Below are 72,089 nucleotides of genomic sequence, written 5' to 3' on the forward strand. Positions count from 1 at the left end.
CCGATGCAATTTCTGTGTTTCATCGTCAGTAAGAAGGTCAGAGGGATACAGTAAACCTGAAGTGAAGCATCGGAATCTATAACTAGTGTCACAGGAATGGTTCAAAGCATAGGCAGTAAGTAGAGTCAGTCTTCTTGTCCTCAATTCGGCATTGTGCCTTTTGTATTTAATTCCGATGCCATTTCTGTGTTTCATCGACAATAAGAAGGTCCAAGGGATTCAGTAAATCTGAAGTGAAGCATTGGAATCTATAACTAGTGTCACAGGAATGGTTCAAAATATAGACAGTAGGAAGAGTCAGTGTTCTTGTACTTAAGTCGGCATTGTGCCTTTTGTATTTAATACCGAAGCAATTTCTGTGTTTCATCGTCAATAAGGTCAGAGGGATACAGTAAACCTGAAGTGAAGCATCGGAAGCTATAACTAGTGCCACAAAAATGGTTCAAAACATAGACAGTAGGAAGAGTCTGTCTTCTTGTACTTAATTCGGCATTGTGCCTTTTGTATTTAATTCCGAAGCAATTTCTGTGTTTCATCGTCAATATGAAGGTCCAAGGGATACAAAAAAAGCTGAAGTGAAGCATCCGAATCCATAATTAGTGTCACAGGAATGGTTCAAAACATAGACAGTGAGAAAAGTGAGTCTTCTTGTACTTAAGTCGGTATTGTGCCTATTCTATTTAATTCCGATGCAATTTCTGTGTTTCTTCGTCAATAAGAAGGTCCAAGGGATACAGTAAACCTGGAGTGAAGCATCGGAAGCTATAACTAGTGCCACAAAAATGGTTCAAAACATAGACAGTAGGAAGAGTCAGTCTTCTTGTACTTAAGTCGGCATTGTGCCATCTGTATTTAATTCCGATGCAATTTCTGTGTTTCATCGTCAATAAGAAGGTCCAAGGGATTCAGTAAACCTGAAGTGAAGCATGGGAATCTATAACTAGTGTCACAGGAATGGTTCAAAACAAAAAATTATAAAGAGTCAGTCTCCTTGTACTTAAGTCGGCATTGTGCTTTTTGAATTTAAGTCCGATGCAATTTCTGTGTTTCATCGTCAATAAGAAGGTCTGAGGGATACAGTAAACCTGAAGTGAAGCATCGGAATCTAAAACTAGTGTCACCGGAATGGTTCAAACATAGAGAGTAAGAAGAGTCAGTCTTCTCGCACTTACGTCGGCATTGTGCCTTTTCTATTTAATTCCGATGCAATTTCTGTGTTTCATCGTCAATAAGAAGGTCAGAGGGATACAGTAAACCTGATGTGAAGCTTCGGAATCTATAACTAGTTTCACAGGAATGGTTGAAAGCATAGGCAGTAAGAAGAGTCAGCCTTCTTGTACTTAAGTCGGCATTGTGCCTTTTGTAATTAAATCCCATGCAATTTCATTATTTCATCGTCAATAAGAAGTTCCAAGGGAAACAGTAAACCTGAAGTGAAGCATCGGAATCTATAACTAGTGTCAATGGAATGGTTCAAACATAGACAGTAGGAAGAGTCAGTCTTCTTGTACTTAAGTCGGCATTGTGCCTTTTGTATTTAATTCCAAGGCAATTTGTGGGTTTCATCGTCAATAAGAAGGTACGAGGCATACAGCAAACCTGAAGTGAAGCATCTGAATCTATAACTAGTGTCACAGGAATAGTTCAAAACATAGACAGTAACAAGAGTCAGTCTTCTTGTACTTAAGTCGGCATTGTGCCTTTTGTATTTAATTCCGATGCAATTTCTGTGTTTCATCGTCAATAAGAAGGTCAGAGGGAACAGTGACCCTGAAGTGAAGAATCGGAATCTGTAACTAGTTTCACAGAAATGGTTCAAAACATAGACAGTAAGAAGAGTCAGTCTTCTTATACTTAAGTCGGCATTGTGATTTTTGTATTTAATTTCGATGCACTATCTTCGTTTCATCGTCAATAAGAAGGTCCAAGGGATACAGTAAACCAGAAATGAAGCATCGGAATCTGTAACTAGTGTCACACTAATGGTTCAAATCATAGACAGTAGCAAGATTCAGTCTACATGTACTTATGTCGGCATTGTGAGTTTTGTATTTATTTCCGCTGCAGTTTCTGTGTCTCATCGTCAATACGAAGGTCAGAGGGATACAGTAAACCTGAAGTGAAGCATCGGCATCTATAACTAGTGTCACAGGAATGGTTCAAACATAGTCAGTAAGAAGTGTCGGTCTTCATGTACTTAAATCGGCATTGGCCTTTTGTATTTAATTCCGATGCAATTTCTGTGTTTCATCGTCAATAAGAAGGTCCAAGGGATGCAGTAAACCTGAAGTGAAGCATCGGAATCTATAACTAGTGTCACAGGAATGGTTCAAAATATAGACAGTAGGAAGAGTCAGTCTTCTTGTACTTAAGTCCTCATTGTGCCGTTTGTATTTAATTCCGATGCAATTTTTGTGTTTCATCGTCAATAAGATGGTCAGAGGGATACAGTAAACCTGAAGTGAAGCATCGGAAGCTATAACTAGTGCCAAAAAAATGGTTCAAAACATAGACAGTAGGAAGAGTCAGTCTTCTTGTACTTAAGTCGGCATTGTGCCTTTTGTATTTAATTCCGAAGCAATTTCTGTGTTTCATTGTCAATATGAAGGTCCAAGGGATACAATAAAAGCTGAAGTGAAGCATCCAAATCCATAATTAGTGTCACAGGAATGGTTCAAAACATAGACAGTGAGAAGAAAGAGTCTTCTTGTACTTAAGTCGGTATTGTGCCTATTCTATTTAATTCCGATGCAATTTCTGTGTTTCTTCGTCAATAAGAAGGTCCAAGGGATACAGTAAACCTGGAGTGAAGCATCGGAATCTATAACTAGTGTCACAGGAATGGTTCAAACATAGTCAGTAAGAAGAGTCAGTCTTCATGTACTTATGTCGGCATTGTGCCTTTTGTATTTAATTCCGATGCAATTTCTGTGTTTCATCGTCAACAAGAAGGTCCAAGGGATGCAATAAACCTGAAGTGAAGCAACGGAATCTAAAACTAGTGTCACAGGAATGGTTCAAAACATAGTCAGTAACAGGAGTCAGTCTTCTTGGACCTAAGTCGGCATTGTGCCTTTTGTATTTAATTCCGATGCAATTTTGGTGTTTCATCGTCAATATGAAGGTCCAAGGGATACAGTAAACCTGGTGTGAAGCATCGGAATCTATAACTAGTGTCACAGGAATGGTTCACAGCATAGACAGTAAGAAGAGTCAGTCTTCTTGTACTTAAGTCGGCATTGTGCCATCTGTATTTAATTCCGATGCTATTTCTGTGTTTCATCGTCAATAAGAAGGTCAGAGGGATACAGTAAACCTGAAGTGAAGCATCGGAATCTAAAACTAGTGTCACAGGAATGGTTCAAACATAGAGAGTAAGAAGAGTCAGTCTTCTCGCATTTAAGTCGGCATTGTGCCTTTTCTATTTAATTCCGATGCAATTTCTGTGTTTCATCGCCAATAAGAAGGTCAGAGGGATACAGTAAACCTGAAGTGAAGCTTCGGAATCTATAACTAGTGTCACAGGAATGGTTGAAAGCATAGGCAGTAAGAAGAGTTAGCCTTCTTGTACTTAAGTCGGCATTGTGCCTTTTGTAATTAAATCCCATGCAATTTTGGTGTTTCATCGTCAATATGAAGGTCCAAGGGATACAGTAAACCTGGTGTGAAGCATCGGAATCAATAACTAGTGTCACAGGAATGGTTCACAGCATAGACAGTAAGAAGAGTCAGTCTCCTTGTACTTAAGTCGGCATTGTGCCATTTGTATTTAATTCCGATGCAATTTCTGTGTTTCATCGTCAATAAGAAGGTCCAAGGGATTCAGTAAACCTGAAGTGAAGCATCGGAATCTATACCTAGTGTCACAGGAATGGTTCAAAACAAAGTCAGTATAAAGAGTCAGTCTCCTTGTACTTAAGTCGGCATTGTGCTTTTTGTATTTAAGTCCGATGCAATTTCTGTGTTTCATCGTCAATAAGAAGGTCAGAGGGATACAGTAAACCTGAAGTGAAGCATCGGAATCTAAAACTAGTGTCACAGGAATGGTTCAAAACATAGAGAGTAAGAAGAGTCAGTCTTCTCGCACTTAAGTCGGCATTGTGCCTTTTCTATTTAATTCCGATGCAATTTCTGTGTTTCATCGTCAATAAGAAGGTCAGAGGGATACAGTAAACCTGAAGTGAAGCTTCGGAATCTATAACTAGTGTCACAGGAATGGTTGAAAGCATAGGCAGTAAGAAGAGTCAGTCTTCTTGTCCTTAAGTCCGCATTGTGCCTTTTGTATTTAATTTCGATGCAATTTCTGTGTTTCATCGTCAATAAGAAGGTCCAAGGGATACAGTAAACCTGGAGTGAAGCATCATAATCTATAACCAGTGTCACAGGAATGGTTCATAACATAGACAGTAAGAAGAGTCAGCCTTCTTGTACTTAAGTCGGCATTGTGCCTTTTGTAATTAAATGCGATGCAATTTCATTATTTCATCGTCAATAAGAAGTTCCAAGGGAAACAGTAAACCTGAAGTGAAGCATCGGAATCTATAACTAGTATCAATGGAATGGTTCAAACATAGACAGTAGGAAGAGTCAGTCTTGTTGTACTTAAGTCGGCATTGTGCCTTTTGTATTTAATTCCGTGGCAATTTGTGGGTTTCATCGTCAATAAGAAGGTACAAGGGATACAGCAAACCTGAAGTGAAGCATCGGAATCTATAACTAGTGTCACAGGAATAGTTCAAAACATAGACAGTAACAAGAGTCAGTCTTCTTGTACTTAAGTCGGTATTGTGATTTTTGTATTTAATTCCGATGCAATTTCTGTGTTTTATCGTCAATAAGAAGGTCAGAGGGAACAGTGACCCTGAAGTGAAGAATCGGAATCTGTAACTAGTGTCACAGAAATGGTTCAAAACATAGGCAGTAAGAAGAGTCAGTCTTCCTGTACTTAAGTCGGCATTGTGAATTTTGTATTTAATTCCGATGCAATCTCTGTGTTTCATCGACAATAAGAAGGTCAGAGGGATACAGTAAACCTGAAGTGAAGCATCGGAATCTAAAACTAGTGTCACAGGAATGGTTCAAAACATAGAGAGTAAGAAGAGTCAGTCTTCTCGCACTTAAGTCGGCATTGTGCCTTTTCTATTTAATTCCGATGCAATTACTGTGTTTCATCGTCAATAAGAAGGTCCAAGCGATACAGTAAATTTGAAGTGAAGCATCGGAATCTGTAACTAACGTCACAGGAATGGTTCAAAACATAGACACTAAGAAGAGTCAGTCTGCTTGTACTTAAGACGGCATTGTGCCTTTTATGTTTCATTCCGATGCAATTTCTGTGTTTCATCGTCAATAAGAAGGTCAGAGGGATACAGTGAACCTGAGGTGAAGCATCGGAATCTACAACTAGTGTCACAGGAATGGTTCGTAATATAGACAGTAGGAAGAGTCAGTTTTCTTGTACTTAAGTCGGCATTGTGCCTTTTCTATTTAATTCCGATGCAATTTTGGTGTTTCGTCGCCAATAAGAAGGTCCAAAGGATACAGTAAGCCTGAAGTGAAGCATCGGAATCTATAACTAATGTCACAGGATTCGTTCAAGACATAGCCAGTAGGAAGATTCAGTCTTGTGGCACTTAAGTCGGCATGGTGCCCTTTGTGTTTGGTTCCGATGCAATTTCTGTGTTTCATCGTCACTAAAAAGGACCTAGGGATACAGTAAACCTGAAGTGAAGCATCGGAATCTATAACTAGTGTCACAGGAATGGATCAAGATATAGTCAGTAAGAAGAGTCAGTCTTCTCGTACATAAGTCGGCATTGCGCCTTTTCTATTTAATTCCGATGCAATTTCTGTGTTTCGTCGTCAATAAGAAGGTCCAAGGGATACAGTAAACCTGAAGTTAAGCATCGGAATCTATAACTGGCGTCACAGGAATGGTTCAAAGCATAGACTGTAAGAAGAGTCACTCTTCTAGTACTTAAGTCGGCATTTTGCCTTTTATATTTATTTCCGGTGCAATTGCTGTGTTTCATCGTCAATAAGAAGGTCCAAGGGATACAGTAAAGCTGAAGTGAAGCATAGGAATCTATAACTAGTGTCACAGGAATGGTTCAAAACATAGTCAGTAAGATGAGTCAGTCTTCTTGTATTTAAGTCGGCATTGTGCCTTTTGTATTTAATTCCGATTCAATTTCTGTTTTTCATCGTCAACAAGATGGTCAGAGGGATACAGGAGACCTGAGGTGAAGCATCGGAGTCTATAACTAGTGTCACAGGAATGGTTCAATACATAGTCAGTAACGAGAGTCAGACTTCTTGTACTTAGGTCGGCATTGTGCCTTTTCAATTAGATTCCGATGCAATTTTTGTGTTTCATCGTCAATAAGAAGGTCCAAGGGATACAGTAAACCTGAAGTGAAGCATCGGAATCTGTAACTAACGTCACAGGAATGTTTCAAAACATAGACAGTAAGAAGAGCCAGTCTTCTTGTACGTAAGTCGGCATTGTGCCTTTTGTATTTAATTCCGATTTAATTTCTGTGTTTCATCGTCAATACGAAGGTCCGAGGGATACAGTAAACCAGAAGTGAAGCATCTGAATCTATAACTTGTGTCACAGGTATGGTTCAAAACATAGTCAGTAAGGAGAGTCAGTCTTCTAGTACTTAAGTCGCCATTGTGCCTTTTGTATTTAATTCCGATGCAATATCTGTGTTTCATCGTTAATAAGAAGGTCAGAGGGATGCTGTAAACATGAAGTGAAGCATCGGAATCTATAACTAGTGTCACAGGAATGGATCAAGATATAGTCAGTAAGAAGAGTCAGTCTTCTTGTACATAAGTCGGCATTCCGCCTTTTCTATTTAATTCTGATGCAATTTCTGTGTTTCGTCGTCAATAAGAAGGTCCAAGGGATACAGTAAACATGAAGTGAAGCATCGGAATCTGTAACTAACGTCACAGGAATGTTTCAAAACATAGACAGTTAGAAGAGCCAGTCTTCTTGTACGTAAGTCGGCATTGTGCCTTTTGTATTTAATTCCGATGCAATTTCTGTGTTTTATCGTCAATACGAAGGTCCGAGGGATACAGTAAACCAGAAGTGAAGCATCTGAATCTATAACTTGTGTCACAGTTATGGTTCTAAACATAGTCAGTAAGAAGAGTCAGTCTTCTAGTACTTAAGTCGGCATTGTGCCTTTTGTAATTAATTCCGATGCAATATCTGTGTTTCATCGTTAATAAGAAGGTCAGAGGGATGCTGTAAACATGAAGTGAAGCATCGGAATCCACAACTAGTCACACAGGAATGGTTCAAATAATAGTCAGTTAGAACAGTCAGACTTCTTGTACCTAAGTAGGCATTGTGCCTTTTCTATTTAATTCCGATGCAATTACTGTGTTTCATCGTCAATAAGAAGGTCCAAGGGATACAGTAAACCTGAAGTGAAGCATCGGAATCTATAACTAGTGTCACAGGAATGGATCAAGATATAGTCAGTAAGAAGAGTCAGTCTTCTTGTACATAAGTCGGCATTGCACCTTTTCTATTTAATTCCGATGCAATTTCTGTGTTTCGTCGTCAATAAGAAGGTCCAGGGGATACAGTAAAACTGAAGTTAAGCATCGGAATCTATAACTGGCGTCACAGGAATGGTTCAAAGCATAGACTGTAAGAAGAGTCAGTCTTCTAGTACTTAAGTCGGCATTTTGCCTTTTATATTTATTTCCGATGCAATTACTGTGTTTCATCGTCAATAAGAAGGTCCAAGGGATACAGTAAAGCTGAAGTGAAGCATCGGAATCTATAACTAGTGTCACAGGAATGGTTCAAAACATAGTCAGTAAGATGAGTCAGTCTTCTTGTATTTAAGTCGGCATTGTGCCTTTTGTATTTAATTCCCATTGAATTTCTGTGTTTCATCGTCAATAAGATGGTCAGAGGAAAACAGTAAACTAGAAATGAAGCATCGTAATCTAGAACTTTTGTCACAGGAATGGTTCAAAACATAGACAGTAAGAAGGGTCCGTCTTCGTGTATTTAAGTCTTCATTGTGCTTTTTGTATTTAATTCCGATGCAATTTCTGTGTTTCAACGTCAATAAGAGGGTCCAAGGGATACAGTAAACCTGAAGTTAAGCATCGGAATCTATAACTGGCGTCACAGGAATGGTTCAAAACATAGACTGTAAGAAGAGTCAGCCTTCTAGTACTTAAGTCGGCATTTTACCTTTTATATTTATTTCCGATGCAATTGCTGCGTTTCATAGTCAATAAGAAGGTCCAATGGATACAGTAAACCTGACGTGAAACAAAGTAATCTATAACTGGTGTCACAGGAATGGTTCAAACATAGTCAGAAAGAAGAGTCGGTCTTCTTGTACTTAAGTCGGCATTGTGCTTTTTGTATTTCATTCCGAATCAATTTCTGTGTTTCATCGTCAATAAGAAGGTCCAAGGGATACAGTAAACCTGAAGTGAAGTATCGGAATCCATAGCTAGTGTCACAGGAACGGTTTAAAACATAGTCAGTGAGAAGAGAGAGTCTTCTTGTACTGAAGTCGGCATTGTGCCTTTTCTATTTAATTCCGATGTAATTTCTGTGTTTCATCGTCAATAAGAAGGTCCAAGGGATACAGTAAACCTGGAGTGAAGCTTCGGAATCTATAACTAGTGTCACAGGAGTGGTTCGAAACATAGTCAGTAAGAAGAGTCAGCCTTCATGTACTTACATCGGCATTGTGCCTTTTGTATTTAATTCCGATGCAATTTCTGCGTTTCATCGTCAATAAGAAGGTCCAAGGGATACAGTAAACCTGAAGTGAAGCAACGGAATCTATAACTAGTGTCACAGGAATGGTTCAAAACATAGTCAGGAACAAGAGTCAGTCGTCTTTTACCTAAGTCGGCATTGTGCCTTTTCTATTTAATTCCGTTCAATTTCTGTGTTTTATCGTCAATAAGAAGGTCAGAGGGATACAGGAAACCTGAGGTGAAGCATCGGAGTCTATAACTAGTGTCACAGGAATGGTTCAATACATAGTCAGTAAGGAGAGTCAGACTTCTAGTACTTAGGTCAGCATTGTGCCTTTTCAATTAGATTCCGATGCAATTTCTGTGTTTCATCGTCAATAAGAAGGTCCAAGGGATACAGTAAACCTGAAGTGAAGCATCGGAATCTGTAACTAACGTCACAGGAATGTTTCAAAACATAGTCAGTAAGAAGAGCCAGTCTTCTAGTACTTAAGTCGGCATTGTGCCTGTTGTATTTAATTCCGATGCAATATCTGTGTTTCATCGTTAATAAGAAGGTCAGAGGGATGCTGTAAACATGAAGTGCAGCATCGGAATCCACAACTAGTCACACAGGAATGGTTCAAATAATAGTCAGTTAGAACAGTCAGACTTCTTGTACCTAAGTCGGCATTGTGCCTTTTCTATTTAATTCCGATGCAATTTCTGTGTTTTATCGTCAATAAGAAGGTCAGTGGGATACAGGAAACCTGAGGCGAAGCATCGGAGTCTATAACTAGTGTCACAGGAATGGTTCAATACATAGTCAGTAAGGAGAGTCAGACTTCTTGTACTTAGGCCGGCATTGTGCCTTTTCAATTAGATTCCGATGCAATTTCTGTGTTTCATCGTCAATAAGAAGGTCCAAGGGATACAGTAAACCTGAAGTGAAGCATCGGAATCTGTAACTAACGTCACAGGAATGTTTCAAAACATAGACAGTAAGAAGAGCCAGTCTTCTTGTACGTAAGTCGGCATTGTGCCTTTTGTATTTAATTCCGATGCAATTTCTGTGTTTCATCATCAATACGAAGGTCCGAGGGATACAGTAAACCAGAAGTGAAGCATCTGAATCTATAACTTGTGTCACAGGTATGGTTCAAAACATAGTCAGTAAGAAGAGACAGTCTTCTAGTACTTAAGTCGGCATTGTGCCTTTTCTATTTAATTCCGATGCAATATCTGTGTTTCATCGTCAATAAGAAGGTCCAAGGGATACAGTAAACCTGGAGTGAAGCATCGGAATCTGTAACTAGTGTCGCAGGAATGGTTCAAAACATAGTCAGTAAGAAGAGTCAGTCTTCATGTACTTACATCGGCATTGTGCCTTTTGTATTTAATTCCGATGCAATTTCTGCGTTTCATCGTCAATAAGAAGGTCCAAGGGATACAGTAAACCTGAAGTGAAGCATCGGAATCTATAACTAGTGTCACAGGAACGGTTCAAAACGTAGTCAGTAAGAAGAGTCAGTCTTCTTGTACGTAAGTCGGCATTGTGCCTTTTGTATTTAATTCCGTTGCCATTTCTGTGTTTCATCGTCAATAAAAATGTCCAAGGGATACAGTAAACCTGAAGTGAAGCATCGGAATCTTCAACTAGTGTCACAGGAATGACTCAAAACATAGTCAGTAAGAAGAGTCAGTATTCTTGTACTTAAGTCGGCATTATGCCTTTTGTATTTAATTCCGATGCAATTTCTGTGCTTCATCGTCAATAAGAAGGTCCAACGGATACAGTAAACCTGAACTGAAGCATCGGAATCTATAACTAGTGTCACAGGAATGGTTCAATACATAGTCAGTAAGGAGAGTCAGACTTCTTGTACTTAGGTCGGCATTGTGCCTTTTCAATTACATTCCGATGCAATTTCTGTGTTTCATCGTCAATATGAAGGTCCAAGGGATACAGTAAACCTGAAGTGAAGCATCGGAATCTGTAACTAACGACACAGGAATGTTTCAAAACATAGACAGTAAGAAGAGCCAGTCTTCTAGTACTTAAGTCGGCATTGTGCCTTTTGTATTTAATTCCGATGCAATATCTGTGTTTCATCGTTAATAAGAAGGTCAGAGGGATGCTGTAAACATGAAGTGAAGCATCGGAATCCACAACTAGTCACACAGGAATGGTTCAAATAATAGTCAGTTAGAACAGTCAGACTTCTTGTACTTAAGTCGGCATTGTGCCTTTTCTATTTAATTCCGATGCAATTACTGTGTTTCATCGTCAATAAGAAAGTCCAAGGGATACAGTAAACCTGAAGTGAAGCATCGGAATCTATAACTAGTGTCACAGGAATGGATCAAGATACAGTCAGTAAGAAGAGTCAGTCTTCTTGTACATAAGTCGGCATTGCACCTTTTCTATTTAATTCCGATGCAAGTTCTGTGTTTCGTCGTCAATAAGAAGGTCCAAGGGATACAGTAAACCTGAAGTTAAGCATCGGAATCTATAACTGGCGTCACAGGAATGGTTCAAAGCATAGACTGTAAGAAGAGTCAGTCTTCTAGTACTTAAGTCTGCATTTTGCCTTTTATATTTATTTCCGATGCAATTGCTGTGTTTCATCGTCAATAAGAAGGTCCAAGGGATACAGTAAAGCTGAAGTGAAGCATCGCAATCTATAACTAGTGTCACAGGAATGGTTCAAAACATAGTCAGTAAGATGAGTCAGTCTTCTTGTATTTAAGTCGGCATTGTGCCTTTTGTATTTAATTCCGATTCAATTTCTGTGTTTCATCGCCAATAAGATGGTCAGAGAGATACAGTAAACTAGAAATGAAGCATCGGAATCTAGAAGTTTTGTCACAGGAATGGTTCAAAACATAGACAGTAAGAAGGGTCCGTCTTCGTGTATTTAAGTCTTCATTGTGCTTTTTGTATTTAATTCCGATGCAATTTCTGTGTTTCATCGTCAATAATAAGGTCCAAGGGATACAGTAAACCTGAAGTTAAGCATCGGAATCTATAACTGGCGTCACAGGAATGGTTCAAAACATAGACTGTAAGAAGAGTCGGTCTTCTAGTACTTAAGTCGGCATTTTGCCTTTTATATTTATTTCCGATGCAATTGCTGTGTTTCATCGTCAATAAGAAGGTCCAAGGGATACAGTAAACCTGAAGTGAAACAAAGTAATCTATAACTGGTGTCACAGGAATGGTTCAAACATAGTCAGTATGAAGAGTCGGAATTCTTGTACTTAAGTCGTCATTGTGCTTTTTGTATTTCATTCCGATTCAATTTCTGTGTTTCATCGTCAATAAGAAGGTCCAAGGGATACAGTAAACCTGAAGTGAAGCATTGGAATCCATAGCTAGTGTCACAGGAATGGTACAAAACATAGTCAGTGAGAAGAGTGAGTCTTCTTGTACTTAAGTCGGCATTGTGCCTTTTCTATTTAATTCCGATGTAATTTCTGTGTTTCATCGTCAATAGGAAGGTCCAAGGGATACAGTAAACCTGGAGTGAACCATCGGAATCTATAACTAGTGTCACAGGAATGGTTCAAAACATAGTCAGTAAGAAGAGTCAGTCTTCATGTACTTACATCGGCATTGTGCCTTTAGTATTAAATTCCGATGCAATTTCTGCGTTTCATCGTCAATAAGAAGGTCCAAGGGATACAGTAAACCTGAAGTGAAGCATCGGAATCTGTAACTGGCGTCACAGGAATGTTTCAAAACATAGACAGTAAGAAGAGCCAGTCTTCTTGTACGTAAGTCGGCATTGTGCCTTTTGTATTTAATTCCGATGCAATATCTGTGTTTCATCGTTAATAAGAAGGTCAGAGGGATGCTGTAAACATGAAGTGAAGCATCGGAATCCACAACTAGTCACACAGGAATGGTTCAAATAATAGTCAGTTAGAACAGTCAGACTTCTTGTACCTAAGTCGGCATTGTGCCTTTTCTATTTAATTCCGATGCAATTACTGTGTTTCATCGTCAATAAGAAGGTCCAAGGGATACAGTAAACCTGAAGTGAAGCATCGGAATCTATACCTAGTGTCACAGGAATGGATTTAGATATGGTCAGTAAGAAGAGTCAGTCTTCTTGTACATAAGTCGGCATTGCGCCTTTTCTATTTAATTCCGATGCAATTTCTGTGTTTCGTCGTCAATAAGAAGGTCCAAGGGATACAGTAAACCTGAAGTTAAGCATCGGAATCTATAACTGGCGTCACAGGAATGGTTCAAAGCATAGACTGTAAGAAGAGTCAGTCTTCTAGTACTTAAGTCGGCATTTTGCCTTTTATATTTATTTCCGACGCAATTGCTGTGTTCATCGTCAATAAGAAGGTCCAAGGGATACAGTAAAGCTGAAGTGAAGCATCGGAATCTATAACTAGTGTCACAGGAATGGTTCAAAACATAGTCAGTAAGATGAGTCAGTCTTTTTGTATTTAAGTCGGCATTGTGCCTTTTGTATTTAATTCCGATTCAATTTCTGTGTTTCATCGTCAATACGATGGTCAGAGGGATACAGTAAACTAGAAATGAAGCATCGGAATCAAGAACTTTTGTCACAGGAATGGTTCAAAACATAGACAGTAAGAAGGGTCCGTCTTCGTGTATTTAAGTCTTCATTGTGCATTTTGTATTTAATTCCGATGCAATTTCTGTGTTTCGAGGTCAATAAGAAGGTCCAAGGGATACAGTAAACCTGAAGTGAAGCATCGGAATCAATAACTAGTGTCACAGGAATGGTACAAATCATAGACAGTAGGAAGAGATAGTCTTCTAGTACTTAAGTCGGCATTGTGCCTTTTCTATTTAATTCCGACGCTTTTTCTGTGTTTCGTCGTCCATAAGAAGGTCCTAGTGATACAGTAAACCTGAAGTGAAGCATCGGAATCTTCAACTAGTGTCACAGGAATGATTCAAAACATAGTCAGTAAGAAGAGTCAGTCTTCTTGTACTTAAGTCGGCATTATGCCTTTTGTATTTAATTCCGATGCAATTTCTGTGCTTCATCGTCAATAAGAAGGTCCAACGGATACAGTAAACCTGAAGTGAAGCATCGGAATCAATAACTAGTGTCACAGGAATGGTACAAATCATAGACAGTAGGAAGAGATAGTCTTCTAGTACTTAAGTCGGCATTGTGCCTTTTCTATTTAATTCCGACGCTTTTTCTGTGTTTCGTCGTCCATAAGAAGGTCCTAGTGATACAGTAAACCTGAAGTGAAGCATCGGAATCTATAACTAGTGTCACAGGAATGGTTCAAAAAATTGTCAGTAACAAGAGTCAGTCGTCTTGTACCTAAGTCGACATTGTGCCTTTTCTATTTAATTCCGATGCAATTTCCGTGTTTCATCGTCAATAAGAAGGTCCAAGGGGTACAGTAAACCTGGTGTGAAGCAGCGAAATCTATAACTAGTGTCACAGGAATGGTTCACAGCATAGACAGTAAGAAGAGTTAGTCTTCTTGTACTTAAATCGGCATTGTGCCTTTTGTATTTAATTCCGATGCAATTTCTGTGATTCATCGTCAATAAGAAGGTACAAGGGATTCAGCAAACGTGAAGTGAAGCATTGGAATCTATAACTAGTGTCTCAGGAATGGTTCAAAATATAGACAGTAGCAAGAGTCAGTCTTCTTGTACTTAAGTCGGCATTGTGCCGTTTGTATTTAATTCCGATGCAATTTCTGTGTTTCATCGTCAATAAGAATGTCAGAGGGATACTGTAAACATGAAGTGAAGCATCGGAATCTAAAACTAGTGTCACAGGAATGGTTCAAATCATAGACAGTAAGTAGTGACAGTCTTCTTGCACTTAAATCGGCATTGTGCCTTTTCTATTTAATTCCAAAACAATTTCCGTGTTTCATCGTCAGTAAGAAGCTCAGAGGGATACAGAAAACCTGAAGTGAATCATCGGAAACTATAACTAGTGTCACAGGAATGGTTCAAAGCATAGGCAGTAAGAAGAGTCAGTCTGCTTGTCCTTATGTCGGCATTGTGCCTTTTGTATTTAATTCCGATGCAATTTCTGTGTTTCATCGTCAATAAGAAGGTCCAAGGGATACAGTAAACCTGAAGTGAAGCATCGGAGTCTATAATTAGTGTCACAGGAACGGTACAAATCATAGACAGTAGGAAGAGATAGTCTTCTAGTACTTAAGTCGGCATTGTGCCTTTTCTATTTAATTCCGACGCTTTTTCTATGTTTCGTCGTCAATAAGAAGGTCCAAGTGATACAGTAAACATGAAGTGAAGCATCGGAATCTATAACTAGTGTCACAGGAATGTTTCAAAACATAGACAGTACGAAGAGTCAGTCTTCTTGTACTCAAGTCGGCATTGTGCTTTTTCTATCTAATTCCGATGCAATTTCTGTGTTTCATCGTCAATAAGAAGGTCCAAGGGTTTCAGTAAACCTGAAGTGAAGCATCGGAATCTATAACTAGTGTCACAGGAATGGTTCAAAAGATAGTCTATAAGAAGAATCAGTCTTCTTGTACTTAAGTCGGCATTGTGCCTTCTGTATTTAATTCCGATGCAATTTTTGTGTTTCATCGTCAATAAGAAGGTCCAAGGGATACAGTAAACCTGAAGTGTAGCATCGGAATCTATAACTAGTGTCACAGGAATGGCTCAAATCATAGACTGTAGGAAGAGTCGGTCTTCTTGTACTTAAGTCGGCATTGTGCCTTTTGTATTAAATTCCGATGCAATTTCTGTGTTTCATCGTCAATAAGAATGTCCAAGGCATACAGTAAACCTGAAGTGAAGCATCGTAATCCATAGCTAGTGTCACAGGAATGGTTCAAAACATAGTCAGTGAGAAGAGTGAGTCTTCTTGTACTTAAGTTGGCATTGTGCCTTTTCTATTTAATTCCGATGTAATTTCTGTGTTTCATCGTCAACAAGAAGGTCCAAGGGATTCAGTAAACCTGGTGTGAAGCATCGGAATCTATAACTAGTGTCACAGCAATGGTTCAAAACATAGCCAGTAAGAAGAGTCAGTATTCTTGTACTTAAGTCGGCTTTGTGCCTTTCCAATTTAATTCCGATGCAATTTCTGTGTTTCATCGTCAATAAGAAGATTCAAGGGATACTGTAAACCGGAAGTGAAGCATCGGAATCTATAACTAGTGTCACAGGAATGGTTCAAAGCATAGTCAGTAAGAAGAGTCAGTCTTCATATACTTTCATCGGCATTGTGCATTTTGTATTTAATTCCGATGCAATTTCTGTGTTTCATCGTCAATAAGATGGTTCAAGGGATACAATAAACCTGAAGTGAAGCAACGGAATCTATAACTAGTGTCACAGGAATGGTTCAAAACATAGTCAGTAACAAGAGTCAGTCGTCTTGTACCTAAGTCGGCATTGTGCCTTTTCTATTTAATTCCAATGCAATTTCTGTGTTTCTTCGTCAATAAGAAGGTCAAGGGATACAGTTAACCTCGTGTGAAGCATCGAAATCTATAACTAGAGTCACAGGAATGGTTCACAGCATAGACAGTAAGAAGAGTCAGTCTTCTTGTACTTAAGTCGGCATTGTGCCTTTTGTATTTAATTCCGATGCAATTTCTGTGATTCATCGTCAATAAGAAGGTCCAAGGGATTCAGTAAACCTGAAGTGAAGCATTGGAATCTATTACTAGTGTCACAGGAATGGTTCAAAATATCGACAGTAGGAAGAGTCAGTCTTCTTGTACTTAAGTCGGCATTGTGCCGTTTGTATTTAATTCCGATGCAATTTCTGTGTTTCATCGTCAATAAGAATGTCAGAGGGATACTGTAAACCTGAAGTGAAGCATCGGAATCTAAAACTAGTGTCACAGGAATGGTTCAAAACATAGACAGTAAGTAGAGACAGTCTTCTTGCACTTAAATCGGCATTGTGCTTTTCTATTTAATTCCGATACAATTTCTGTGTTTCATCGTCAGTAAGAAGCTCAGAGGGATACAGTAAACCTGAAGTGAAGCATCGGAATCTATAACTAGTGACACAGGAATGGTTCAAAGCATAGGCAATAAGAAGAGTCAGTCTTCTTGTCCTTAAGTCGGCATTGTGCCTTTTGTATTTAATTCCGATGCAATTTGTGTGTTTCATCGTCAATAAGAAGGTCCAAGGGATACAGTAAACCTGAGGTGAAGCAACGGAATCTATAACTAGTGTCACAGGAATGGTTCAAAAAATTGTCAGTAACAAGAGTCCGTCGTCTTGTACCTAAGTCGACATTGTGCCTTTTCTATTTAATTCCGACGCAATTTCTGTGTTTCATCGTCAATAAGAAGGTCCCTGGGATTCAGTAAACCTGAAGTTAAGCATCGGAATCCATAACTAGTGTCACAGGAATGGTTCAAAATATAGACAGTAGGAAGAGTCAGTCTTCTTGTACTTAAGTCGGCATTGTGCCGTTTGTATTTAATTCCGATGCATTTTCTGTGTTTCATCGTCAATAAGAATGTCAGAGGGATACTGTAAACCTGAAGTGAAGCATCGGAATCTAAAACTAGTGTCACAGGAATGGTTCAAATCATAGACAGTAAGTAGTGACAGTCTTCTTGCACTTAAATCGGCATTGTGCCTTTTCTATTTAATTCCAAAACAATTTCCGTGTTTCATCGTCAGTAAGAAGCTCAGAGGGATACAGAAAACCTGAAGTGAATCATCGGAAACTATAACTAGTGTCACAGGAATGGTTCAAAGCATAGGCAGTAAGAAGAGTCAGTCTGCTTGTCCTTATGTCGGCATTGTGCCTTTTGTATTTAATTCCGATGCAATTTCTGTGTTTCATCGTCAATAAGAAGGTCCAAGGGATACAGTAAACCTGAAGTGAAGCATCGGAATCTATAATTAGTGTCACAGGAACGGTACAAATCATAGACAGTAGGAAGAGATAGTCTTCTAGTACTTAAGTCGGCATTGTGCCTTTTCTATTTAATTCCGACGCTTTTTCTATGTTTCGTCGTCAATAAGAAGGTCCAAGTGATACAGTAAACATGAAGTGAAGCATCGGAATCTATAACTAGTGTCACAGGAATGTTTCAAAACATAGACAGTACGAAGAGTCAGTCTTCTTGTACTCAAGTCGGCATTGTGCTTTTTCTATCTAATTCCGATGCAATTTCTGTGTTTCATCGTCAATAAGAAGGTCCAAGGGTTTCAGTAAACCTGAAGTGAAGCATCGGAATCTATAACTAGTGTCACAGGAATGGTTCAAAAGATAGTCTATAAGAAGAATCAGTCTTCTTGTACTTAAGTCGGCATTGTGCCTTCTGTATTTAATTCCGATGCAATTTTTGTGTTTCATCGTCAATAAGAAGGTCCAAGGGATACAGTAAACCTGAAGTGTAGCATCGGAATCTATAACTAGTGTCACAGGAATGGTTCAGAATATAGACAGTAGGAAGAGTCAGCCTTCTTGTACTTAAGTCGGCATTGTGCCGTTTGTATTTAATTCCGATGCAACTTCTGTGATTCATCGTCAATAAGAAGGTCAGAGGGATACAGTAAACCTGAAGTGAAGCATCGGAATCTAAAACTAGTGTCACAGGAATGGCTCAAATCATAGACTGTAGGAAGAGTCGGTCTTCTTGTACTTAAGTCGGCATTGTGCCTTTTGTATTAAATTCCGATGCAATTTCTGTGTTTCATCGTCAATAAGAATGTCCAAGGCATACAGTAAACCTGAAGTGAAGCATCGTAATCCATAGCTAGTGTCACAGGAATGGTTCAAAACATAGTCAGTGAGAAGAGTGAGTCTTCTTGTACTTAAGTTGGCATTGTGCCTTTTCTATTTAATTCCGATGTAATTTCTGTGTTTCATCGTCAACAAGAAGGTCCAAGGGATTCAGTAAACCTGGTGTGAAGCATCGGAATCTATAACTAGTGTCACAGCAATGGTTCAAAACATAGCCAGTAAGAAGAGTCAGTATTCTTGTACTTAAGTCGGCTTTGTGCCTTTCCAATTTAATTCCGATGCAATTTCTGTGTTTCATCGTCAATAAGAAGATTCAAGGGATTCTGTAAACCGGAAGTGAAGCATCGGAATCTATAACTAGTGTCACAGGAATGGTTCAAAGCATAGTCAGTAAGAAGAGTCAGTCTTCATATACTTTCATCGGCATTGTGCATTTTGTATTTAATTCCGATGCAATTTCTGTGTTTCATCGTCAATAAGATGGTTCAAGGGATACAATAAACCTGAAGTGAAGCAACGGAATCTATAACTAGTGTCACAGGAATGGTTCAAAACATAGTCAGTAACAAGAGTCAGTCGTCTTGTACCTAAGTCGGCATTGTGCCATTTCTATTTAATTCCAAAGCAATTTCTGTGTTTCTTCGTCAATAAGAAGGTCAAGGGATACAGTTAACCTGGTGTGAAGCATCGAAATCTATAACTAGAGTCACAGGAATGGTTCACAGCATAGACAGTAAGAAGAGTCAGTCTTCTTGTACTTAAGTCGGCATTGTGCCTTTTGTATTTAATTCCGATGCAATTTCTGTGATTCATCGTCAATAAGAAGGTCCAAGGGATTCAGTAAACCTGAAGTGAAGCATTGGAATCTATTACTAGTGTCACAGGAATGGTTCAAAATATCGACAGTAGGAAGAGTCAGTCTTCTTGTACTTAAGTCGGCATTGTGCCGTTTGTATTTAATTCCGATGCAATTTCTGTGTTTCATCGTCAATAAGAATGTCAGAGGGATACTGTAAACCTGAAGTGAAGCATCGGAATCTAAAACTAGTGTCACAGGAATGGTTCAAAACATAGACAGTAAGTAGAGACAGTCTTCTTGCACTTAAATCGGCATTGTGCTTTTCTATTTAATTCCGATACAATTTCTGTGTTTCATCGTCAGTAAGAAGCTCAGAGGGATACAGTAAACCTGAAGTGAAGCATCGGAATCTATAACTAGTGACACAGGAATGGTTCAAAGCATAGGCAATAAGATGAGTCAGTCTTCTTGTCCTTAAGTCGGCATTGTGCCTTTTGTATTTAATTCCGATGCAATTTGTGTGTTTCATCGTCAATAAGAAGGTCCAAGGGATACAGTAAACCTGAGGTGAAGCAACGGAATCTATAACTAGTGTCACAGGAATGGTTCAAAAAATTGTCAGTAACAAGAGTCCGTCGTCTTGTACCTAAGTCGACATTGTGCCTTTTCTATTTAATTCCGACGCAATTTCTGTGTTTCATCGTCAATAAGAAGGTCCCTGGGATTCAGTATACCTGAAGTTAAGCATCGGAATCCATAACTAGTGTCACAGGAATGGTTCAAAATATAGACAGTAGGAAGAGTCAGTCTTCTTGTACTTAAGTCGGCATTGTGCCGTTTGTATTTAATTCCGATGCATTTTCTGTGTTTCATCGTCAATAAGAATGTCAGAGGGATACAGTAAACCTGAAGTGAAGCATCGGAATCTATAACTAGTGTCACAGGAATGGTTCAAAACATAGACAGTGAGTAGAGACAGTCTTCTTGCACTTAAATCGGCATTGTGCTTTTCTATTTAATTCCGATACAATTTCTGTGTTTCATCGTCCGTAAGAAGCTCAGAGGGATACAGTAAACCTGAAGTGAAGCATCGGAATCTATAACTAGTGTCACAGGAATGGTTCAAAGCATAGGCAATAAGAAGAGTCAGTCTTCTTGTCCTTTAGTCGGCATTGTGCCTTTTGTATTTAATTCCGATGCCATTTCTGTGTTTCATCGTCAATAAGAAGGTCCAAGGGATTCAGTAAACCTGAAGTGAAGCATTGGAATCTATAACTAGTGTCGCAGGAATGGTTCAAAATATAGACAGTAGGAAGAGTCAGTCGTCTTGTACTTAAGTCGGCATTGTGCCGTTTGTATTTAATTCCGATGCATTTTCTGTGTTTCATCGTCAATAAGAAGGTCCAAGGTATACGGTAAACCTGAAGTGAAGCATCGGAATCTATAACTAGTGTCACAGGAATGGTTCAAAGCATAGAGAGAAGGAAGAGTCAGTCATCTTGTACTTAAGTCGGCATTGTGCCGTTTGTATTTGATTCCGATGTAATTTCTGTGTTTCATCGTCAATAAGAAGGTCAGAGGGATACAGTAAACCTGAAGTGAAGCATTGGAAGCTATAACTAGTGTCACAAAAATGGTTCAAAACATAGACAGTAGGAAGAGTCAGTATTCTTGTACTTAATTCGGCATTGTGCCTTTTGTATTTAATTCCGAAGCGATTACTGTGTTTCATCGTCAATATGAAGGTCCAAGGGATACACTAAACCTGAAGTGAAGCATCGGAATCCATAAATAGTGTCACAGGAATGGTTCAAAGTATAGTCAGTGAGAAGAGGGAGTCTTCTTGTACCTAAGTCGGCATTGTGAAAATTCTATTTAATTGCGATGCAATTTCTGTGTTTCTTCGTCAATAAGAAGCTCCAAGGGATACACTAAACCTGGAGTAAAGCATCGGAATCCATAACTAGTGTCACTGGAATGGTTCAAAACATAGACAGTAAGAAGAGTCAGTCTTCTTGTTCTTAAGTCGGCATTGTGTCTTTTGTATTTAATTCCGATGCAATTTCTTTGTTTCATCGTCAATAAGTAGATCCAAGGGATACAGTAAACCGGAAGTTAAGCATCGGAATCTATAACTAGTGTCACAGGAATAGTTCAAAACATAGTCAGTAAGAAGAGTCAGTCTTCACGTACTTATGTCGGCATTGTGCCTTTGTATAATTATTTCCGATGCAATTTCTGTGTTTCATCGTCAACAAGAAGGTCCAAGGGATACAGTAAACCTGAAGTGAAGCTACGGAATCTATAACTAGTGTCACAGGAATGGTTCAAAACATAGTCAGTAACAGGAGTCAGTCTTCTTGGACCTAAGTCGGCATTGTGGCTTTTGTATTTAATTCCTATGCAATTTCGGTGTTTCATCGTCAATATGAAGGTCCAAGGGATACAGTAAACCTGGTGTGAAACATCGGTAACTATAACTAGTGTCACAAGAAAGGTTCACAGCATAGACCGTAAGAAGTGACAGTCTTCTTGTACTTAAGTCGGCATTGTGCCATTTGTATTTAATTCCCATGCAATTTCTGTGTTTCATCGTCAATAAGAAGGTCCAAGGGATTTAGTAAACCTGAAGTGAAGCATCGGAATCTATAACTAGTGTCACAGGAATGGTTGAAAGCATAGGCAGTAAGAAGAGTCAGTCTTCTTGCCCTTAAGTCGGCCTTGTGCCTTTGGATTTTAATCCGATGCAATTTCTGTGTTTCATCGTCAATAAGAAGGTTCAAGGGATACAGTAAACCTGGAGTGAAGCATCATAATCTATAACTAGTGTCACAGGAATGGTTCAAAACATAGACAGTAAGAAGAGTCAGCCTTCTTGTACTTAAGTCGGCATTGTGCCTTTTGTATTGAATTCCGATGCTATTTCTGTGTTTCATCGTCAATAAGAAGGTCCAAGAGATACAGTAAACCTGAAGTGAAGCATCGGAATCTATAACTAGTGTCACAGGAATTGTTCGAAACATAGTCAGTATGAAGAGTCAGTCTTCATGTACTTAAGTCGGCATCGTACCTTTTGTAATTAATTCCGATGCAATTTCATTATTTCATCGTCAATAAGATGTTCCAAGGGAAACAGTAAACCTGAAGTGAAGCATCGGAATCTATAAGTAGTGTCAATGGAATGGTTCAAACATAGACAGTAGGAAGAGTCAGTCTTCTTGTACTTAAGTCGGCATTGTGCCTTTTGTATTTAATTCCGAGGCAATTTATGTGTTTCATCGTCAATAAGAAGGTCCAAGGGATACAGTAAACCTGAAGTGAAGCAACGGAATCTATAACTAGTGTCACAGGAATGGTTCAAAACATGGTCCGTAACAAGAGTCAGTCGTCTTGTACCTAAGTCGGCATTGTGCCTTTTCTATTTAATTCCAATGCAATTTCTGTGTTTCTTCGTCAATAAGAAGGTCCAAGGGATACAGTTAACCTGGTGTGAAGCATCGAAATCTATAACTAGAGTCACAGGAATGGTTCACAGCATAGACAGTAAGAAGAGTCAGTCTTCTTGTACTTAAGTCGGCATTGTGCCTTTTGTATTTAATTCCGATGCAATTTGGGTGTTTCATCGTCAATATGAAGGTCCAAGGGATACATTAAACCTGGTGTAAAGCATCGGAAACTATTACTAGTGTCACAGGAATGGTTCACATCATAGACAGTAAGAAGAGTCAGTCTTCTTGTACTTAAGTCGGCATTGTGCCATTTGTATTTAATTCCCATGCAATTTCTGTGTTTCATCGTCAATTAGAAGGTCCAAGGGATTCAGCAAACCTGAAGTGAAGCATCGGAATCTATAACTAGTGTCACTGGAATGGTTCAAAACAAAGACAGTATGAAGAGTCAGTTTTCTTGTACTTAAGTCGGCATTTTGCTTTTTGTATTTACGTCCGATGCAATTTCTGTGTTTCATCGTCAATAAGAAGGTCAGAGGGATACAGTAAACCTGAAGTGAAGCAACGGAATCTAAAACTAGTGTCACAGGAATGGTTCAAAACATAGAGAGTAAGAAGAGTCAGTCTTCTTGCACTTAAGTCGGCATTGTCCCTTTTCTATTTAATTCCGATGCAATTTCTGTGTTTCATCGTCAATAAGAAGGTCAGAGGGATACAGTAAACCTGAAGTGAAGCATCGGAATCTATAACTAGTGTCACAGGAATGGTTCACAGCATAGACAGTAAGAAGAGTCAGTCTTCTTGTACTTAAGTCGGCATTGTGCCATTTGTATTTAATTCCCATGCAATTTCTGTGTTTCATCGTCAATAAGAAGGTCGAAGGGATTCAGTAAACCTGAAGTGAAGCATCGGAATCTATAACTAGTGTCACAGGAATGGTTCAAAACATAGCCAGTAAGAAGAGTCAGTATTCTTGTACTTAAGTCGGCTTTGTGCCTTTTCAATTTAATTCCGATGCAATTTCTGTGTTTCATCGTCAATAAGAAGATGCAAGGGATACAGTAATCCGGAAGTGAAGCATCGGAATCTATAACTAGTGTCACAGGAATGGTTCAAAACATAGTCAGTAAGGAGAGTCAGTCTTCATATACTTACATCGGCATTGTGCCTTTTGTATTTAATTCCGATGCAATTTCTGTGTTTCATCGTCAATAAGATGGTCCAAGGGATACAGTAAACCTGAAGTGAAGCAACTTAATCTATAACTAGTGTCACAGGAATGGTTCACAGCATAGACAGTTAGAAGAGTCAGTCTTCTTGTACTTAAGTCGGCATTGTGCCGTTTGTATTTAATTCCGATGCAATTTCTGTGTTTCATCGTCAATAAGAATGTCAGAGGGATACTGTAAACCTGAAGTGAAGCATCGGAATCTAAAACTAGTCTCACAGGAATGGTTCAAAACATAGTCAGTAAGAAGAGTAAGTCTTCATGTACTTAAGACGGCATTGTGCCTTTTGTATTTAATTCCGATGCAATTTCATTATATCATTGTCAATAAGAAGTTCCAAGGGAAACAGTAAACCTGAAGTGAAGAATCGGAATCTGTAACTAGTGTCAATGGAATGGTTCAAACATAGACAGTAGGTAGAGTCAGTCTTCTTGTACTTAAGTCGGCATTGTGCCTTTTGTATTTAATTCCGAGGCAATTTCTGTGTTTCATCGTCAATAAGAAGGTCCAAGGTATACGGTAAACCTGAAGTGAAGCATCGGAATCCATAACTAGTGTCACAGGAATGGTTCAAAACATAGTCAGTGAGAAGAGTGAGTCTTCTTGTACTTAAGTCGGCATTGTGCCTATTCTATTTAATTCCGATGCAATTTCTGTGTTTCATCGTCAATAAGAAGGTACAAGGGATACAGTAAACCTGGAGTAAAGCATCGGAATCTATAACTAGTGTCACTGGATTGGTTCAAAGCAAGAACAGTAAGAAGAGTCAGTCTTCTTGTTCTTAAGTCGGCATTGTGTCTTTTGTATTTAATTCCGATGCAATTTCTGTGTTTCATCGTCAATAAGAAGATCCAAGGGATACAGTAAACCGGAAGTGAAGCATCGGAATCTATAACTAGTGTCACAGGAATGGTTCAAAACATAGTCAGTAACAGGAGTCAGTCTTCTTGGACCTAAGTCGGCATTGTGCCTATTGTATTTAATTCCGATGCAATTTCGGTGTTTCATCGTCAATATGAAGGTCCAAGGGATACAGTAAACCTGAAGTGAAGCTACGGAATCTATAAGTAGTGTCACAGGAATGGTTCAAAACATAGTCAGTAATTGGAGTTAGTCTTTTTGGACCTAAGTCGGCATTGTGCCTTTTGTATTTAATTCCGATGCAATTTCGGTGTTTCATCGTCAATATGAAGGGCCAAGGGATACAGTAAACCTGGTGTGAAGCATCCGAAACTATAACTAGTGTCACAGGAATGGTTCACAGCATAGACCGTAAGAAGAGTCAGTCTTCTTGTACTTACGTCGGCATTGTGCCATTTGTATTTAATTCCCATGCAATTTCTGTGTTTCATCGTCAATAAGAAGGTCCAAGGGATTCAGTAAACCTGAAGTGAAGCATCGGAATTTATAACTAGTGTCACTGGAATGGTTCAAAACAAAGACAGTATGAAGAGTCAGTCATCTTGTACTTAAGTCGGCATTGTGATTTTTGTATTTAAGTCCGATGCAATTTCTGTGTTTCATCGTCAATAAGAAGGTCAGAGGGATACAGTAAACCTGAAGTGAAGCATCGGATTCTAAAACTAGTGTCACAGGAATGGTTCAAAACATAGACAGTAAGAAGAGTCAGTCTTCTTGCACTTAAGTCGGCATTGTGCCTTTTCTATTTAATTCCGATGCAATTTCTGTGTTTCATCGTCAATAAGAAGGTCAGAGGGATACAGTAAACCTGAAGTGAAGCATCGGAATCTATAACTAGTGTCACAGGAATTGTTCGAAACATAGTCAGTAAGAAGAGTAAGTCTTCTTGTACTTAAGTCGGCATTTTGCTTTTTGTATTTAATTCCGATGCAATTTCTGTGTTTCATCGTCAATAAGAAGGTCAGAGGGATACAGTAAACCTGAAGTGAAGCATCGGAATCTATAACTAGTGTCACAGGAATGGTTCACAGCATAGACAGTAAGAAGTGTCAGACTTCTTGTACTTAAGTCGGCATTGTGCCATTTGTATTTAATTCCCATGCAATTTCTGTGTTTCATCGTCAATAAGAAGGTCGAAGGGATTCAGCAAACCTGAAGTGAAGCATCGGAATCTATAACTAGTGTCACAGGAATGGTTCAAAACATAGCCAGTAAGAAGAGTCAGTCTTCTTTTACTTAAGTCGGCTTTGTGCATTTTCAATTTAATTCCGATGCAATTTCTGTGTTTCATCGTCAATAAGAAGATTCAAGGGATACAGTAAACCGGAAGTGAAGCATCGGAATCTGTAACTAGTGTCACAGGAATGGTTCACAACATAGTCAGTAAGGAGAGTCAGTCTTCATATACTTACATCGGCATTGTGCCTTTTGTATTTAATTCCGATGCAATTTCTGTGTTTCATCGTCAATAAGATGGTCCAAGGGATACAGTAAACCTGAAGTGAAACAACGGAATCTATAACTAGTGTCACAGAAATGATTCAAAACATAGTCAGTAACAAGAGTCAGTCGTCTTGTACCTAAGTCGGCATTGTGCCTTTTCTATTTAATTCCGATGCAATTTCTGTGTTTCATCGTCAATAAGAAGATCCAAGGGATACAGTAAACCTGGTGTGAAGCACCGAAATCTATAACTAGTGTGACAGGAATGGTCCACAGCATAGACAGTAAGAAGAGTCAGTCTTCTTATACTTAAGTCGGCATTGTGCCGTTTGTATTTAATTCCGATGCAATTTCTGTGTTTCATCGTCAATAAGAATGTCAGAGGGATACTGTAAACCTGAAGTGAAGCATCGGAATCTATAACTAGTATCACAGGAATGGTTCAAAACATAGTCAGTAAGAAGAGTAAGTCTTCTTGTACTTAAGTCGGCATTTTGCTTTTTGTATTTAATTCCGATGCAATTTCTGTGTTTCATCGTCAATAAGAAGGTCAGAGGGATACAGTAAACCTGAAGTGAAGCATCGGAATCTATAACTAGTGTCACAGGAATGGTTCACAGCATAGACAGTAAGAAGTGTCAGACTTCTTGTACTTAAGTCGGCATTGTGCCATTTGTATTTAATTCCCATGCAATTTCTGTGTTTCATCGTCAATAAGAAGGTCGAAGGGATTCAGCAAACCTGAAGTGAAGCATCGGAATCTATAACTAGTGTCACAGGAATGGTTCAAAACATAGCCAGTAAGAAGAGTCAGTCTTCTTTTACTTAAGTCGGCTTTGTGCCTTTTCAATTTAATTCCGATGCAATTTCTGTGTTTCATCGTCAATAAGAAGATTCAAGGGATACAGTAAACCGGAAGTGAAGCATCGGAATCTGTAACTAGTGTCACAGGAATGGTTCACAACATAGTCAGTAAGGAGAGTCAGTCTTCATATACTTACATCGGCATTGTGCCTTTTGTATTTAATTCCGATGCAATTTCTGTGTTTCATCGTCAATAAGATGGTCCAAGGGATACAGTAAACCTGAAGTGAAACAACGGAATCTATAACTAGTGTCACAGAAATGATTCAAAACATAGTCAGTAACAAGAGTCAGTCGTCTTGTACCTAAGTCGGCATTGTGCCTTTTCTATTTAATTCCGATGCAATTTCTGTGTTTCATCGTCAATAAGAAGTTCCAAGGGAAGCAGTAAACCTGAAGTGAAGCAAAGGAATCTGTAACTAGTGTCAATGGAATGGTTCAAACATAGACAGTAGGAAGAGTCAGTCTTCTTGTACTTAAGTCGGCATTGTGCTTTTTGTATTTAATTCCGAGGCAATTTCTGTGTTTCATCGTTAATAAGAAGGTCCAAGGTATACGGTAAACCTGAAGTGAATCATCGGAATCTATAACTAGTGTCACTGGAATGGTTCAAAACATAGAGAGAAGGAAGAGTCAGTCTTCTTGTACTTAAGTCGGCATTGTGCCGATTGTATTTGATTCCGATGTAATTTCTGTGTTTCATCGTCAATAAGGTCAGAGGGATACAGTAAACCTGAAGAGAAGCATCGGAAGCTATAACTAGTGTCACATAAATGGTTCAAAACATAGACAGTAGGAAGAGACAATCTTCTTGTACTTAATTTGGCATTGTGCCTTTTGTATTTCATTCCGGAGCAATTTCTGTGTTTCATCGTCAATATGAAGGTCCAAGGGATAAAACTAAACCTGAAGTGAAGCATCGGAATCCATAACTAGTGTCACAGGAATGGTTCAAAACATAGTCAGTGAGAAGAGTGAGTCTTCTTGTACTTAAGTCGGCATTGTGCCTTATCTATTTAATTCCGATGCAATTTCTGTGTTTATTCGTCAATAAGAAGGTCCATGGAATACAGTAAACCTGGAGTAAAGCATCGGAATCTATAACTAGTGTCACTGGATTGGTTCAAAACATAGACAGTAAGAAGAGTCAGTCTTCTTGTTCTTAAGTCGGCATTGTGCCTTTTGTATTTAATTCCGTTGCAATTTCTGTGTTTCATCGTCAATAAGAAGATCCAAGGGATACAGTAAACCGGAAGTGAAGCATCGGAATCTATAACTAGTGTCACAGGAATGGTTCAAAAAATAGTCAGTAAGAAGAGTCAGTCTTCATGTACTTATGTCGGCATTGTGCCTTTTGTATTTAATTCCGATGCTATTTCTGTGTTTCATCGTCAACACGAAGGTCCAAGGGATACAGTAAACCTGAAGTGAAGCAACGGAATCTATAACTAGTGTCACAGGAATGGTTCAAAACATAGTCAGTAACAGGAGTCAGTCTTCTTGGACCTAAGTCGGCATTGTGCCTTTTTTATTTACTTCCGATGCAATTTCGATGTTTCATCGTCAATATGAAGGTCCAAGGGATACATTAAACCTGGTGTGAAGCAACGGAAACTATAACTAGTGTCACAGGAATGGTTCACAGCATAGACAGTAAGAAGAGTCAGCCTTCTTGTACTTAAGTCGGCATTGTGCCATTTGTATTTATTTCCCATGCAATTTCTGTGTTTCATCGTCAATTAGAAGGTCCAAGGGATTCAGTAAACCTGAAGTGAAGCATCGGAATCTATAACTAGTGTCACTGGATTGGTTCAAAACAAAGACAGTATGAAGAGTCAGTCTTCTTGTACTTAAGTCGGCATTGTGGTTTTTGTATTTAAGTCCGATGCAATTTTTGTGTTTCATCGTCAATAAGAAGGTCAGAGGGATACAGTAAACCTGAAGTGAAGCATCGGAATCTAAAACTAGTGTCACAGGAATGGTTCAAAACATAGACAGTAAGAAGAGCCAGTCTTCTTGTACTTGAGTCGGCATTGTGCCTTTTGTATTTGATTCCGATGCTGTTTCTGTGTTTCATCGTCAATAAGAAGGTCCAAGAGATACAGTAAACCTGAAGTGAAGCATCGGAATCTATAACTAGTGTCACAGGAATGGTTAGAAACATAGTCAGTAAGAAGAGTCAGTCTTCATGTACTTAAGTCGGCATTGTGCCTTTTGTAATTTATTCCGATGCAATTTCATTATTTCATTGTCAATAAGAAGTTCCAACGGAAACAGTAAACCTGAAGTGAAGCATCGGAATCTATAACTAGTGACAATGGAATGGTTCAAACATAGACAGTAGGAAGAGTCAGTCTTCTAGTACTTAAGTCGGCATTGTGCCTTTTGTATTTAATTCCGATGCAATTTCTGTGTTTCATCGTCAATAAGAATGTCAGAGGGAACAGTGACCCTGAAGTGAACCATCGGAATCTGTAAGTAGAGTCACAGAAATGGTTCAATACATAGACAGTAAGAAGAGTCAGTCTTCTTGTACTTAAGTCGGCATTGTGAATTTTGTATTTAATTCCGATGCAATTTCTGTGTTTCATCGACAATAAGAAGGTCAGAGGGATACAGTAAACCTGAAGTGAAGCATCGGAATCTATAACTAGTGTCACGGGAAGTTTTCAAAATATAGACTGTAAGAAGAGCCATTCTTCTTGTACTTGAGTCGGCATTGTGCCTTTTGCATTAAATTCCGATGCAATTTCTGTGTTTCATCGACAATAAGAAGGTCCAAGGGATACAGTAAACCTGAGGTCAAGCATCGGAATCTATAACTAGTGTCACAGGAATGGTTCAAAACATAGGCAGTAACAAGAGTCAGCCTTCTTGTACTTATGTCGGCATTGTGCCTTTTGTATTTAATTCCGATGCAATTTCTGTGCTTCATCGTCAATAAGAAGGTCCAACGGATACAGTTAACCTGAAGTGAAGCATCGGAATCTATAACTAGTGTCACAGGAATGGTACAAATCTTAGACAGTAGGAAGAGATAGTCTTCTAGTACTTAAGTCGGCATTGTGCCTTTTCCATTTAATTCCGACGCTTTTTCTGTGTTTCGTCGTCAATAAGAAGGTCCAAGCGATACAGTAAACCTGAAGTGAAGCATCGGAATCTATAACTAGTGTCACAGGAATGGTTCAAAACATAGACTGTATGAAGAGTCGGTCTTCTTGTACTTAAGTCGGCATTGTGCCTTTTGTATTAAATTCCGATGCAATATCTGTGTTTCATCGTCAATAAGAATGTCCAAGGCATACAGTAAACCTGAACTGAAGCATCGGAATCCATAGCTAGTGTCACAGGAATGGTTCAAAACATAGTCAGTGAGAAGAGTGAGTCTTCTTGTACTTAAGTTGGCATTGTGCCTTTTCTATTTAATTCCGATGTAATTTCTGTGTTTCATCGTTAATAAGAAGGTGCAAGGGATTCAGTAAACCTGGAATGAAGCATCAGAATCTATAACTAGTGTCACAGGAATGGTTCAAAACATAGCCAGTAAGAAGAGTCAGTCTTCTCGTACTTAAGTCGTCTTTGTGCCTTTTCAATTTAATTCCGATGCAATTTCTGTGTTTCATCGTCAATAAGAAGATTCAAGGGATACAGTAAACCGGAAGTGAAGCACCGGAATCTATAACTAGTGTCACAGGAACGGTTCAAAACATAGTCAGTAAGATGAGTCAGTCTTCATGTACTTACATCGGCATTGTGCTTTTGGTATTTAATTCCGATGCAATATCTGTGTTTCATCGTCAATAAGAAGGTCCAAGGGATACAGTAAACCTGGTGTGAAGCATCGAAATCTATAACTAGTGTCACAGGAATGGTTCACAGCATAGACAGTAAGAAGAGTCAGTCTTCTTGTACTTAAGTCGGCATTGTGCCTTTTGTATTTAATTCCGATGCAATTTTATTATATCATCGTCAATAAGAAGTTCCAAGGGAAACAGTAAACCTGAAGCGAAGCATCGGAATCTATAACTAGTGTCACAGGAATGGTTCAAAACATAGAGAGATGGAAGAGTCAGTCTTCTTGTACTTAAGTCCGCATTGTGCCGTTTGTATTCGATTCCGATGTCATTTCTGTGTTTCATCGTCAATAAGAAGGTCAGAGGGATACAGTAAACCTGAAGTGAAGCATCGGAAGCTATAACTAGTGTCAGAAGAATGGTTCAAAGCATAGACAGTAGGAAGTGTCAGTTTTCTTGTACTAAATTCGGCATTGTGCCTTTTGTACTTAATTCCGAAGCAATTTCTGTGTTTCATCGTCAACATAAAGTTCCAAGGGATACACTAAACCTGAAGTGAAGCACCGGAATCCATAACTAGTGTCACAGGAATGGTTCAAAACATAGTCAGTAAGAAGACTGAGTCTTCTTGTACTTAAGTCGGCATTGTGCCTATTCTATTTAATTCCGATGCAATTTCTGTGTTTCTTCGTCAATAAGAAGGTCCAAGGGATACAGTAAACCTGGAGTAAAGCATCGGAATCCATACCTAGTGTCACTGGAATGGTTCAAAACAAAGACAGTATGAAGAGTAAGTCTTCTTGTACTTAAGTTGGCATTGTGCTCTTTGTATTTAAGTCAGATGCAATTTCTGTGATTCATCGTCAATAAGACGGTCAGAGGGATACAGTAAACCTGAAGTGAAGCATCGGAATCTAAAACTAGTGTCACAGGATTGGTTCAAAACATAGACAGTCAGAAGAGTCAGTCTTCTTGCACTTAAGTCGGCATTGTTCCTTTTTTATTTAATTCCGATGCAATTTCTGTGTTTCATCATCAATAAGAAGGTCGGAGGAATACAGTAAACCTGAAGTGAAGCATCGAAATCTATAACTAGTGTCACAGGAATGGTTGAATGCATAGGCTGTAAGAAGAGTCAGTCTTCTTGTCCTTAATTCGGCATAGTGCCTTATGTATTTAATTCCGATGCAATTTCTGTGTTTCATCGTCAATAAGAGGGTCCAAGGGATACAGTAAACCTGGAGTGAAGCATCATAATCTATAACTAGTGTCACAGGAATGGTTCAAAACATAGACAGTAAGAAGAGTCAGCCTTCTTGTACTTAAGTCGGCATTGTTCCTTTTGTATTTAATACCGATGCTATTTCTGTGTTTCTTCGTCAATAAGAAGGTCCAAGAGATACAGTAAACCTGAAGTGAAGCATCGGAATCTATAACTAGTGTAACAGGAATAGTTCAAAACATAGACAGTAACAAGAGTCAGTCTGCTTGTACTTGAGTCTGGCATTGTGCCTTTTGTATTTAATTCCGATGCAATTTCTGTGTTTCATCGTCAATAAGAAGGTCAGAGGGAACAGTGACCCTGAAGTGAAGCATCGGAATCTGTAACTAGTGTCACAGGAATTTTTCAAAATATAGACAGTAAGAAGAGTCAGTCTTCTTGTCCTTAAGTCGGCATTGTGCCTTTTCTATTTAATTCCGATGCAATTTCGGTGTGTCATCGTCAATAAGAAGGTCCAAGGGATACAGTAAACCTGGCGTGAAGCATCGGAATCTCTAACTAGTGTCACAGGAATGGTACAAAACATAGACTGTAAGAAGAGTCAGTCTTCATGTACCTAAGACGGCATCGTGCCTTTTCAATTTAATTCCGATGCAATTTCTGTGTTTCACCGTCGATAAGGTCAGAGGGATACAGTAAACCTGATGTGAAGCATCGGAATCTATATCTAGTGTCACAGGAATGGTTCAAAACATAGACAGTAGGAAGAGTCAGTCCTCTTGTACTTAAGTTGGCATTGTGCCTTTTGTATTGAATTCCGATGCAATTTCTGTGTTTCATCGTCAATAAGAAGGTCAGAGGGATACAGTAAACCTGAAGTGAAGCATCGGAATCCAAAATTAGTGTCACAGGAATGGTTCAAAACATAGACAGTAGGAAGAGTCCGTCAACTTGTAATTCAGTCGGCATTGTGCATTTTGTATTTAATTTCGATGCAATTTCGGTGTTTCATCGTCAATAAAAAGGTCCAAGGGATACATTTAACCTGAAGTGAAGCACCGGAATCTATAACTAGTGTCACAGGAATGGTTCAAAACATAGGCAGTAACAAGAGTCAGCCTTCTTGTACTTATGTCGGCATTGTGCCTTTTGTATTTAATTCCGATGCAATTTCTGTGCTTCATCGTCAATAAGAAGGTCCAACGGATACAGTAAACCTGAAGTGAAGCATCGGAATCTATAACTAGTGTCACAGGAATGGTACAAATCTTAGACAGTAGGAAGAGATAGTCTTCTAGTACTTAAGTCGGCATTGTGCCTTTTCCATTTAATTCCGACGCTTTTTCTGTGTTTCGTCGTCAATAAGAAGGTCCAAGCGATACAGTAAACCTGAAGTGAAGCATCGGAATCTATAACTAGTGTCACAGGAATGGTTCAAAACATAGACTGTATGAAGAGTCGGTCTTCTTGTACTTAAGTCGGCATTGTGCCTTTTGTATTAAATTCCGATGCAATATCTGTGTTTCATCGTCAATAAGAATGTCCAAGGCATACAGTAAACCTGAACTGAAGCATCGGAATCCATAGCTAGTGTCACAGGAATGGTTCAAAACATAGTCAGTGAGAAGAGTGAGTCTTCTTGTACTTAAGTTGGCATTGTGCCTTTTCTATTTAATTCCGATGTAATTTCTGTGTTTCATCGTTAATAAGAAGGTGCAAGGGATTCAGTAAACCTGGAATGAAGCATCAGAATCTATAACTAGTGTCACAGGAATGGTTCAAAACATAGCCAGTAAGAAGAGTCAGTCTTCTCGTACTTAAGTCGTCTTTGTGCCTTTTCAATTTAATTCCGATGCAATTTCTGTGTTTCATCGTCAATAAGAAGATTCAAGGGATACAGTAAACCGGAAGTGAAGCATCGGAATCTATAACTAGTGTCACAGGAACGGTTCAAAACATAGTCAGTAAGATGAGTCAGTCTTCATGTACTTACATCGGCATTGTGCTTTTGGTATTTAATTCCGATGCAATATCTGTGTTTCATCGTCAATAAGAAGGTCCAAGGGATACAGTAAACCTGGTGTGAAGCATCGAAATCTATAACTAGTGTCACAGGAATGGTTCACAGCATAGACAGTAAGAAGAGTCAGTCTTCTTGTACTTAAGTCGGCATTGTGCCTTTTGTATTTAATTCCGATGCAATTTTATTATATCATCGTCAATAAGAAGTTCCAAGGGAAACAGTAAACCTGAGGCGAAGCATCGGAATCTATAACTAGTGTCACAGGAATAGTTCAAAACATAGAGAGATGGAAGAGTCAGTCTTCTTGTACTTAAGTCGGCATTGTGCCGTTTGTATTCGATTCCGATGTCATTTCTGTGTTTCATCGTCAATAAGAAGGTCAGAGGGATACAGTAAACCTGAAGTGAAGCATCGGAAGCTATAACTAGTGTCAGAAGAATGGTTCAAAGCATAGACAGTAGGAAGTGTCAGTTTTCCTGTACTAAATTCGGCATTGTGCCTTTTGTACTTAATTCCGAAGCAATTTCTGTGTTTCATCGTCAACATAAAGTTCCAAGGGATACACTAAACCTGAAGTGAAGCACCGGAATCCATAACTAGTGTCACAGGAATGGTTCAAAACATAGTCAGTGGGAAGACTGAGTCTTCTTGTACTTAAGTCGGCATTGTGCCTATTCTATTTAATTCCGATGCAATTTCTGTGTTTCTTCGTCAATAAGAAGGTCCAAGGGATACAGTAAACCTGGAGTAAAGCATCGGAATCTATACCTAGTGTCACTGGAATGGTTCAAAACAAAGACAGTATGAAGAGTAAGTCTTCTTGTACTTAAGTTGGCATTGTGCTTTTTGTATTTAAGTCAGATGCAATTTCTGTGATTCATCGTCAATAAGACGGACAGAGGGATACAGTAAACCTGAAGTGAAGCATCGGAATCTAAAACTAGTGTCACAGGATTGGTTCAAAAGATAGACAGTCAGAAGAGTCAGTCTTCTTGCACTTAAGTCGGCATTGTTCCTTTTCTATTTAATTCCGATGCAATTTCTGTGTTTCATCATCAATAAGAAGGTCGGAGGAATACAGTAAACCTGAAGTGAAGCATCGAAATCTATAACTAGTGTCACAGGAATGGTTGAATGCACAGGCAGTAAGAAGAGTCAGTCTTCTTGTCCTTAATTCGGCATAGTGCCTTATGTATTTTATTCCGATGCAATTTCTGTGTTTCATCGTCAATAAGAGGGTCCAAGGGATACAGTAAACCTGGAGTGAAGCATCATAATCTATAACTAGTGTCACAGGAATGGTTCAAAACATAGACAGTAAGAAGAGGCAGCCTTCTTGTACTTAAGTCGGCATTGTTCCTTTTGTATTTAATACCGATGCTATTTCTGTGTTTCTTCGTCAATAAGAAGGTCCAAGAGATACAGTAAACCTGAAGTGAAGCATCGGAATCTATAACTAGTGTCACAGGAATAGTTCAAAACATAGACAGTAACAAGAGTCAGTCTGCTTGTACTTGAGTCTGGCATTGTGCCTTTTGTATTTAATTCCGATGCAATTTCTGCGTTTCATCGTCAATAAGAAGGTCAGAGGGAACAGTGACCCTGAAGTGAAGCATCGGAATCTGTAACTAGTGTCACAGGAATTTTTCAAAATATAGACAGTAAGAAGAGTCAGTCTTCTTGTCCTTAAGTCGGCATTGTGCCTTTTCTATTTAATTCCGATGCAATTTCGGTGTATCATCGTCAATAAGAAGGTCCAAGGGATACAGTAAACCTGGCGTGAAGCATCGGAATCTCTAACTAGTGTCACAGGAATGGTACAAAACATAGACTGTAAGAAGAGTCAGTCTTCATGTACCTAAGACGGCATTGTGCCTTTTCAATTTAATTCCGATGCAATTTCTGTGTTTCACCGTCGATAAGGTCAGAGGGATACAGTAAACCTGATGTGAAGCATCGGAATCTATATCTAGTGTCACAGGAATGGTTCAAAACATAGACAGTAGGAAGAGTCAGTCCTCTTGTACTTAAGTTGGCATTGTGCCTTTTGTATTGAATTCCGATGCAATTTCTGTGTTTCATCGTCAATAGGAAGGTCAGAGGGATACAGTAAACCTGAAGTGAAGCATCGGAATCCAAAATTAGTGTCACAGGAATGGTTCAAAACATAGACAGTAGGAAGAGTCCGTCAACTTGTAATTCAGTCGGCATTGTGCATTTTGTATTTAATTTCGATGCAATTTCGGTGTTTCATCGTCAATAAAAAGGTCCAAGGGATACATTTAACCTGAAGTGAAGCACCGGAATCTATAACTAGTGTCACAGGAATGGTTCAAAACATAGTCAGTAAGAAGAGTCAGTCTTCTAGTACTTAAGTCGGCATGGTGCCATTTCTACTTAATTCCGATGCAATTTCTGTGTTTCATCGTCAATACGAAGGTCCAAGGGAAACACTAAACCTGGAGTGAAGCATTGGAAACTATAACTTGTGTTACAGGAATTGTTCAAACATAGACAGTAATAAGAGTCAGTCTTCTTGCACTTAAGTCGGCATTGTGCATTTTCTATTTATTTCCGATGCAATTTCTGTGTTTCATCGTCAATAAGAAGGTCAGAGGGATACAGTAAACCTTAAGTGAAGCATCGGAATCTCTAACTAGTGTCACAGGAATGGTACAAAACATAGACAGTAAGAAGAGTCAGTCTTCATGTACCTAAGACGGCATTGTGCCTTTTCTATTTAATTCCGATGCAATTTTTGTGTTTCATCGTCAATAAGAAGGTCCAAGGGATACAGTAAACCTGAAGTGAAGCATCGGAATCTATAACTAGTGTAACAGGAATGGTTCAAAACATAGTAAGTAAGAAGAGTCAGTCTTCATGTACTTATGTCGGCATTGTGCCATTTGTATTAATTCCGATGCAATTTCTGTGTTTCATGTTCAATAAGAAGGTCCAAGGGATACAGTAAACCTGAAGTGAAGCATCGGAATCTATAACTAGTGTCACAGGAATGGTTCAAAGCATAGTAAGTAAGAAGAGTCAGTCTTCTTGTCCTTAAGTCTACATTGTGCCTTTTCTATTTAAATCCGATGAAATTTCTGTGTTTCATCGTCAATAAGAAGGTCAGAGGGATACAGTAAATCTGAAGTGGAGCATCGGAATCTATAACTAGTGTCACAGAAATGGTTCAAAACATAGTCAGTAAGAAGAGTCAGTCTTTTTGTACTTAAGTCGGCACTGTTCCTTTTCTATTTATTTCCGATGTAATTTCTGTGTTTCATCGTCAATAAGAAGGTCCAAATGATACAGTAAACCTGAAGTGAAACATCGGAATCTATAACTAGCGTCACAGGAACGGTTCAAAACATAGTCAGTAACATGAGTCAGTCTTCATGTACTTACATCGGCATTGTGCCTTTTGTATTTAATTCCGATGCAATATCAGTGTTTCATCGTCAATAAGAAGGTCCAAGGGATACAGTAAACCTGGTGTGAAGCATCGAAATCTATAACTAGTGTCACAGGAATGGTTCACAGCATAGACAGTAAGAAGAGTCAGTCTTCTTGTACTTAAGTCGGTATTGTGCCTTTGTATTTAATTCCAATACAATTTCTGTGATTCATCGTCAATAAGAAGGTCCAAGGGATTCAGTAAACCTGAAGTGAAGCATTGGAATCTATAACTAGTGTCACAGGAATGGTTCAAAATATAGACAGTAGGAAGAGTCAGTCTTCTTGTACTTAAGTCGGCATTGGGCCGTTTGTATTTAATTCCGATGCAATTTCTGTGTTTCATCGTCAATAAGAATGTCAGAGGGATACTGTAAACCTAAAGTGAAGCATCGGAATCTAAAACTAGTGTCACAGGAATGGTTCAAAACATAGTCAGTAACAAGAGTCAGTCGTCTTGTACCTAAGTCGGCATTGTGCCTTCTCTATTTAATTCCGATGCAATATCTGTGTTTCATCGTCAATAAGAAGGTCCAAGGGATACAGTAAACCTGGTGTGAAGCATCGAAATCTATAACTAGTGTCACAGGAATGGTTCACAGCATAGACAGTAAGAAGTGTCAGTCTTCTTGTACTTAAGTCGGCATTGGGCCGTTTGTATTTAATTCCGATGCAATTTCTGTGATTCATCGTCAATAAGAAGGTCCAAGGGATTCAGTAAACCTGAAGTGAAGCATTGGAATCTATAACTAGTGTCGCAGGAATGGTTCAAAATATAGACAGTAGGAAGAGTCAGTCTTCTTGTACTTAAGTCGGCATTGTGCCGTTTGTATTTAATTCCGATGCATTTTCTGTGTTTCATCGTCAATAAGAATGTCAGAGGGATACAGTAAACCTGAAGTGAAGCATCGGAATCTAAAACTAGTCTCACAGGAATGGTTCAAAACATAGTCAGTAAGAAGAGTCAGTCTTCATGTACTTAAGTCGGCATTGTGCCTTTTGTATTTAATTCCGATGCAATTTCATTATATCATCGTCAATAGGAAGTTCCAAGGGAAACAGTAAACCTGAAGTGAAGCATCGGAATCTATAACTAGTGTCACAGGAATGGTTCAAAACATAGAGAGAAGGAAGAGTCAGTCTTCTTGTACTTAAGTCGGCATTGTGCCGTTTGTATTCGATTCCGATGTCATTTCTGACTTTCATCGTCAATAAGAAGGCCAGAGGGATACAGTAAACCTGAAGTGAAGTATCGGAAGCTATAACTAGTGTCAGAAGAATGGTTCAAAACATAGACAGTAGGAAGTGTCAGTTTTCTTGTACTAAATTCGGCATTGTGCCTTTTGTATATAATTCCGAAGCAATTTCTGTGTTACATCGTCAACATGAAGGTCCAAGGGATACACTAAACCTGAAGGGAAGCATCGGAATCCATAACTAGTGTCACAGGAATGGTTCAAAACATAGTCAGTGGGAAGAGTGAGTCTTCTTGTACTGAAGTCGGCATTGTGCCTATTCTATTTAATTCCGATGCAATTTCTGTGTTTTTTCGTCAATAAGAAGGTCCAAGGGATACAGTAACCCTGAAGTGAAGCATCGGAATCAATAACTAGTATCACAGGAATAGTTCGAAACATAGACAGTAACAATAGTCAGTCTTCTTGTACTTGAGTCTGGCATTGTGCCTTTTGTATTTAATTCCGATGCAATTTCTGTGTTTCATCGTCAATAAGAAGGTCAGAGGGAACAGTGACCCCGAAGTGGAGCATCGGAATCTGTAACTAGTGTCACAGGAATTTTTCAAAATATAGACAGTAAGAAGAGTCAGTCTTCTTGTACTTGAGTCGGCATTGTGCCTTTTGTATTAAATTCCGATGCAATTTCTGTGTTTCATCGACATTAAGAAGGTCCAAGGGATACAGTAAACCTCAAGTCAAGCATCGTAATCTATAACTAGTGTCACAGGAATGGTTCAAACATAGGCAGTAACAAGAGTCAGTCTTCTTGTCCTTAAGTCGGCATTGTGCCTTTTAAATTTAATTCCGATGCAATTTCGGTGTATCATCGTCAATAAGAAGGTCCAAGGGATACAGTAAACCTGGCGTGAAGCATCGGAATCTATAACTAGTGTCACAGGAATGGTTCGAAACATAGTCAGCATAAGAGTCAGTCTTCATGTACTTAAGTCGGCATTGTGCCTTTTGTAATTAATTCCGATGCAATTTCATTATTTCATTGACAAAAAGGAGGTCCAAGGGATACAGTAAACCTGGAGTGAAGCATCTTAATTTATAACTAGTGTCACAGGAATGGTTCAAAACATAGACAGTAAGAAGAGTCAGCCTTCTTGTACTTAAGTCGGCATTGTGCCTTTTGTATTTAATTCCGATGCAATTTCTGTGTTTCACCGTCGATATGGTCAGAGGGATACAGTAAACCTGATGTGAAGCATCGGAATCTATATCTAGTGTCACAGGAATGGTTCAAAACATAGACAGTAGGAAGAGTCAGTCTTCTTGTACTTAAGTCGGCATTGTGCCTTTTGTATTTAATTCCGATGCAATTTCTGTGTTTCACCGTCGATAAGGTCAGAGGGATACAGTAAACCTGAAGTGAAGCATCGGAATCCAAAATTAGTGTCACAGGAATGGTTCAAAACATCGACAGTAGGAAGAGTCAGTCAACTTGTAATTCAGTCGGCATTGTGCATTTTGTATTTAATCCCGATGCAATTTCGGTGTTTCATCGTCAATAAGAAGGTCCAAGGGATACATTTAACCTGAAGTGAAGCACCGGAATCTATAACTAGTGTCACAGGAATGGTTCAAAGCATAGTCAGTAAGAAGAGTCAGTCTTCTAGTACTTAAGTCGGCATGGTGCTATTTCTATTTAATTCCGATGCAATTTCTGTGTTTGATCGTCAATAAGAAGGTCCAAGGGAAACACTAAACCTGGAGTGAAGCATTGGAAACTATAACTAGTGTCACAATAATTGTTCAAACATAGACAGTAATAAGAGTCAGTCATCTTGCACTTAAGTCGGCATTTTCATTTTCTATTTATTTCCGATGCAATTTCTGTGTTTCATCGTCCATAAGAAGGTCAGAGGGATACAGTAAACCTCAAGTGAAGCATCGGAATCTCTAACTAGTGTCACAGGAATGGTTCAAAACATAGTCGGTAAGAAAAGTCAGTCTTCTTGTCCTTAAGTCGGCATTGTGTCTCTTGTATTTAATTCCGACGCAATTTCTGTGTTTCAACGTCAATAAGAAGGTCCAAGGGATACAGTAAACCTGGAGTGTAGCATCGGAATCTATAACTAGTGTCACAGGAATGGTACAAAACATAGACAGTAAGAAGAGTCAGTCTTCATGTACCTAAGTCGGCATTGTGCCTTTTCTATTTAATTCCGATGCAATTTTTTTGTTTCATCGTCAATAAGAAGGTCCAAGGGATACAGTAAACCTGAAGTGAAGCATCGGGATCTATAACTAGTGTAACAAGAATTGTTCAAAACATAGTAAGTAAGAAGAGTCAGTCTCCATGTACTTAAGTCGGCATTGTGCCTTTTGTATTAATCCCGATGCAATTTCTGTGTTTCATCTTCAATAAGAAGGTCCAAGGGATACAGTAAACCTGAAGTGAAGCATCGGAATCTAAAACTAGTGTCACAGGAATGGTTCAAAACATAGTAAGTAATTAGAGTCAGTCTTCTTGTACTTAAGTCGGCATTGTGCCTTTTCTATTTCATTCCGATGCAATTTCAGTGTTTCATCGTCAATAAGAATGTCAGAGGGATACAGTAACCCTGAAGTGAAGCATCGGAATTTATATCTAGTGTCACAGAAATGGTTCAATATACAGACAGTATGACGAGTCAGTCTTCTTGTACTTAAGTCGGCATTGTGCATTTTGTATTTAATTCCGATGCAATTTCTGAGATTCATCGTCAATAAGAAGGTCAGACGGATACAGTAAACCTGAGGTGAAGCATCGGAATCTATAACTAGTGTCACAGGAATGGTTCAAAACATAGACAGTAAGAAGAGTCAGTCTTCCTGTACTTAAGTCGGCATTGTGCCTTTTCTATTTAAATCCGATGAAATTTCTGTGTTTCATCGTCAATACGAAGGTCAGAGGGATACAGTAAATCTGAAGTGAAGCATCGGAATCTATAACTAGTGTCACAGAAATGGTTCAAAACATAGTCAGTAAGAAGAGTCAGTCTTTTTGTACTTAAGTCGGCACTGTTCATTTTCTATTTATTTCCAATGTAATTTCTGTGTTTTATCGTCAATAAGAAGGTCCAAACAATACAGTAAACCTGAAGTGAAACATCGGAATCTATAACTAGTGTCACAGGAATGGTTCAAAACATAGACAGTAAGAAGAGTCAGTTTTCTTGTACTTAAGTCGGTATTGCGCCTTTTGTATCTAATTCCGATGCAATTTCTGTGTTTCATCGTCAATAAGATCAGAGGGATACAGTAAACCTGAAGTAAAGCATAGGAATCTATAACTAGTGTCTCAGGAATGGTTCAAAACAACGACAGAAGGAAGAGTCAATCTTCTTGTACTTACGTCGGCATTGTGCCTTTTGTATTTAATTCCTATGCAATTTCTGTGTTTCATCGTCAATAAGAAGGTCAGAGGGATACAGTAAACCTGAAGTGAAGCATCGGAATCTATAACTAGTGTAATAGGAATGGTTCAAAACATAGTAAGTAAGAAGAGTCAGTCTTCATGTACTTAAGTCGGCACTGTGCCATTTGTATTAATTCCGATGCAATTTCTGTGTTTCATGTTCAATAAGAAGGTCCAAGGGATACAGTAAACCTGAAGTGAAGCATCGGAATCTATAACTAGTGTCACAGGAATGGTTCAAAACATAGTAAGTAAGAAGAGTCAGTCTTCTTGTACTTAAGTCGGCATTGTGCCTTTTCTATTTAATTCCGATGCAATTTCAGTGTTTCATCGTCAATAAGAAGGTCCAAGGGATACAGTAAACCTGGAGTAAAGCATCGGAATCAATAACTAGTGTCACAGGAATGGTTCAAAACATAGACAGTAAGAAGAGTCAGTCTTCCTGTACTTAAGTCGGCATTGTGCCTTTTCTGTTTAAATCCGATGAAATTTCTGTGTTTCATCGTCAATAAGAAGGTCAGAGGGATACAGTAAATCTGAAGTGAAGCATCGGAATCTATAACTAGTGTCACAGAAATGGTTCAAAACATAGTCAGTAAGAAGAGTCAGTCTTTTTGTACTTAAGTCGGCACTGTTCCTTTTCTATTTATTTCCGATGTAATTTCTGTGTTTCATCGTCAATAAGAAGGTCCAAATGATACAGTAAACCTGAAGTGAAACATCGGAATCTATAACTAGTGTCACAGGAACGGTTCAAAACATAGTCAGTAAGATGAGTCAGTCTTCATGTACTTACATCGGCATTGTGCCTTTTGTATTTAATTCCGATGCAATATCTGTGTCTCATCGTCAATAAGAAGGTCCAAGGGATACAGTAAACCTGGTGTGAAGCATCGAAATCTATAACTAGTGTCACAGGAATGGTTCACAGCATAGACAGTAAGAAGAGTCAGTCTTCTTGTATTTAAGTCGGTATTGTGCCTTTTGTATTTAATTCCAATGCAATTTCTGTGATTCATCGTCAATAAGAAGGTCCAAGGGATTCAGTAAACCTGAAGTGAAGCATTGGAATCTATAACTAGTGTCACAGGAATGGTTCAAAATATAGACAGTAGGAAGAGTCAGTCTTCTTGTACTTAAGTCGGCATTGGGCCGTTTGTATTTAATTCCGATGCAATTTCCGTGTTTCATCGTCAATAAGAATGTCAGAGGGATACTGTAAACCTAAAGTGAAGCATCGGAATCTAAAACTAGTGTCACAGGAATGGTTCAAAACATAGTCAGTAACAAGAGTCAGTCGTCTTGTACCTAAGTCGGCATTGTGCCTTTTCTATTTAATTCCGATGCAATATCTGTGTTTCATCGTCAATAAGAAGGTCCAAGGGATACAGTAAACCTGGTGTGAAGCATCGAAATCTATAACTAGTGTCACAGGAATGGTTCGCAGCATAGACAGTAAGAAGAGTCAGTCTTCTTGTATTTAAGTCGGCATTGGGCCGTATGTATTTAATTCCAATGCAATTTCTGTGATTCATCGTCAATAAGAAGGTCGAAGGGATTCAGTAAACCTGAAGTGAAGCATTGGAATCTATAACTAGTGTCGCAGGAATGGTTCAAAATATAGACAGTAGGAAGAGTCAGTCTTCTTGTACTTAAGTCGGCATTGTGCCGTTTGTATTTAATTCCGATGCATTTTCTGTGTTTCATCGTCAATAAGAATGTCAGAGGGATACAGTAAACCTGAAGTGAAGCATCGGAAACTAAAACTAGTCTCACAGGAATGGTTCAAAACATAGTCAGTAAGAAGAGTCAGTCTTCATGTACTTAAGTCGGCATTGTGCCTTTTGTATTTAATTCCGATGCAATTTCATTATATCATCGTCAATAAGAAGTTCCAAGGGAAACGGTAAACCTGAAGTGAAGCATCGGAATCTATAACTAGTGTCACAGGAATGGTTCAAAACATAGAGAGAAGGAAGACTCAGTCTTCTTGTACTTAAGTCGGCATTGTGCCGTTTGCATTCGATTCCGATGTCATTTCTGAGTTTCATCGTCAATAAAAAGGCCAGAGGGATACAGTAAACCTGAAGTGAAGTATCGGAAGCTATAACTAGTGTCAGAAGAATGGTTCAAAACATAGACAGTAGGAAGTGTCAGTTTTCTTGTACTAAATTCGGCATTGTGCCTTTTGTATATAATTCCGAAGCAATTTCTGTGTTTCATCGTCAACATGAAGGTCCAAGGGATACACTAAACCTGAAGTGAAGCATCGGAATCCATAACTAGTGTCACAGGAATGGTTCAAAACATAGTCAATGGGAAGAGTGAGTCTTCTTGTACTGAAGTCGGCATTGTGCCTATTCTATTTAATTCCGATGCAATTTCTGTGTTTTTTCGTCAATTAGAAGGTCCAAGGGATACAGTAAACCTGAAGTGAAGCATCGGAATCAATAACTAGTGTCACAGGAATAGTTCGAAACATAGACAGTAACAATAGTCAGTCTTCTTATAGTTGAGTCTGGCATTGTGCCTTTTGTATTTAATTCCGATGCATTTTCTGTGTTTCATCGTCAATAAGAAGGTCAGAGGGAACAGTGACCCCGAAGTGAAGCATCGGAATCTGTAACTAGTGTCACAGGAATTTTTCAAAATATAGACAGTAAGAAGAGTCAGTCTTCTTGTACTTGAGTCGGCATTGTGCCTTTTGTATTAAATTCCGATGCAATTTCTGTGTTTCATCGACATTAAGAAGGTCCAAGGGATACAGTAAACCTCAAGTCAAGCATCGTAATCTATAACTAGTGTCACAGGAATGGTTCAAAACATAGGCAGTAACAAGAGTCAGTCTTCTTGTCCTTAAGTCGGCATTGTGCCTTTTATATTTAATTCCGATGCAATTTCGGTGTATCATCGTCAATAAGAAGGTCCAAGGGATACAGTAAACCTGGCGTGAAGCATCGGAATCTATAACTAGTGTCACAGGAATGGTTCGAAACATAGTCAGCATAAGAGTCAGTCTTCATGTACTTAAGTCGGCATTGTGCCTTTTGTAATTAATTCCGATGCAATTTCATTATTTCATTGACAAAAAGGAGGTCCAAGGGATACAGTAAACCTGGAGTGAAGCATCTTAATTTATAACTAGTGTCACAGGAATGGTTCAAAACATAGACAGTAAGAAGAGTCAGCCTTCTTGTACTTAAGTCGCCATTGTGCCTTTTGTATTTAATTCCGATGCAATTTCTGTGTTTCACCGTCGATAAGGTCAGAGGGATACAGTAAACCTGATGTGAAGCATTGGAATCTATATCTAGTGTCACAGGAATGGTTCAAAACATAGACAGTAGGAAGAGTCAGTCTTCTTGTACTTAAGTCGGCATTGTGCCTTTTGTATTGAATTCCGATGCAATTTCTGTGTTTCATCGTCAATAAGAAGGTCAGAGGGATACAGTAAACCTGAAGTGAAGCATCGGAATCCAAAATTAGTGTCACAGGAATGGTTCAAAACATAGACAGTAGGAAGAGTCAGTCAACTTGTAATTCAGTCGGCATTTTCATTTTCTATTTATTTCCGATGCAATTTCTGTGTTTCATCGTCCATAAGAAGGTCAGAGGGATACAGTAAACCTCAAGTGAAGCATCGGAATCTCTAACTAGTGTCACAGGAATGGTTCAAAACATAGTCGGTAAGAAAAGTCAGTCTTCTTGTCCTTAAGTCGGCATTGTGTCTTTTGTATTTAATTCCGACGCAATTTCTGTGTTTCAACGTCAATAAGAAGGTCCAAGGGATACAGTAAACCTGGAGTGTAGCATCGGAATCTATAACTAGTGTCACAGGAATGGTACAAAACATAGACAGTAAGAAGAGTCAGTCTTCATGTACCTAAGTCGGCATTGTGCCTTTTCTATTTAATTCCGATGCAATTTTTGTGTTTCATCGTCAATAAGAAGGTCCAAGGGATACAGTAAACCTGAAGTGAAGCATCGGAATCTATAACTAGTGTAACAAGAATTGTTCAAAACATAGTAAGTAAGAAGAGTCAGTCTCCATGTACTTAAGTCGGCATTGTGCCTTTTGTATTGATCCCGATGCAATTTCTGTGTTTCATCTTCAATAAGAAAGTCCAAGGGATACAGTAAACCTGAAGTGAAGCATCGGCATCTAAAACTAGTGTCACAGGAATGGTTCAAAACATAGTAAGTAAGAAGAGTCAGTCTTCTTGTACTTAAGTCGGCATTGTGCCTTTTCTATTTCATTCCGATGCAATTTCAGTGTTTCATCGTCAATAAGAAGGTCCAAGGGATACAGTAACCCTGGAGTGAAGCATCGGAATCAATAACTAGTGTAACAGGAATTGTTCAAAACATAGTAAGTAAGAAGAGTCAGTCTTCATGTACTTAAGTCGGCATTGTGCCTTTTGTATTAATCCCGATGCAATTTCTGTGTTTCATCTTCAATAAGAAGGTCCAAGGAATACAGTAAACCTGAAGTGAAGCATCGGAATGTATAACTAGCGTCACAGGAATGGTTCAAAACATAGACAGTAAGAAGGGTCAGTCTTCTTATACTTAAGTCGCCATTGTGCCTTTTCTAATTAATTTCGATGCAATTTCTGTGTTTCATCGTCAATAAGAATGTCAGAGGGATACAGTAACCCTGAAGTGAAGCATCGGAATTTATATCTAGTGTCACAGAAATGGTTCAATATATAGACAGTATGACGAGTCAGTCTTCTTGTACTTAAGTCGGCATTGTGCATTTTGTATTTAATTCCGATGCAATTTCTGAGATTCATCGTCAATAAGAAGGTCAGAGGGATACAGTAAACCTGAAGTGAAGCATCGGAATCTATAACTAGTGTCACAGGAATGGTTCAAAACATAGACAGTAAGAAGAGTCAGTCTTCCAGTACTTAAGTCGGCATTGTGCCTTTTCTATTTAACTCCGATGAAATTTCTGTGTTTCATCGTCAATAAGAAGGTCAGAGGGATACAGTAAATCTGAAGTGAAGCATCGGAATCTGTAACTAGTGTCACAGAAATGGTTCAAAGCATAGTCAGTAAGAAGAGACAGTCTTTTTGTACTTACGTCGGCACTGTTCCTTTTCTATTTATTTCCGATGTAATTTCTGTGTTTCATCGTCAATAAGAAGGTCCAAATAATACAGTAAACCTGAAGTGAAACATCGGAATCTATAACTAGTGTCACAGGAATGGTTCAAAACATAGACAGTAAGAAGAGTCAGTTTTCTTGTACTTAAGTCGGTATTGCGCCTTTTGTATTTAATTCCGATGCAATTTCTGTGTTTCACCGTCAATAAGGTCAGAGGGATACAGTAAACCTGAAGTAAAGCTTAGGAATCTATAACTAGTGTCACAGGAATGGTTCAAAACAAAGACAGAAGGAAGAGTCAATCTTCTTGTACTTACGTCGGCATTGTGCTCTTTGTATTTAATTCCTATGCAATTTCTGTGTTTCATCGTCAATAAGAAGGTCAGAGGGATACAGTAAACCTGAAGTGAAGCATCGGAATCCAAAATTAGTGTCACAGGAATGGTTCATAACATAGACAGTAGGAAGAGTCAGTCTTCTTGTACTTAAGTCGGCATTGTGCTATTTGTATTTAATTCCGATGCAATTTCGGTGTTTCATCGTCATTAACTAGGTCCAAGGGATACATTAAACCTGAAGTGAGGCATCGGAATCTATAACTAGTGTCACAGGAATGGTTCAAAACATAGTCAGTAAGACGAGTCAGTCTTCTTGTACTTAAGTCGGCATTGTGCCTTTTCTATTTAATTCCGATGCAATTTCTGTGTTTCATCGTCAATAAGAAGGTCCAAGGGATACAGTAAACCTGAAGTAAAGCGTCGGAATCTATAACTAGTGTCACAGGAATGGTTCAAAACAAAGACAGAAGGAAGAGTCAATCTTCTTGTACTTAAGTCGGCATTGTGCCTTTTGTATTTAATTCCTATGCAATTTCTGTGTTTCATCGTCAATAAGAAGGTCAGAGGGATACAGTAAACCTGAAGTGAAGCATCGGAATCCAAAATTAGTGTCACAGGAATGGTTCAAAACATAGACAGTAGGAAGAGTCAGTCTTCTTGTACTTAAATCGGCATTGTGCTATTTGTATTTAATTCCGATGCAATTTCGGTGTTTCATCGTCAATAAGTAGGTCCAAGGGATACATTAAACCTGAAGTGAAGCATCGGAATCTATAACTAGTGTCACAGGAATGGTTCTAAACATAGTCAGTAAGACGAGACAGTCTTCTTGTACTTAAGTCGGCATTGTGCCTTTTCTATTTAATTCCGATGCAATTTCTGTGTTTCATCGTCAATAAGAAGGTCCAAGGGATACAGTAAACCTGAAGTGAAGCATCGGAATCTATAACTAGTGTCACAGGAATGGTTCAAAACATAGACAGTAAGAAGAGTCAATCTTATTGTACTTATGTCGGTATTGTACCTGATGTATTTAATTCCGATGCAATTTCTGTGTTTCATCGTCATTAAAGTCAGAGGGATACAGTAAACCTGAAGTGAAGCATCGGAATCCAAAATTAGTGTCACAGGAATGGTTCAAAACATAGACAGTAAGAAGAGTCAGTCTTCCTGTACTTAAGTCGGCATTGTGCGTTTTCTATTTAAATCCGATGAAATTTCTGTGTTTCATCGTCAATAAGAAGGTCCAAATGATACAGTAAACCTGAAGTGAAGCACCGGAATCTATAACTAGTGTCACAGGAATGGTTCAAAACATAGACAGTAAGAAGAGTCAGTCTTCTTGTACTTAAGTCGGTATTGCGCCTTTTGTATTTAATTCCGATGCAATTTCTGTGTTTCATCGTCAATAAGGTCAGAGGGATACAGTAAACCTGAAGTGAAGCATCGGAATCTATAACTAGTGTCACAGGAATGGTTCAAAAGAAATACAGAATTAAGTGTCAGTCTTCTTGTACTTAAGTCGGCATTGTGCCTTTTGTATTTAATTCCTATGCAATTTCTGTGTTTCATCGTCAATAAGAAGGTCAGAGGGATACAGTAAACCTGAAGTGAAACATCGGAATCCAAAATTAGTTTCACAGGAATGGTTCAAATCATAGACATTAGGAAGAGTCAGTCTTCTTGTACTTAGGTCGGCATTGTGCCTTTTGTATTTAATTCCGATGCAATTTCGGTGTTTCATCGTAAATAAGTAGGTCCAAGGGATACATTAAACCTGAAGTGAAGCATCGGAATCTATAACTAGTGTCACAGGAATGGTTCTAAACATAGTCAGTAAGACGAGTCAGTCTTCTTGTACTTAAGTCGGCATTGTGCCTTTTCTATTTAATTCCGATGCAATTTCTGTGTTTCATCGTCAATAAGAAGGACCAAGGGATACAGTAAACCTGAAGTGAAGCGTCGGAATCTATAACTAGTGTCACAGGAATGGTTCAAAACATAGACAGTAAGAAGAGTCAGTCTTATTGTACTTATGTCGGTATTGTACCTGATGTATTTAATTCCGATGCAATTTCTGTGTTTCATCGTCATTAAAGTCAGAGGGATACAGTAAACCTGAAGTGAAGCATAGGAATCTATAACTAGTGTCACAGGAATGGTTCAAAACATAGACGGTAGGAAGAGTCAGTCTTCTTGTACTTATGTCGGCATTGTGCCTTTTGTATTTAATTCCTATGCAATTTCTGTGTTTCATCGTCAATAAGAAGGTCAGAGGGATACAGTAAACCTGAAGTGAAGCATCGGAATCCAAAATTAGTGTCACAGGTCTGGTTCAAACCATAGACAGTAGGAAGAGTCAGTCATCTTGTACTTAAGTCGGCATTGTGCCTTCTGTAATTAATTCCGAGGCAATTTCTGTGTTTCATCGTCAATAAGAAGGTGCAAGGGGTACAGTAAGACTGAAGTGAAGCATCGGAATCAATAGCTAGTGTCACAGGAATGGTTCAAAACATAGACAGTAAGAAGGGTCAGTCTTCTTATACTTAAGTCGCCATTGTGATTTTTCTAATTAATTTCGATGCAATTTCTGTGTTTCATCGTCAATAAGAATGTCAGAGGGATACAGTAACCCTGAAGTGAAGCATCGGAATCTATAACTAGTGTCACAGAAATGGTTCAATATATAGACAGTATGAAGAGTCAGTCATCTTGTACTTAAGTCGGCATTGTGCATTTTGTATTATATTCCGATGCAATTTCTGAGTTTCATCGTCAATAAGAAGGTCAGAGGGATACAGTAAACCTGAAGTGAAGCATCGGAATCTATAACTCGTGTCACAGGAATGGTTCAAAACATAGTAAGAAGAGTCAGTCTTCCTGTACTTAAGTCGGCATTGTGCGTTTTCTATTTAAATCCGATGAAATTTCTGTGTTTCATCGTCAATAAGAAGGTCAGAGGGATGCAGTAAATCTGAAGTGAAGCATCGGAATCTATAACTAGTGTCACAGAAATGGTTCAAAACATAGTCAGTAAGAAGAGTCAGTCTTTTTGTACTTAAGTCGGCACTGTTCCTTTTCTATTTATTTCCGATGTAATTTCTGTGTTTCATCGTCAATAAGAAGGTCCAAATGATACAGCAAACCTGAAGTGAAGCACCGGAATCTATAACTAGTGTCACAGGAATGGTTCAAAACATAGACAGTAAGAAGAGTCAGTCTTCTTGTACTTAAGTCGGTATTGCGCCTTTTGTATTTAATTCCGATGCAATTTCTGTGTTTCATCGTCAATAAGGTCAGAGGGATACAGTAAACCTGAAGTGAAGCATCGGAATCTATAACTAGTGTCACAGGAATGGTTCAAAAGAAATACAGAAGGAAGTGTCAGTCTTCTTGTACTTAAGTCGGCATTGTGCCTTTTGTATTTAATTCCTATGCAATTTCTGTGTTTCATCGTCAATAAGAAGGTCAGAGGGATACAGTAAACCTGAAGTGAAGCATCGGAATCCAAAATTAGTGTCACAGGAATGGTTCAAATCATAGACATTAGGAAGAGTCAGTCTTCTTGTACTTAAGTCGGCATTGTGCCTTTTGTATTTAATTCCGATGCATTTTCGGTGTTTCATCGTAGATAAGTAGGTCCAAGGGATACATTAAACCTGAAGTGAAGCATCGGAATCTATAACTAGTGTCACAGGAATGGTTCAAAATATAGTCAGTAAGACGAGTCAGTCTTCTTGTACTTAAGTCGGCATTGTGCCCTTTCTATTTAATTCCGATGCAATTTCTGTGTTTCATCGTCAATAAGAAGGTCCAAGGGATACAGTAAACCTGGAGTAAAGCATCGGAATCTATAACTAGTGTCAATGGTATGGTTCAAAACACAGACAGTAAGAAGAGTCAGTCTTCTTGTAAATAAGTCGTCATTGCGCCTTTTGTATTAAATTCCGGTGCAATATCTGTTTTTCATCGTCAATAAGAAGGTCAGAGGGATACAGCAAACCTGAAGTAAAGCATCGGAATCTATAAATAGTGTCACAGGAATGGTTCCAAACATAGTCAGTGAGAAGAGTCAGTCTTCATGTACTTAAGTCGGCGTTTGCCTTTTGTATTAAATTCCGGCGAAATTTCTGTGTTTCATCGTCAATATGAAGGTCCAAGGGATACAGTAAACCTGGAGTGAAGCATCGGAATCTATTACTAGTGTCACAGGAATGGTTCAAAACATAGACAGTAAGAAGATACAGTCTTCTTGTACTTAAGTCGGCATTGTGGCATTTGTATTTAATTCCGATGCAATTTCTGAGTTACATCGTCAATAAGAATGTCAGAGGGATACAGTAAACCTGAAGTGAAGCATCGGAATCCGAAATTAGTGTCACAGGAATGGTTCAAACCATAGACAGTATGAAGAGTCAGTCTTCTTGTACCTAAGTCGGCATTGTGCATTTTGTGTTTAATTCCGATGCAATTTCTGAGTTTCATCGTCAATAAGAAGGTCAGGGGGATACAGTAAACCTGAAGTGAAGCATCGGAATCTATAACTAGTGTCACAGGAATGGTTCAAAACATAGACAGTAAGAAGAGTCAGTCTTCCTGTACTTAAGTCGGCATTGTGCCTTTTCTATTTAAATCCGATGAAATTTCTGTGTTTCATCGTCAATAAGAAGGTCAGAGGGATACAGTAAATCTGAAGTGAAGCATCGGAATCTATAACCAGTGTCACAGAAATGGTACAAAACATAGTCAGTAAGAAGAGTCAGTCTTTTTGTACTTAAGTCGGCACTGTTCCCTTTCTATTTATTTCCGATGTAATTTCTGTGTTTCATCGTCAATAAGAAGGTCCAAATGATACAGTAAACCTGAAGTGAAGCATTGGAATCTATAACTAGTGTCACAGGAATGGTTCAAAACATAGACAGTAAGAAGAGTCAGTCTTTTTGTACTTAAGTCGGTATTGCGCCTTTTGTATTTAATTCCGATGCAATTTCTGTGTTTCATCGTCAATAAGGTCAGAGGGATACAGTAAACCTGAAGTGAAGCATCGGAATCTATAAGTAGTGTCACAGGAATGGTTCAAAAGAAATACAGAAGGAAGAGTCAGTCTTCTTGTACTTAAGTCGGCATTGTGCCTTTTGTATTTAATTCCTATGCAATTTCTGTGTTTCTTCGTCAATAAGAAGGTCAGAGGGATACAGTAAACCTGAAGTGAAGCGTCGGAATCCAAAATTAGTGTCACAGGAATGGTTCAAAACATGGACAGTAGGAAGAGTCAGTCTTCTTGTACGTAAGTCGGCATTGTGCTATTTGTATTTAATTCCGATGCAATTTCGGTGTTTCATCGTCAATTCGTACGTCCAAGGGATACATTAAACCTACAGTGAAGCATCGGAATCTATAACTAGTGTCACAGGAATGGTGCTAAACATAGTCAGTAAGACGAGTCAGTCTTCTTCTACTTAAGTCAGCATTGTGCCTTTAGTATTTAATTCCGATGCAATTTCTGTGTTTCATCGTCAATAAGAAGGTCCAAGGGATACAGTAAACCAGAAGTAAAGCGTCGGAATCTATAACTAGTGTCACAGGAATGGTTCAAAACATAGACAGTAAGAAGAGTCAGTCTTCTTGTACTTAAGTCGGTATTGTACCTGATGTATTTAATTAAGTTGCAATTTCTGTGTTTCATCGTCAATAAAGTCAGAGGGATACAGTAAACATGAAGTGAAGCATCGGAATCTATAACTAGTGTCACAGGAATGGTTCAAAACATAGACGGTAGGAAGAGTCAGTCTTCTTGTACTTATGTCGGCATTGTGCCTTTTGTATTTAATTCCTATGCAATTTCTGTGTTTCATCGTCAATAGGAAGATCAGAGGGATACAGTAAACCTGAAGTGAAGCATCGGAATCTATAACTAGAGTCACAGGAATGGTTCAAAACATAGTCAGTAAGACGAGTCAGTCTTCTTGTACTTAAGTCGGCATTGTGCCTTTTCTATTTAATTCCGATGCAATTTCTGTGTTTCATCGTCAACAAGAAGGTCCAAGGGATACAGTAAACCTGAAGTGAAGCATCGGAATCTATAACTAGTGTCACAGGAATGGCTCAAAACATAGTCAGTAAGAAGAGTCAGTCTTTTTGTACTTAAGTCGGCATTGTGCCTCTTCTATTTAATTCCGATGCAATTTCAGTGTTTCATCGTCAATAAGAAGGTCAGAGGGATACAGTAAACCTGGAGTGAAGCATCGGAATCTATAACTAGTGTCAATGTAATGGTTCAAAACATAGACAGTTCGAAGAGTCAGTCTTCTTGTACTTAAGTCGTCATTGCGCCTTTTGTATTTAATTCCGGTGCAATTTCTATGTTTCATCGTCAATAAGAAGGTCAGAGGGATACAGTAAACCTGAAGTAAAGCATCGGAATCTGTAACTAGTGTCACAGGAATGGTTCCAAACATAGTCAGTGAGAAGAGTCAGTCTTCATGTACTTAAGTCGGCGTTTGCCTTTTGTATTTAATTCCGGTGCAATTTCTGTGTTTCATCGTCAATATGAAGGTCCAAGGGATACAGTAAACCTGGAGTGAAGCATCGGAATCTATTACTAGTGTCACAGGAATGGTTCAAAACATAGACAGTAAGAAGATACAGTCTTCTTGTACTTAAGTCGGCATTGTGCCTTTTGTATTTAATTCCGATGCAATATCTGTGTTTCATCATCAATAAGAAGGTCCAAGGGATACAGTAAACCTGAAGTGAAGCATCGGAACCCCTAACTAGTGTCACAGGAATGGTTCAAAACATAGTCAGTAAGAAGAGTCGGTCTTCATGTACATAAGTCGGCGTTGGCTTTTTGTATTTAATTCCGGTGCAATTTCTGTGTTTCATCGTCAATAAGAAGGTCCAAGGGATACAGTAAACCTGAAGTGAAGCATCGGAATCTATAACTAGTGTCACAGGAATGGTTCAAAACATAGTCAGTAAGGAGAGTCAGTATTCTTGTAAATAAGTTTACACTGTGCCTTTTATATTTAATTCCGGTGCAATTTCTGTGTTTCATCGTCAATAAGAAGGTCCAAGGGATACAGTAAACCTGAAGTGAAGCATCGGAATCTATAACTAGTGTCACAGCAATGGTTCAAAGCATAAACAGTAAGAAGAGTCAGTCCCCTTGTACTTAGGTCGGCATTGTGCCTTTTGTATTTATTTCCGATGTAATTCCTGTGTTTCATCGTCAATAAGAAGGTCAGACGGATACAGTAACCCTGAAGTGAAGCATCGGAATCTATAACTAGTGTCACAGAAATGGTTCAAAGCATAGTCAGTATGAAGAGTCAGTCTTCTTGTACTTAAGTCGGCATTGTGCCTTTTCTATTTAATTCCGATGCAATTTCTGTGTCTCATCTTCAATAAGTAGGTCAGAGCGATACAGTAAACCTGAAGTGAAGCATCAGAATCTATAACAAGTGTCACAGGAATGGTTCTAAACATAGTCAGAAAGAAGAGTCAGACTTCTTGTCCTTAAGTCTTCATTGTGCCTTTTGTATTTAATTCCGATGCAATTTCTGTGTTTCATCGTCAATAAGAAGGTCCAAAGGATACTGTAAACCTAGAGTGTAGCATCGGAATCAATAACTAGTGTCACAGGAATGGTTCAAAACATAGTCTGGAAGAAGAGTGAGTCTTCTTGTGTTTAAGTCGGCATTGTGCCTTTTCTATTTTATTCCGATGCAATTTCAGTGTTTCATCGTAAATAAGAAGGTCCAAGGGATACAGTAAACCTGGAGTGACGCATCGGAATCTATAACTAGTGTGAATGGAATGGTTCAAAACATAGACAGTAAGAAGAGTCAGTCTTCTTGTACTTAAGTCGGCATTGTGGTTTTTGCATTTAATTCCGGTGCAATTTCTGTGTTCATCGTCAATAAGAAGTTCAGAGGGATACAATAAACCTGAAGTGAAGCATCGGAATCTATAACTAGTGTCACAGGAGTGGTTCAAAACATAGACAGTAAGAAGATACAGTCTTCTTGTACTTATGTCGGCACTGTGACGTTTGTATTTAATTCCAAAGCAATTTCTGCATTTCATCGCCAATAAGAAGGTCCAAGGGATACAGTAAACCTGAAGTGAAGCATCGGAATCTATAAATAGTGTCACAGGAATGGTTCAAAACATAGTCAGTAAGAAGAGTCGGTCTTCATGTACTTAAGTCGGCATTGGCCATTTGTATTTAATTCCGGTGCAATTTCTGTGTTTCATCGTCAATAAGGTCAGAGGGATACAGTAAACCTGAAGTGAGGCATCCGAATCTATAACTAGTTTCACAGGAATGCTTCAAAACATAGTCAGTAAGAGGAGTCAGTTTTCTTGTCCTTAAGTCGGCTTTGTCCTTTTTGTATTTAATTCCGATGCAATTTCTGTGTTTCATCGTCAATAAGAAGTTCCAAGGGATACAGTAAACCTGGAATGAAGCATCGGAATCTATAACTAGTGTCACAGGAATGGTTCAAAACATAGACAGTAAGAAGATAAAGTCTTCTTGTACTTAAGTCGGCATTGTGATTTTTGTATTTAATTCCGATGCAATTTCTGTGTCTCATCGTCAATAAGTAGGTCAGAGCGATACAGTAAACCTGAAGTGAAGCATCAGAATCCATAACAAGTGTCACAGGAATGGTTCTAAACATAGTCAGAAAGAAGAGTCAGTCTTCTTGTCCTTAAGTCTTCATTGTGCCTTTTGTATTTAATTCCGATGCAATTTCTGTGTTTCATCGTCAATAAGAAGGTCCAAAGGATACTGTAAACCTAGAGTGTAGCATCGGAATCTATAACTAGTGTCACAGGAATGGTTCAAAACATAGTCAGTAAGAAGAGTGAGTCTTCTTGTACTTAAGTCGGCATTGTGCCTTTTCTATTTTATTCCGATGCAATTTCAGTGTTTCATCGTAAATAAGAAGGTCCAAGGGATACAGTAAACCTGGAGTGACGCATCGGAATCTATAACTAGTGTCACTGGAATTGTTCAAAACATAGACGGTAAGAAGAGTCAGTCTTCTTGTACTTAAGTCGGCAATGTGGTTTTTGTATTTAATTCCGGTGCAATTTCTGTGTTCATCGTCAATAAGAAGATCAGAGGGATACAATAAACCTGAAGTGAAGCATCGGAATCTATAACTAGTGTCACAGGAATGGTTCAAATTATAGTCAGTAAGAAGAATCAGTCTTCTTGTCCTTAAGGCGGCCATGTGCCTTTTGTATTTAATCCCGATGCAATATCTGTGTTTCATCGTCAATAAGAAGGTCCAAGGGATGCAGTAAACCTGAAGTGAAGCATCGGAATCTATAACTAGTGTCACAGGAATGGTACTAAACATAGTCAGTAAGACGAGTCAGTCTTCTTGTACTTCAGTCGGCATTGTGATTTTTCTATTTAATTCCGATGCAATTTCTGTGTTTCGTCGTCAATAAGAAGGTCCTAGGGATACAGTAAACCTGAAGTGAAGCATCGGAATCTATAACTAGTGTCACAGGAATGGTTCAAAACATAGACAGTAGGAAGAGTCAGTCTCCTTGTACTTAAGTCGGCCCTGTGCTATTTGTATTTAATTACGAAGCAATTTCTGTGTTCATCGTCAATAAGAAGATCAGAGGGATACAATAAACCTGAAGTGAAGCATCGGAGTCTATAACTAGTGTCACAGGAGTGGTTCAAAACATAGACAGTAAGAAGATACAGTCTTCTTGTACTTATGTCGGCACTGTGGCGTTTGTATTTAATTCCAAAGCAATTTCTGCGTTTCATCGCCAATAAGAAGGTCCAAGGGATACAGTAAACCTGAAGTGAAGCATCGGAATCTATAACTAGTGTCATGGGAATGGTTCAAAACATAGTCAGTAAGACGAGTCAGTCTTCTTGTACTTAAGACAGCATTGTGCCTTTCTATTTAATTCCGATGCAATTTCTGTGTTTCATCGTCAATAAAGTCAGAGGGATACAGTGAACCTGAAGTGAAGCATCGAAATCTATAACAAGTGACACAGGAATGGTTCAAAACATAGACAGTATGAAGAAACAGTCTTCTTGTACTTATATCGGCATTGTGCATTTTGTATTTAATTCCTATGCAATTTCTGTGTTTCATCGTCAATAAGAAGGTCAGAGGGATACAGTAAACCTGAAGTGAAGCATCGGAATCCAAAATTAGTGTCACAGGAATGGTTCAAAACATAGACAGTAGGAAGAGTCAGTCCTCTTGTACTTAAGTCGGCATTGTGCCTTTTGTATTTAATTCCGATGCAATTTCAGTGTTTCATCGTCAATAAGTAGGTCCAAGGGATACATTAAACCTAAAGTGAAGCATCGGAATCTATAACTAGTGTCACAGGAATGGTTCAAAACATAGTCAGTAAGACGAGTCAGTCTTCTTGTACTTAAGACAGCATTGTGCCTTTTCTATTTAATTTCGATGCAATTTCTGTGTTTCATTGTCAATAATCAGGTCCAAGGGATACAGTAAACCTGAAGTGAAGCATCGGAATCTATAACTAGTGTCACAGGAATAGCTCAAAACATAGTCAGTGAGAAGAGTCAGTCTTCTTGTACTTAAGTCGGCATTGTGCCTTTTCTATTTTCTTCCGATGCAATTTCAGTGTCTCATCGTCAATAAGAAGGTCCAAGGGATACTGTACACGTGGAGTGAAGCATCGGAATCTATAACTAGAGTCAATGGAATGGTTCAAGACATAGACAGTGAGAAGAGTCAGTCTTCTTGTACTTAAGTCGGCATTGTGCCTTTTGTATTTAATTCCGATGCAATTTCTGTGTTTCATCGTCAATAAGAAGGTCCAAGGGGTACAGTAAATCTGAAGAGAAGCATCGGAATCTATAACTAGTGTCACAGGAATGGTTCAAAACATAGTCAGTAAGAAGAGTCGGTCTCCATGTACTTAAGTCGGCGTTGGCCTTTTGTATTTAATTCCGGTGCAATATCTGTGTTTCATCGTCAATATGAAGGTCCAAGGGATACAGTAGACCTGGAGTGAAGCATCGGAATCTATAACTACTGTCAAAGGAATGGTTCAAAACATAGACAGTTAGGAGATAAGGTCTTCTTGTACTTAATTCGGCATTGTGCCTTTTGTATTTAATTCCGATGCAATTACTGTTATTCATCGTCAATAAGTAGGCCCAAGGGATACAGTAATCCTGAAGTGATGCATCGGAATCCCTAACTAGAGTCACAGGAATGGTTCAAAACATAGTCAGTAAGAAGAGTCGGTCTTCATGTACTTAAGTCGGCGTTGGCCTTTTGTATTTAATTCCGGTGCAATTACTGTGTTTCATCGTCAATACGAAGGTCCAAGGGATACAGTAAACCTAAAGTGAAGCATCGGAATCTATAACTAGTGTCACAGGACTGGTTTAAGACATAGTCAGTAAGGAGAGTAAGTCTTCTTGTACTTAAGTCTACATTGTGCCTTTTGTATTTAATTCCGGTGCAATTTCTGTGTTTCATCGTCAATAAGAAGGTCAGAGGGATACAGTAAACATGAAGTGTAGCATCGGAATCTATAACATGTGTCACAGGAATGGATCAAAACATAGTCAGTAAGAAGAGTCAGTCTTCTTGTACTTAAGTCGGCATTGTGGCTTTTGTATTTATTTCCGATGCAATATCTGTGTTTCATCGTCAATAAGAAGGTCCAAGGGATACAGTAAACCTAAAGTGAAGCATCGGAATCTATAACTAGTGTCACAGGAATGGTTCAAAACATAGTCAGTAAGAAGAGTCGGTCTTAATGTTCTTAAGACGGCATTGGCCTTTTGTATTTAATTCCAGTGCAATTTCTGTGTTTCATCGTCAATAAGAAGGTCAGCTGGATACAGTAAACCTGAAGTGAAGCATCCGAATCTGTAACTAGTTTCACAGGAATGGTTCAAAACATAGTCAGTAAGAGGAGTCAGTTTTCTTGTCCTTAAGTCGGCATTGTGCTTTTTGAATTTAATTCCGATGCAATTTCTGTGTTTCATCGTCAATATGAAGTTCCAAGGGATACAGTAAACCTAAAATGAAGCATCGGATTCCATAACTAGTGTCACAGGAATGGTTCAAAACAAAGCCAGTAAGAAGATACAGTCTTCTTGTACTTAAGTCGGCATTGTGACTTTTGTATTTAATTCCGATGCAATTTCTGTGTTTCGTCGTCAATAAGAAGGTCCAAGGGAGACAGTAAATCTGAAGTGAAGCATCGGAATCTATAACTAGTGTCACAGGAATGGTTCAAAACATAAACAGTAAGAAGAGTCAGTCTTCATGTACTTAAGTCGGCATTGTGCCTTTTGTATTTAATTCCGATGCAATTTCTGTGTTTCATCGTCAATAAGAAGGTCAGAGGGATACAGTAACCCTGAAGTGAAGCATCGGAATCTATAACTAGTGTCACAGAGATGGTTCAAAACATAGTCAGTAAGAAGAGTCAGTCTTCTTGTACTTAAGTCGGCATTGTGCCTTTTGTATTTAATTCCGATGATATTTCTGTGTTTCATCGTCAATAAGAAGGTCAGAGGAATACAGTAAACCTGAAGTGAAGCATCGGAATCTATAACTAGTATCACAGGAATGGTTCAAACATAGACAGTAAGAAGACTCAGTATTCTTGTACTGAAGTCGGCATTGTGCCTTTCCTATTTAATTCCGATGCAATTTCTGTGTTTCATCGTCAATAAGAATGTCAGAGCGATGCAGTAAACCTGAAGTGAAGCATCAGAATCTATAATAAGTGTCACAGGAATGGTTCAAAACATAGTCAGAAGGAAGAGTCAGTCTTCTTGTCCTTAAGTCCTCATTGTGCCTTTTGTATTTAATTCCGATGCAATTTCTGTGTTTCATCGTCAATAAGAAGGTCCAAAGGATACTATAAACCTAGAGTGTAGCATCGGAATCTATAACTAGTGTCACAGGAATGCTTCAAAACATAGTCAGTAAGAAGAGTGAGTCTTCTTGTACTTAAGTCGGCAATGTGCCTTTTCTATTTAATTCCGATGCATTTTCTGTGTTTCATCGTCAATAAGAAGGTCCAAAGGATACAGTAAACCTGGAGTGACACATCGGAATCTATAACTAGTGTCAATGGAATGGTTCAAAACATAGACAGTAAGAAGAGTGAGGCTTCTTGTATTTAAGTCGGCATTGTGTTTTTTGTATTTAATTCCGGTGCAATTTCTGTGTTCATCGTCAATAAGAAGATCAGAGGGATACAATAAACCTGAAGTGAAGCATCGGAATCTATAACTAGTGTCACAGGAAGGGTTCAAAACATAGTCAGTAAGAAGAATCAGTCTTCTTGTCCTTAAGGCGGCCTCGTGCCTTTTGTATTTAATCCCGATGCTATTTCTGTGTTTCATCGTCAATAAGAAGGTCCAAGGGATGCAGTAAACCTGAAGTGAAGCATCGGAATCTATAACTAGTGTCACAGGAATGGTTCTAAACATAGTTAGTAAGACGAGTCAGTCTTCTTGTACTTAAGTCGGCATTGCGATTTTTCTATTTAATTCCGATGCAATTTCTGTGTTTCATCGTCAATAAGAAGGTCCAAGGGATACAGTAAACCTGAAGTGAAGCATCGGAATCTATAAGTAGTGTCACAGGAATGGTTCAAAACATTGTCAGTAGGAAGAGTCAGTCTCCTTGTACTTAAGTCGGCATTGTGCAATTTGTATTTAATTACGATGCAATTTCGGTGTTTCATCGTCAATATGTAGGTCCAAGGGATACAATTAACCTGAAGTGAAGCATCGGAATCTATAACTAGTGTCACAGAAATGGTTCTAAACATAGTCAGTAAGACGAGTCAGTCTTCTTGTACTTAAGTCGGCACTGTGCCTTTTCTATTTAATTCCGATGCAATTTCTGTGTTTCATCGTCCATACGAAGGTCCAAGGGATACAGTTAACCTGAAGTGAAGCATCGGAATCGATAACTAGTGTCACAGGAATGGTTCAAACATAGACAGTAAGAAGAGTCAGACTTCTTGTACTTATGTCGGTATTGTACCTTATGTATTTAATTCCGATGCAATTTCTGTGTTTCATCGTCAATAAAGTCAGAGGGATACAGTAAACCTGAAGTGAAGCATCGGAATCTATAACAAGTGTCACAGGAATGGTTCAAAACGTACATAGTAGGAAGAGTCAGTCTTCTTGTACTTATATCGGCATTGTGCCTTTTGTATTTAATTCCTATGCAATTTCTGTGTTTCATCGTCAATAAGAAGGTCAGAGGGATACAGTAAACCTGAAGTGAAGCATCGGAATCCAAAATTAGTGTCACAGGAATGGTTCAAAACATAGACAGTAGGAAGAGTCAGTCCTCTTGTACTTAAGTCGGCATTGTGCCTTTTGTATTTAATTCCGTTGCAATTTCTGTGTTTCATCGTCAATAAGAAGGTCAGAGGGATACAGTAAACCTGAAGTGAAGCATCGGAATCCAAAATTAGTGTCACAGGAATGGTTCAAAACATAGACAGTAGGAAGAGTCAGTCCTCTTGTACTTAAGTCGGCATTGTGCCTTTTGTATTTAATTCCGTTGCAATTTCAGTGTTTCATCGTCAATAAGTAGGTCCAAGGGATACATTAAACCTAAAGTGAAGCATCGGAATCTATAACTAGTGTCACAGGAATGGTTCAAAACATAGTCAGTAAGACGAGTCAGTCTTCTTGTACTTAAGACAGCATTGTGCCTTTCTATTTAATTCCGATGCAATTTCTGTGTTTCATTGTCAATAAGAAGGTCCAAGGGATACAGTAAACCTGAAGTGAAGCATCGGAATCTATAACTAGTGTCACAGGAATAGCTCAAAACATAGTCAGTAAGAAGAGTCAGTCTTCTTGTACTTAAGTCGGCATTGTGCCTTTTCTATTTTTTTCCGATGCAATTTCAGTGTTTCATCGTCAATAAGAAGGTCCAAGGGATACTGTACACGTGGAGTGAAGCATCGGAATCTATAACTAGAGTCAATGGAATGGTTCAAAACATAGACAGTGAGAAGAGTCAGTCTTCTTGTACTTAAGTCGGCATTGTGCCTTTTGTATTTAATTCCGATGCAATTTCTGTGTTTCATCGTCAATAAGAAGGTCCAAGGGATACAGTAAATCTGAAGAGAAGCATCGGAATCTATAACTAGTGTCACAGGAATGGTTCAAAACATAGTCAGCAAGAAGAGTCGGTCTCCATGTACTTAAGTCGGCGTTGGCCTTTTGTATTTAATTCCGGTGCAATATCTGTGTTTCATCGTCAATATGAAGGTCCAAGGGATACAGTAGACCTGGAGTGAAGCATCGGAATCTATAACTACTGTCACAGGAATGGTTCAAAACATAGACAGTTAGAAGATAAGGTCTTCTTGTACTTAATTCGGCATTGTGCCTTTTGTATTTAATTCCGATGCAATTTCTGTTATTCATCGTCAATAAGAAGGTCCAAGGGATACAGTAAACCTGAAGTGATGCATCGGAATCCCTAACAAGAGTCACAGGAATGGTTCAAGACATAGTCAGTAAGAAGAGTCGGTCTTCATGTACTTAAGTCGGCGTTGGCCTTTTGTATTTAATTCCGGTGCAATTACTGTGTTTCATCGTCAATAAGAAGGTCCAAGGGATACAGTAAACCTGAAGTGAAGCATCGGAATCTATAACTAGTGTCACAGGACTGGTTTAAAACATAGTCAGTAAGGAGAGTCAGTCTTCTTGTACTTAAGTCTACATTGTGCCTTTTGTATTTTATTCCGGTGCAATTTCTGTGTTTCATCGTCAATAAGAAGGTCAGAGGGATACAGTAAACATGAAGTGTAGCATCGGAATCTATAACTAGTGTCACAGGAATGGATCAAAACATAGTCAGTAAGAAGAGTCAGTCTTCTTGTACTTAAGTCGGCATTGTGGCTTTTGTATTTATTTCCGATGCAATATCTGTGTTTCATCGTCAATAAGAAGGTCCAAGGGATACAGTAAACCTAAAGTGAAGCATCGGAATCTATAACTAGTGTCACAGGAATGGTTCAAAATATAGTCAGTAAGAAGAGTCGGTCTTCATGTTCTTAAGTCGGCATTGGCCTTTTGTATTTAATTCCGGTGCAATTTCTGTGTTTCATCGTCAATAAGAAGGTCAGCTGGATACAGTAAACCTGAAGTGAAGCATCCGAATCTGTAACTAGTTTCACAGGAATGGTTCAAAACATAGTCAGTAAGAGGAGTCAGTTTTCTTGTCCTTAAGTCGGCATTGTGCTTTTTGAATTTAATTCCGATGCAATTTCTGTGTTTCATCGTCAATATGAAGTTCCAAGGGATACAGTAAACCTGGAATGAAGCATCGGAATCTATAACTAGTGTCACAGGAATGGTTCAAAACATAGACAGTAGGAAGGTACAGTCTTCTTGTACTTAAGTCGGCATTGTGACTTTTGTATTTAATTCCGATGCAATTTCTGTGTTTCGTCGTCAATAAGAAGGTCCAAGGGAGACAGTAAATCTGAAGTGAAGCATCGGAATCTATAACTAGTGTCACAGGAATGGTTCAAAACATAAACAGTAAGAAGAGTCAGTCTTCATGTACTTAAGTCGGCATTGTGCCTTTTGTATTTAATTCCGATGCAATTTCTGAGTTTCATCGTCAATAAGAAGGTCAGAGGGATACAGTAACCCTGAAGTGAAGCATCGGAATCTATAACTAGTGTCACAGAGATGGTTCAAAACATAGTCAGTAAGAAGAGTCAGTCTTCTTGTACTTAAGTCGGCATTGTGCCTTTTGTATTTAATTCCGATGATATTTCTGTGTTTCATCGTCAATAAGAAGGTCAGAGGAATACAGTAAACCTGAAGTGAAGCATCGGAATCTATAACTAGTATCACAGGAATGGTTCAAAACATAGACAGTAAGAAGACTCAGTATTCTTGTACTGAAGTCAGCATTGTGCCTTTCCTATTTAATTCCGATGCAATTTCTGTGTTTCATCGTCAATAAGAATGTCAGAGCGATGCAGTAAACCTGAAGTGAAGCATCAGAATCTATAATAAGTGTCACAGGAATGGTTCAAAATATAGTCAGAAAGAAGAGTCAGACTTCTTGTCCTTAAGTCTTCATTGTGCTTTTGTATTTAATTCCGATGCAATTTCTGTGTTTCATCGTCAATAAGAAGGTCCAAAGGATACTACAAACCTAGAGTGTAGCATCGGAATCTATAACTAGTGTCACAGGAATGCTTCAAAACATAGTCAGTAAGAAGAGTGAGTCTTCTTGTACTTAAGTCGGCAATGTGCCTTTTCTATTTAATTCCGATGCAATTTCAGTGTTTCATCGTAAATAAGAAGGTCCAAAGGATACAGTAAACCTGGAGTGACACATCGGAATCTATATCTAGTGTCAATGGAATGGTTCAAAACATAGACAGTAACAAGAGTCAGTCTTCTTGTATTTAAGTCGGCATTGTGGTTTTTGTAATTAATTCCGGTGCAATTTCTGTGTTCATCGTCAATAAGAAGATCAGAGGGATACAATAAACCTGAAGTGAAGCATCGGAATCTATAACTAGTGTCACAGGAATGGTTCAAAGCATAGTCAGTAAGAAGAATCAGTCTTCTTGTCCTTAAGGCGGCCTCGTGCCTTTTGTATTTAATCCCGATGCTATTTCTGTGTTTCATCGTCAATAAGAAGGTCCAAGGGATGCAGTAAACCTGAAGTGAAACATCGGAATCTATAACTAGTGTCACAGGAATGGTTCGAAACATAGTTAGTAAGACGAGTCAGTCTTCTTGTACTTAAGTCGGCATTGTGATTTTTCTATTTAATTCCGATGCAATTTCTGTGTTTCATCGTCAATAAGAAGGTCCAAGGGATACAGTAAACCTGAAGTGAAGCATCGGAATCTATAACTAGTGTCACAGGAATGGTTCAAAACACTGTCAGTAGGAAGAGTCAGTCTCCTTGTACTTAAGTCGGCATTGTGCTATTTGTATTTAATTACGATGCAATTTCGGTGTTTCATCGTCAATAAGTAGGTCCAAGGGATACATTAAACCTGAAGTGAAGCATCGGAATCTATAACTCGTGTCACAGGAATGGTTCTAAACATAGTCAGTAAGACGAGTCAGTCTTCTTGTACTTAAGTCGGCACTGTGCCTTTTCTATTTAATTCCGATGCAATTTCTGTGTTTCATCGTCAATACGAAGGTCCAAGGGATACAGTTAACCTGAAGTGAAGCATCGGAATCGATAACTAGTGTCACAGGAATGGTTCAAACATAGACAGTAAGAAGAGTCAGACTTCTTGTACTTATGTCGGTATTGTACCTTATGTATTTAATTCCGATGCAATTTCTGTGTTTCATCGTCAATAAAGTCAGAGGGATACAGTAAACCTGAAGTGAAGCATCGGAATCTATAACAAGTGTCACAGGAATGGTTCAAAACGTACATAGCAGGAAGAGTCAGTGTTCTTGTACTTATATCGGCATTGTGCCTTTTGTATCTAATTCCTATGCAATTTCTGTGTTTCATCGTCAATAAGAAGGTCAGAGGGATACAGTAAACCTGAAGTGAAGATTCGGAATCCAAAATTAGTGTCACAGGAATGGTTCAAAACATAGACAGTAGGAAGAGTCAGTCCTCTTGTACTTAAGTCGGCATTGTGCCTTTTGTATTTAATTCCGATGCAATTTCGGTGTTTCATCGTCAATAAGTAGGTCCAAGGGATACATTAAACCTAAAGTGAAGCATCGGAATCTATAACTAGTGTCACAGGAATAGCTCAAAACATAGTCAGTAGGAAGAGTCAGTCATCTTGTACATAAGTCGGCATTGTGCCTTTTCTATTTTTTTCTGATGCAATTTCTGTGTTTCATCGTCAATAAGAAGGTCCAAGGGATACTGTACACGTGGAGTGAAGCATCGGAATCTATAACGAGTGTCAATGGAATGGTTCAAAACATAGACAGTGAGAAGAGTAAGTCTTCTTGTACTTAAGTCGTCATTGTGCCTTTTGTATTCAATTCCGGCAAAATTTCCGTGTTTCATCGTCAATAAGAAGGTCAGAGGGATACAGTAAACCTGAAGTAAAGCATCGGAATCTATAACTAGTATCACAGGAATGGTTCTAAACATAGTCAGTGAGAAGAGTCAGTCTTCTTGTCCTTAAGTCGGCATTGTGCCTTTTGTATTTAAATCCAATGCAATTTCTGTGTTTCATCGTCAATATGAAGGTCCAAGGGATACAGTAAACCTGGAGTGAAGCATTGGAATCTACAACTAGTGTCACAGGAATGGTTCAAAACATAGACAGTAAGATGATACAGTCTTCTTGTACTTAAGTCGGCATTGTGCCTTTTGTATTTAATTCCGATGCAATTTCTGTGTTTCATCGTCAATAAGTAGGTCCAAGGGATACAGTAAATCTGAAGACAAGCATCGGAATCTATAACTAGTGTCACAGGAATGGTTCAAAACATAGTCAGTAAGAAGAGTCGGTCTCCATGTACTTAAGTCGGCGTTGGCCTTTTGTATTTAATTCCGGTGCAATATCTGTGTTTCATCCTCAATATGAAGGTCGAAGGGATACAGTAGACCTGGAGTGAAGTATCGGAATCTATAACTAGTGTCACAGAGATGGTTCAAAACATAGTCAGTAAGAGGAGTCAGTCTTCTTGTACTTAAGTCGGCATTGTGCCTTTTGTATTTAATTCCGATGATATTTCTGTGTTTCATCGTCAATAAGAAGGTCAGAGGAATACAGTAAACCTGAAGTGAAGCATCGGAATCTATAACTAGTATCACAGGAATGGTTCAAAACATAGACAGTAAGAAGACTCAGTATTCTTGTACTGAAGACGGCATTGTGCCTTTCCTATTCAATTCCGATGCAATTTCTGTGTTTCATCGTCAATAAGAATGTCAGAGCGATGCAGTAAACCTGAAGTGAAGCATCAGAATCTATAATAAGTGTCACAGGAATGGTTCAAAACATAGTCAGTAAGAAGAGTGAGTCTTCTTGTACTTAAGTCGGCAATGTGCCTTTTCTATTTAATTCCGATGCAATTTCAGTGTTTCATCGTAAATAAGAAGGTCCAAGGGATACAGTAAACCTGGAGTGACACATCGGAATCTATAACTAGTGTCAATGGAATGGTTCAAAACATAGCCAGTAAGAAGAGTGAGTCTTCTTGTATTTAAGTCGGCATTGTGGTTTTTGTATTTAATTCCGGTGCAATTTCTGTGTTCATCGTCAATAAGAAGATCAGAGGGATACAATAAACCTGAAGTGAAGCATCGGAATCTATAACTAGTGTCACAGGAATGGTTCAAAACATAGTCAGTAAGAAGAATCAGTCTTCTTGTCCTTAAGGCGGCCTCGTGCCTTTTGTATTTAATCCCGATGCTATTTCTGTGTTTCATCGTCAATAAGAAGGTCCAAGGGATGCAGTAAACCTGAAGTGAAGCATCGGAATCTATAACTAGTGTCACAGGAATGGTTCTAAACATAGTTAGTAAGACGAGTCAGTCTTCTTGTACTTAAGTCGGCATTGTGATTTTTCTATTTAATTCCGATGCAATTTCTGTGTTTCATCGTGAATAAGAAGGTCCAAGGGATACAGTAAACCTGAAGTGAAGCATCGGAATCTATAACGAGTGTCACAGGAATGGTTCAAAACATTGTCAGTAGGAAGAGTCAGTCTCCTTGTACTTAAGTCGGCATTGTGCTATTTGTATTTAATTACGATGCAATTTCGGTGTTTCATCGTCAATAAGTAGGTCCGAGGGATACATTAAACCTGAAGTGAAGCATCGGAATCTATAACTAGTGTCACAGGAATGGTTCTAAACATAGTCAGTAAGACGAGTCAGTCTTCTTGTACTTAAGTCGGCACTGTGCCTTTTCTATTTAATTCCGATGCAATATCTGTGTTTCATCGTCAATACGAAGGTCCAAGGGATACAGTTAACCTGAAGTGAAGCATCGGAATCGATAACTAGTGTCACAGGAATGGTTCAAACATAGACAGTAAGAAGAGTCAGACTTCTTGTACTTATGTCGGTATTGTACCTTATGTATTTAATTCCGATGCAATTCCTGTGTTTCATTGTCAATAAAGTCAGAGGGATACAGTAAACCTGAAGTGAAGCATCGGAATCTATAACAAGTGTCACAGGAATGGTTCAAAACATAGACAGTAAGAAGAAACAGTCTTCTTGTACTTAAGTCGGCATTGTGCCTTTTGTATTTAATTCCGATGCAATTTCTGTGTTTCATCGTCAATAAGAAGGTCAGAGGGATACAGTAAACCTGAAGTGAAGCATCGGAATCCAAAATTAGTGTCACAGGAATGGTTCAAAACATAGACAGTAGGAAGAGTCAGTCCTCTTGTACTTAAGTCGGCATTGTGCCTTTTGTATTTAAATCCGATGCAATTTCAGTGTTTCATCGTCAATAAGTAGGTCCAAGGGATACAGTAAATCTGAAGAGAAGCAATGGAATCTATAACTAGTGTCACAGGAATGGTTCAAAACATAGTCAGTAAGAAGAGTCGGTCTCCATGTACTTAAGTCGGCGTTGGCCTTTTGTATTTAATTCCGGTGCAATATCTGTGTTTCATCGTCAATATGAAGGTCCAAGGGATACAGTAGACCTGGAGTGAAGCATCGGAATCTATAACTACTGTCACAGGAATGGTTCAAAACATAGACAGTTAGAAGATAAGGTCTTCTTGTACTTAATTCGGCATTGTGCCTTTTGTATTTAATTCCGATGCAATTACTGTTATTCATCGTCAATAAGAAGGTCCAAGGGATACAGTAAACCTGAAGTGATGCATCGGAATCCCTAACTAGAGTCACAGGAATGTTCAAAACATAGTCAGTAAGAAGAGTCGGTCTTCATGTACTTAAGTCGGCGTTGGCCTTTTGTATTTAATTCCGGTGCAATTACTGTGTTTCATCGTCAATAAGAAGGTCCAAGGGATACAGTAAACCTGAAGTGAAGCATCGGAATCTATAACTAGTGTCACAGGACTGGTTTAAAGCATAGTCAGTAAGGAGAGTCAGTCTTCTTGTACTTAAGTCTACATTGTGCCTTTTGTATTTAATTCCGGTGCAATTTCTGTGTTTCATCGTCAATAAGAAGGTCAGAGGGATACAGTAAACATGAAGTGTAGCATCGGAATCTATAACTAGTGTCACAGGAATGGATCAAAACATAGTCAGTAAGAAGAGTCAGTCTTCTTGTACTTAAGTCGGCATTGTGGCTTTTGTATTTATTTCCGATGCAATATCTGTGTTTAATCGTTAATAAGAAGGTCCAAGGGATACAGTAAACCTAAAGTGAAGCATAGGGATCTATAACTAGTGTCACAGGAATGGTTCAAAACATAGTCAGTAAGAAGAGTCGGTCTTCATGTTCCTAAGTCCGCATTGGCCTTTTGTATTTAATTCCGGTGCAATTTCTGTGTTTCATCGTCAATAAGAAGGTCAGCTGGATACAGTAAACCTGAAGTGAAGCATCCGAATCTGTAACTAGTTTCACAGGAATGGTTCAAAACATAGTCAGTAAGAGGAGTCAGTTTTCTTGTCCTTAAGTCGGCATTGTCCTTTTTGAATTTAATTCCGATGCAATTTCTGTGTTTCATCGTCAATATGAAGTTCCAAGGGATACAGTAAACCTGGAATGAAGCATCGGAATCTATAACTAGTGTCACAGGAATGGTTCAAAACATAGACAGTAAGAAGATACAGTCTTCTTGTACTTAAGTCGGCATTGTGACTTTTGTATTTAATTCCGATGCAATTTCTGTGTTTCGTCGTCAATAAGAAGGTCCAAGGGAGACAGTAAATCTGAAGTGAAGCATCGGAATCTATAACTAGTGTCACAGGAATGGTTCAAAACATAAACAGTAAGAAGTATCAGTCTTCATGTACTTAAGTCGGCATTGTGCCTTTTGTATTTAATTCCGATGCAATTTCTGTGTTTCTTCGTCAATAAGAAGGTCAGAGGGATACAGTAACCCTGAAGTGAAGCATCGGAATCTATAACTAGTGTCACAGAGATGGTTCAAAACATAGTCAGTAAGAAGAGTCAGTCTTCTTGTACTTAAGTCGGCATTGTGCCTTTTGTATTTAATTCCGATGATATTTCTGTGTTTCATCGTCAATAAGAAGGTCAGAGGAATACAGTAAACCTGAAGTGAAGCATCGGAATCTATAACTAGTATCACAGGAATGGTTCAAAACATAGACAGTAAGAAGACTCAGTATTCTTGTACTGAAGTCGGCATTGTGCCTTTCCTATTTAATACCGATGCAATTTCTGTGTTTCATCGTCAATAAGAATGTCAGAGCGATGCAGTAAACCTGAAGTGAAGCATCAGAATCTATAATAAGTGTCACAGGAATGGTTCAAAACATAGTCAGAAAGAAGAGTCAGACTTCTTGTCCTTAAGTCTTCATTGTGCCTTTTGTATTTAATTCCGATGCAATTTCTGTGTTTCATCGTCAATAAGAAGGTCCAAAGGATACTATAAACCTAGAGTGTAGCATCGGAATCTATAACTAGTGTCACAGGAATGCTTCAAAACATAGTCAGTAAGAAGAGTGAGTCTTCTTGTACTTAAGTCGGCAATGTGCCTTTTCTATTTAATTCCGATGCAATTTCAGTGTTTCATCGTAAATAAGAAGATCAGAGGGATACAATAAACCTGAAGTGAAGCATCGGAATCTATAACTAGTGTCACAGGAATGGTTCAAAACATAGTCAGTAAGAAGAATCAGTCTTCTTGTCCTTTAGGCGGCCTCGTGATTTTTGTATTTAATCCCGATGCTATTTCTGTGTTTCATCGTCAATAAGAAGGTCCAAGGGATGCAGTAAACCTGAAGTGAAGCATCGGAATCTATAACTAGTGTCACAGGAATGGTTCTAAACATAGTTAGTAAGACGAGTCAGTCTTCTTGTACTTAAGTCGGCATTGTGATTTTTCTATTTAATTCCGATGCAATTTTTGTTTTTCATCGTCAATAAGAAGGTCCAAGGGATACAGTAAATCTGAAGTGAAGCATCGGAATCTATAACTAGTGTCACAGGAATGGTTCAAAACATTGTCAGTTGGAAGAGTCAGTCTCCTTGTACTTAAGTCGGCATTGTGCTATTTGTATTTAATTACGATGCAATTTCGGTGTTTCATCGTCAATAAGTAGGTCCAAGAGATTCATTAAACCTGAAGTGAAGCATCGGAATCTATAACTAGTGTCACAGGAATGGTTCTAAACATAGTCAGTAAGACGAGTCAGTCTTCTTGTACTTAAGTC

This window comes from Schistocerca americana, unplaced genomic scaffold, assembly GCF_021461395.2.
Source record: "Schistocerca americana isolate TAMUIC-IGC-003095 unplaced genomic scaffold, iqSchAmer2.1 HiC_scaffold_22, whole genome shotgun sequence".
In the NCBI taxonomy this organism is placed as follows: Eukaryota; Metazoa; Arthropoda; class Insecta; order Orthoptera; family Acrididae; genus Schistocerca; species Schistocerca americana.